Raw genomic sequence first — 70,265 nt, 5'->3', positions numbered from 1 at the left:
AAAACATATATCTTTTCTCTTCCATAAAGATAAAATGCAAATGAAGAAATTCCGATTCAAACTAATTTAGGAGAAAAAGTAAGTTACTGGCTCTTGTAATGGAAAACAGAGATGGAGCTGGCTTCAGGGATGGCTGGATTCAGGATTCAGGTGCCCCAGGCTCCCCTCTCCCCACTCCTCTCTGCTTCCCTCTATATCTGGACTCTGCTCTCTCCACATGCAGAGTGGGTCCCTAGCTCTACTAGAAAATCCTGGAAATGAACCAGTTGCTTGGCCACCTGACCAGCTGCTGAAACCGTGGAGACGATTGCGTGAGAAGATGCATCATGACAGAGAAGGGAAGAACTTCCTCGAGAGAAGAAAGTGCTGGGCAGACAGAGCAACAGTTGTCTCTTATTAATCTTGTCTCTTTACTCTGTATTTGATGCTTTGATTTCCGGGATGGACTGCCCCTCCCAGGGTCAGCCAATGCCTAGAGTTAGTAAAAGCTCACCTGCTCGGGAGTCTTTCATATGCAAACCAGCCAAAACAGCTCCTTGGCCAACCACCTCCTATAAGCTGCTCTCGCACTCAGGCCACGACCCCTCTGCCCCAGTCGCTCAGGTCCTGGGACCCGACAACCAGGGTCTGCTTGGTCTGCGTGGTCTCTGCTGGGCTCTCACAAGGCCACGGCCACAGACAGGCTGCCCTGGGTGAGGAACCCTCCCCGTTCTTGTCACGTGCGTCCAGGGCAGCGGGCCTGGTCGCGGCACGAGGGTCACTCAGATGGTCACTCTGTCCAGCGCGGCCAGGTAGCACGCTAGGTGCTGGAGACAGTCCCAGAAGAAAGCCTCTCCTTTTCCACTGTGTTAGAACCTGTGACAGCTGAGAGGGACCCTTGGCAGCCACACGTTCCATGATACAAAGCGGGGCCCCAGGGCCGGGCAGGTGGTCAATTATTCACTTTCCCTTGGGGGAAAGGAGATACAGTGGCTCTTTTTCAACCCCATGGAATTTTCCAGCTTCCAGTGTAGCTTTTGTAAGGTGTTAATTATTGGTTAGGGTCTTAGGAGAGGTCAGCAGATCCGAGGTTGGAAGCAAGGAGTCGCATGACGGAGGGGAGGGCGGGGGACCGCGACCACACTCCAGCCGGAAGACTGCGGGCTCACCCTCAGCTCAGCCCCCAACACAGTCTGTAAACTCAGGTCCAAGAGCCTCCCGAAGCTTCGTCTTCCCACCAGTAAAATTGGGGTGATACCTCCCCACCTCACAGCCCAGCCGAGGGGATCAAATGAGACACTGGCTGTGAAGATTTTTTGGCAAATATAAGGTAACCAATATTATGGCTGTTCATTGTGTGTCATCATTAATATCGCCGGTTCTCAGTTTTGCCCCAAGCCTGCCACTGAGAATCATTTCCCCTGTGTCCCAGTGGGCAGCTTTAGCAGCTCTCTTTCGGGACAGGGATGGAGAGCATTACAAACTTGAGGCTAAAGGCCGTGACCAGACTTGCCTCGCCACCCCACGAGCCACGGAGGGAAGGAAGAGAAACCTCCTGGACTAAGTCCTGGTGCGGGTAGAGACAACGGGGACCTTTGTGTCAGCAGATTTCACTCGAGCATGTCCCCAGGCCCGTCCCGAGTCCCCATGCGCCCCTCCACTACGTATTTGCTCCATCAGGGCCTGTGGGCTCCGTCCTTCTTAGGGAAGGATATTTTAGCCACTTGTAAGTTAGGGCCGCACGGAGACATAACCGAGGCCTAATGTGAACCACGTGCCTCATGATCCTAACCTGGCCCGATCTTTTCTTTTGACGGCTCTGCTCCAGATCCTTCTGAAACATAATGTTAAGAGTGTGACAAAGCAGAGGCTCACTCCCTTAGCTTGGCTGACACCTGGCCAGTCACTCATGGAGGAAGGCCTACGACGCTCGCTGCTCCATGCGAAACCCAGGGTGGCAGGACATCCCCCCCAAGAGGTGTGGCTGGGTCCACGCAGCCCCGCAGAGCTCGGGGATCGGCCGGTAGGCGATAAAGAGGATTCCCAGGATTGCCAAGGGCATCCTTCCCACAGGCAGGGATTTTATCTCCTCTTTCCTAATACCCCAGGCCACCACAGTGTCTGGAGTTTTCTGTTTCCACTAAGCAGTTGGCCAAGCACACATTCTACATCTCAAAATCCCATTGCCTGCTGTGTTCTCCATTAGGTGTTTATTGATGTCCCATTAGTAAAACATGCGCTCTTGGGAGCGTGAACCTGGGTGAAGATGGGAATTTAAAACCACGTATAAATGGTCATGTCGGTGACGTGTGGAAGGAACCTTGGCCCAGGAAGATGTTCCAAAATGGAGCTGGATGCTTTCAAGTCAGACAATCACCTGAATACAAGAGTCCTTAATACTGCATCTCAAAGGAAGCTTACAGATCCAAAGGAATAAGTGTGACTAAAACCTAAATATTGTACAAAGGAATAAGTGTGACTAAAACCTAAATATTGTAAGATCTATTCCTTCTGTTTTTGGAGTTATATTTAACATGTTGAGCAGTTTCTTAAGGGAAATCAGATATGAGATCCAGTATTTTTATTGCTGTGACTTGTAAATCTGTACTCTTAGAGCCTCTTCCTATTTACACCCGACAGAAAATAGCTCTTTGCCAAGAAACTACCGAGGCTGCAAAGCTGGAGTCTGGGCAGCTAGCCGGCTCAGGACCTCCAGGACGTGGCTCCCAGCTGGGAGACCATCCATTTCCTCACCTGTCATATGGGGTAACCACAGCCAATCAACAGAGCTCATGTGAGAATTAACGAATGTGTCTGTAACGCACGTTAGAAATTCAGAGCCCTTTACTAACGTTGGTTGTTAGGAATAAACGGCTGGGCTGGGGGCAGGGGATGGGGAGGGACTGCTTGGCGGGCGGGGGGTCCATCACTCCTTCTTCTTAATTCACAACAAATGATTGGTCTGGCAGAAGGTGAGAAGTGACATTTCTTTAATTTTTCAGCACGGGCACATTGAGGATAGCTTTATCCCCTCGCACACCAGCTGTGGGGTCTGCACACAGGGCAGGTCGCTCTATGGACCCCCCAGGCATCCTCACGTGCCTGGCACCTGGCTGGGACCCAGGGGACGCTGCACGGAAGCGCGTCCCCAAGTTTCTTCTCTATCAGCATAAACCCAATTGTCTGCTGTGGCCAGTCCCTTAAGACTTGCCAAGAAACAGTTGCAAAGCATGAGGCATATTGAGCTTATCCCTTGGTAGAGAAAATCAATTCAGTGCTTGTTGGAGAAACCTCATCTTGTATAAGACCAGGTGGGTGAGCGTTTCAGTCCCTGTCTTTTCTGGTCTTTATTTTTCTCCATCAACACACATGCACGGAGGCATCCCTGTGTGCCTCTAGCTGTCATTCCCTTTCTGGGTCTTCAGTCCAAGTTTGGAGGGAAGGAGGGAGGGAGTGGAGAACTTTGCTTTAGATAAAGAAAGAGCCCCACCATCCTCCTGGGGCCTCACTCTCCCTGCCTCAGTGCAGGCTGCGTGGATGTGTGCGTCCGATTAGTTTGTAGGGCAGGAGACCAAGAGGGCACCCGCTGCTATTCGAGATCTAAAAACATACGTGAATCTCCAATAATATATGCAGATCTTGCAGAGGTCTAAAACGGATGTGATGTTTGGGGTTTTAAATACATTTATATATTAAGAATATGCTATTTAACCCTTAGCCGGTATGATGATTGAGTGACAGAATTCAGAATGGTTATGCCCTCCGTTGGAAACCTGAATGTCCAAGGTGGATCCAGGCAGCTCTTCCTGGAGAAGCATCCCAGACGGAGGTCAAAACACGTCTCCTTGGTTGGACCCATGACCACAATCCAATAATGCAAAAGCCAACTTGTGAGATGTGTGCAGAGGTATTATACTCACATTTTAACCAGGGGACCGAGGTCATTAAGTATTTAGACGTCAACCCTCCCTACCTCTATCTTGTTCTTGTGATGGTTATGACATTGACCGTGCGTCTCATTCATTGTCAACATTTACTAAGGGTCCATTAGGTGCTAAGCACACTGTGCTAAAGATGAAGTTTTCAAATCCCATGCTTGTGAAGGGCTGGCAGCGTTTCACAGAGACAGACACATAAACATACGAGGCTGGGGGCGAGTGGAGAGATACAGCAAGAGTAAGCTCTGGTCTCTAGTCTGTGGGTGTCTCCACCAGCCCCCGGGCCCTTCTCCCGGTCCAGGTGAAGACCTCACATCAATAAATACCCAAACCAAGTTCAAATCACGGCGATACAGCCCAGCTGGTATTCCCAGCTTTCACTCACCCACACACACCCAAAATGCACATTTGATACAAACTCTCATTTACACATTATTCCTCACTTGGAGGCTGTACGATTTTTGATAGTTCTTGCTGCCAACTTAGATTTCCAGTAATTATTTTAATTTGTTACCCTGAGTCTCCAGATCTTCATCCATTTCCTCGGCAAAGATCACACTGCCCCCCGACATCTCCCCCTCTGCCCCTGTCCGGTGAGGGCACTGCTCTGAGACACACAGATTTGCAAGTTTCCCAGGTAATGATTTGGGGGCTTTGAACATGGAGTTGTAGGAAGTTCATAAGAACCGTCCCACCTTGAGCCCTTTTCAATCCTTTTCAATGGTGAGTGTCAGCATTCCTACCGAGTCACACTCTTCTTAAGAACCCCCGACTCCCAAAGACATCCCACCTCACCTCTCACACCTTTTTCACCAAACCTGCATCCCTCCGAAGAGTCTTAGGCAAACTTCCCTTTTCTCTGGACTCAGTACCTTGATGCAGACCTGAGATCACAAATATGCTTAATTCTTTTTCTGAGAGTCTCCTACCTGGACCTGGCCTCCAAAAGGACTTTAGCCACTGATTCAGTTAGAATGCATCCAGTTGCCACCAAGACAAACTCATCTATCGGTGGCCTAAAGCATGAGGACATTTATTGCTTATTAACAAGTCCCAAAGCGGCCGGCCCCAGGCTTCGTACACTGACCCCACGATAACACTGAAGACCCAGGGTCAATCCTCCTGCCTTGACAACCTCAGGGTGCAGGGGCTGTTCCGGCCTTGATCACAGCATCAGTGTAGGACCTCTAAGCAAGGGGTCTTCCCCCTCCTTTTCCATCTCAGAGACTGACTTGCTGCCCACAGCTCCTTCCCTGCCCAGCACACGTCCACTCATGCCCCCGACCTCAGAGCAAGCGCCACAACTGACGTAGAAAAATCAGGATTGGTCCCTGGGGGAGGGCACATTGCTAACCCCTCCCCCTGAAAATCGGGATTCTAGTGGCAAACTAGAGGGGGAAGTGGCAGCTGGGAGGCAACCAATATACTTACCACTGTTGCTTTCTCAACAAGTTATCTGAGAACAGACATAAATCTAATATTGGACCTGGGGCTTCATTTCCACTGTTTGTCACAGCATCTCTGTGGAAGAGAAGAACAGGTTCGTAGGTCTTGCCAGCCCCAGCGCTCTCCTGGGGCATCCTCCAGCCTCCGGCAAAAGGGGGTGAGTTTGGCTTGGCTCAGAAGGGTTTGTTCCTTCCTCTGGGGGTGATATAAAAATGTCCATCCACACAGCTTTTCGGCTAAATCTACAAGCACCTCAGGGGCTCCTGGGACGTGAATGCAGGACCCAGAACACAGGATGCGCTGGGGTCCCGCGGTGAGAGAGGGAGGGGGCTGTGTGGTGATTGTTTCGCGTCCGCCCTCCTTTGCCCTCACAGGACAGAAGCGGTGCAGGTTGGGGAATCCACTCCAGCTTCAAGGAGGGCTGGGGCTTTGAACAAACCGGCTCACTGTGGTTGACTCATCTCCTTTCCCTGTTCTGGGTTCAGGAAACCAGACCTAAGCCAGCTCGCAATTGGCGCTCCGACTGCGACAGACACTGGTCAGAAGGGAGGAGGTGGGCCCCGAAGGGACGACTCTTGTTCCGCGGTTGGAGGAGCGATGCCCCCCACCGAGAGAGCCATCTCGGAGCTGGGATCACCTGCAGCTGCCATCAGCACCGGCTTCAGCGCAGGGCTGACGCTGAGCACCCGAGAGGGACGCGGAGGAGCGCCGTTCTCGGGGACGTCACCAACCCCGACGTCCGCGCCTGCCCTTGCCTGCAGCTTTCTGGTCCTGTGGGCTAAGGAACTAACTCTGCATTGGTTTTTCTATTATTTGCAGCTGGCGGCATCCCACCCGATCCATGGGATCAGCAGAGGCAGTAAGAGCCGGTGCTGGGACGCAGACGTCGGGGTACCGACACAGAGGCAGCTCCGAAAGGGCAGCCGGACGTTCCAAGTCCCAGTGCGGGAGAATCAGTCAAGGGTGATTCAGGCAAGTCTGCATGCCAGAAAGGCCAGTCTTGTGGAACCGGGCACAGCGGCAGGAGACCCAGGCTGTGGCGAAGTGCTCAGGAAGGCCCCAGACCCACACGACAGGCACAACCTCACGGTGACACTATCCAGTCCTCCGGCGGGGGTGGGAGGTAGGGTATGGACACCCACCAGAGCTAGTAATTAAATGACAGTATCTACCACAATCTATTAAGGGCTGACTGTATGTCAGATGCTGTGCTGTGTGCTTTACATACGTTCTACCATCTTAAATGCTCTTTTTTTTTGGCTGCATTGGGTTTTCGTTGTTGCGTGCGGGCTTTCTCTAGTTGTGGCGAGCAGGGGCTACTCTTCGTTGCGGTGCGCAGGTTTCTCATTGCGGTGGCTTCTCTTGCTGCGGAGCACGGACTCCAGGGCGTGCAGGCTCAGTAGTTGTGGCTCGCGGGCTCTAGAGCGCAGGCTCAGTAGTTGTGGTGCACGGGCTTAGTTGCTCCGCGGCATGTGAGATCTTCCCGGACCAGGAATCGAACACGTGTCCTTTGCATTGGCAGGCGGATTCTTAACCACTGTGCCATCACGGAAGCCCTTAAATGCTCTTTAAAAAAAGAAGAAACCTTAGATATAAGTAATGATTGCCCCTGTTTTCAGATGGAGAAGAGTGGAGCTGGTTAAACATTCAAAAAGTAAACTGTATCATTCACTACATCAATAGACCTAAGGACATGACCATGTCAATAAATGCAGAGAAAGCATCCGACAAAATTCAACCATCATTCACGGTAAAATCTCTTAGCAAACTAGGAATTAAAGGTAATTTCCTCACATTGATAAAGGGCATCTGCAAAAAGCACTATGGCTAACGTCATCCTTAGTGATCAGACTGGATGCTTTTCCCTAAGAACAAGAGCAATGCAGGAATGTCCACTCTCATCTCTCGTATTCAGCATTGTGCTGGACTTGCTAGCCAGTGAAATAAGGCAAGAAAAAGAGATAAAAGGCATCCAAAGGGATAAAGGAAGAAATAAATCTGTTTCTATTTGCAGATGATATAACTGCTTACTTAGAAAAATCCTAAAGAATCTACACAAAAGTTATTAGGACAAGTAAGTGAGATTATCAAGGTCACAGAATAGAACATCAATATACAGTCAATTGTACTTCTCTTTACATGCAGTGAACAGCTGGAAACTGAAAGTAAAATGTGAGCAATAGGTGGAGAGTAGAAATCAGGAGACTGGAGAATCAGATCGGCTTCTGAGTCCTAGCCTGTCTGTTCCCAGTTCCTCTTATTCTCACTGCCAGCAGGAGGTGGGGATAGCTACACCTGGCGTCTACACGAGGTCACAGCACACATCTCTGAGCCAGGAGGTGTGGACTTGATGTGAAGTGTAAGAGAAAACGATTGGTGTCCAGATTGACACCAAGATTTTAACATGAGAGACTGGCATGAGGGAACATGCATCACTGAGATGAAGAGTCCTTAGAGGACCAAGTTGAGGTGAGCAAGGTCAGCAGTCCAAAACTCTACTCGATTCAGGTAAGTAAGCTATCTTTGGCAAGCAGTGCTAACTACCAAACCAAAATCCATTCTCACCTTTTCAAATGGGCACTGCTTCTGGTCAGTGTGGATCTATGCTCAACCAACTATCTTCATTTTTCAACATCCCTTGCAGCCAGCATGCAGAATTCTGGCCAGTTGGAATCCTGCCGGGGATTTTTGGGATATTCTTGCTTTCCGGATATAAGCGTTTCTCTTTACTCCCTGCCATTTACTTAGTCTAATTCCTGCCTGGAGTTGACGTGAGGCTAGAGGTGAACCATAAGGGTGAAAGACACATGCAAAGGATGACACAGAAGAGAGACAGAAAGAGCCTGGGACAATTAGGACAGCGTGAAGCACTGACCAGCCTGGACCGCTGTCTTTGGTCTTCTTGTTGATTGTCAGAAATAAATCCCTATTTGGCTAAGCCACTGCTGTGGGGTTTCCATTACAAGAAGTCAAACATAATCTATATTAACTTCAGCTAAGTCATTGATTTAAAGAACGGTAAACTGAGCACTAGACACCAGCTCTCTTTAGACAGGCATCACCTGTACATTTGCAATCTTTGGGTACTAGGTTCACCAACCATATTATCATCCATCTCTCCAAACTCCAGTGTCCACAAAGACGTAATGAGAAGCTCTGTCTTCTAGAAATCCGAATGTATATACCCACATCACTCCCCTCATCTGTCAGTTTCCTAACGTTATTCATGTGGGTCGGAGGTTTGTCTGGTCTTCCTTGTTCTCGAGTGAGCCCGGGTTGGTTGCCGTGGTCTCCAGTTCTCGCTCTGAGCTTTCACAGACCACTGATCTGATTGTGTCAGCACTTTCCCTTCGAGGCACATCAAGCCCACGGCCTGTAACTGTGGCAGCTGCGTCCTTCCTCACCATCCACTGCTCCCATTTCCGTTCTTGTTCTACACACAACGCAGATGCCTCCTTCTCAGCTTGCTGGGGGGTGGCACGTTCTAGGACCGGACCTCCTGACCCTCCCCACGGACCCCATGGATTGTGGCTCTCTCTCACATCCATCCTTGGAATATGCCCTTCCTCTATCTGCTTTGTTCATTTTCTCTAATAACCTGGAATAATTTTAGATTTACAGAAAAGTTGCAACTGTAGTACATCGAATTTCAACGTACCCCTCCACCCGGTTTCCCCTGATGCTAGCATCTTATATAACCATGGCACATTTATTAAAACAAAGAAATTAACATTGGTATATTACTGCTAAACTACACCAGTTTTCCCACTAACGTTCTTCTTCTGTCCCAGGATCCAGTCCAGGACCCCACGTTGCACTTCACTTAATCTCAGATATCAAAGACCCTTTAACAATTTTTGCTTCCTCATCACAATTATTTGATTTGGACCAGAGGGATCACTCTGTCTTCCTCATAACTAATTTTGTTTAATTTGCAGGCAGTTGAGTTTTTTCTTGAGATGCCATTGAATGAGGTCCAGAAGTCAATCTGTTAGGGCCTGGTGCCTACCTCCGTGGTGACTGAAGAGGCCCTTGTTAGCTCAGAATTTGTGCCACGATGGTCAGCTTACCAGAGTTTCTTTTTAGCAATCATTCACCAACTATTCCTCCCTGTCGGCTAAAAGCTGGTCTTGAATGGGCATCCCCTCAGTGAGTCCTAATCTTCTAATAAATTGTCCTAAGATGATTTGCTCAGAGCAGAAACTTGGAAGGATGCCGAGATGCCTACTGGCAGCCCAGCCTCCTTGTGTGCCGGGGGAGAGGGGACAGGTGTGTGTTCTGAGGGGTCTCAAGAGAGTGGCAGCCATTCAGACACAGCATGTTCGTCCCTGGGCTGCAGGCTGATTGTCACTGGAAGAAAAGTCTTTAGCCTCACAAAGTTAATAAACCTTTAACTAGGTTAAAAGGTAAACAAAGTGGTGATGAGCACGGCTGGGAGTCCGATCCGGTCAGAGGCCTGCCAGGCCTTCCGCCAGGACAGGTGACAAGTCCGTGACCGGATGGAACAGTCCACCTGCACGATGGTTTCAGCAGAAACAGAGCAAGTTAGTGCAAAAGTTAGTGCAAAATAGAAAGAGTGCAGTTATTAGATGATAACTTTAATGTTAGTTAGGGAGTCCCTGGTCACTTCATATGACATTTCTTTTTAATTACTTAATGTTACGAATGTACAAATTGTTGAACATTTGTTTAAGTATTTTTCTCTATTTAATGCTATCTCTATACATCAAGACAGCTGGAATTCTGAACTGGCTAGAACTCATCTCAAAAATACAAATAGTCTTGAATTGAAGTGAACTGAATTGAATTTCTAGTGCAACAAAATCTAAGCTTCTTGGTGGTGACTTTTAAAGGCCTACTTAAGAGTTACCACAGAACGCTAATGACAATTTTTTTAAGTGAGAGTAAATGTCACTTGGTGACCGGAAGTGGCCACAGTCCCAATATCGGAGAACAAAGCCTGAATAGTGGACAATTTACCAAGTGACTAAGACGTGTGTGTTGAAGACTCGCACCATTAAAGTTCTACGCATTGTTTCTAGTCCTGTTAAATCAGCCCATAACCATCGACAGTTGGTTCAGGAGGCAGATTTGCTTGAAAATAAAAGATTCTGATGTAGAAATGTCAGAAAAATTTCAGGATCTTATCCTAGGATTTAGGTCCACCTAAAGCCATGTGGATTTGCATCTTCCTTTTTATTTTAAATTAATTTTTATTGTGTATGTATAACTGATTTGCATCTTCTTTTGAAAAACAGGATCCAGGACCTGATGGAATTCAATGAGGCCCAGGGTCGTGAGGCCGGGAGAAGGTTCTGTCTTGCCGTATCACCCAAACAAACAAAGCGACGGCTCCCGGCACCCGCGTAGCACTGTGGGCATTCGACATGAGCCTCAAGCCATGACTAATATCTTCTGTAGATGGCGGGACACCCCTCTCCTTCAGCAGCGACCCTGGAGTGTTACCATCTATGAAAGTGAAGAGTGTTTTCCTAGACACAGACATTTCAGGTGGCTGGTACCTCCAAGGAGCCTTCAATTACCTGTGATCTCAGCCTCTAAGACCTTCACACCCAGAGTTTGGGCACTAATCTTAGAGAATAAGGTGAGTAATCATACAATAAGGATGAAAATAATAATGAGGGGGAAACAATATAATGAGGGGCATAATATTAACTTTTTAGCTATCGTGTCAAAATGGATATAGTTACTCACTTGAAAAGCACAAAAAGATTGAGATTTTTTTGAATTAATTTTTATTGGAGTATAGTTGCTTTACAATCTTGTGTTAGTTTCTGCTGTACAGCAAAGTTAATCAGTCACACATGTACATATATCCCCTCTTTTTTAGAGTTCCTTCCCATTTAGGTCACCACAGATCACTGAGTAGAGTTCCCTGTGCTATACAGTAGGTTCTCATTAGTTATCTTTTTTATACATAGAAATGTATATATGTCAGTCCCAAGGATTGAGATATTATTGGGATATTGAATTATTGCTGGCAAGGCTATTTAAGCAGTATTAAGAAATTCCTGCAAAGGAGGAGACATTTGGCCAGGACTTAAGTTCTCCCTTGGAACGTGGTTCAAGGACAATAAGAACAAATTCCCTTTATTTTCACAGCAAAAATGATGCAGAAAATTGGCCCCAGGTGGGTGAATGGGATGAATGCACAGTTTGGCAGGTGGGGTCCAAAATCTACAGTTGAGAAATATTCAGATTCAAGCATCCAGAGTGGTTTTTTATGGTAAGCCTGCAGGGTTTGCTCATTAGTGCTCGCCAAATTATAATATTTAATATTTATCAAGCACTGATTATATGCTAGGGGCTGGCTATACACTTTACATGAATCTTACTCTATTCTCATAACAGCCCTATGAGCTCGGGTTTGCTACCCTATTTTGCAGATGGAGGAACTAAGATTGGGGAGTTATCTCGTCCAAGGTCATATGAACATAGGTCTGAGCCAAGATCCAACAAACGAGTGAGGATGGGTGCTCTGATTCCAGCAAATCCCAGGTCATTTAGAAGCAAAGACACACCTAATAACCAAGTGTATAATATAAACTTTGGCTTGGGAAGAGCTTTCACATATATTATCTTGTTAATCAAGCAGCCCTGTGCGTCATGTATTTGTATTCAGTAAATTTTTTTGGTTTCAACAAAAACCTGTTCCAACTAACTGATGCACAAGAAGGATGTTTGGAAAGAACATTGGTGCAGCTCGTGGAATCCAAGAACTGGAAACTCAGGCCTTGGGAAGAGAGAGAACCAGCTGCCCAAACCCCAATAGTGGGAGATCAGGGAAATGGCTCCGAGCACGGCCCCGTTCCAATGGTCCTCCCTGTCTGAGTAACTGAACAGTTTCAAGTTCCTGGGAGAGACCATAGGATGGGCTCAGCCTGTGCCAGAGATACTGCAGGTTAGTCGGCCATGGCCAGAGGGGCAGGACCACAGAGCACAGATGGGACACCAGGGCCACCTTCAGGATCAGGACCTTCCGGGGCAGAGACGGCCCTTGTATGCTTTACAGCCTAAGTATCTTCACTCCCTGGACTTTTTTGGCAGAAAATAAAGGGACATTCCATCCCCAAAGCCTCCACCTCCTAGAGGCTGCTTGCAGCTTGCTAATGTTTTTTCTCTCCCCAAGCTTACATCCATCTGAGTTTTAATAAGTTCTTCAGCACTAAGTGCTGGGCTTTACAGATAAAGAAATAAAGCTCAGGGAGGCTGATTGCCCCAGGGATGCCCCTCATTAGTCCAGAGCTGGGACTCGTATCCATGTCTCGAGACCACAGCCCTGGGCCGCCTGCACTGGAGCGTTGAGTGGTGTCCAGGACACCAACCTTCCGTCCATGAGATGATCCACCCCATACGGGCGGTATCATCAGAACAGAGAACAACGAACAAAGCTTTCAGCCTTAAGCCACAGAATGAACCGCCAATCGGAGCACTTCTGGCAAGATGCCAGGCTTGCAGCAAATGCTCAGCAAATATTTGTGTAACGCGGGCATGGCTTCAGGAGTGACTGAGGGAATTTATCAAGGAAGCAACGAGGAGGAAGTTGTCTGGGGACAGGAGACATTCTTGGTGTGCGGTCACCTTCCTCCCCCACTTAGGTTTCCTGGTGGAGATTGGAAAGACTGGACGTGACCCTTCCTCTGGGTCGCACTCACCGTGAGCGTGAAACCAAAGACTCGGCCCACATCACAGGCATTTTCAAGAAGGGTTTCCTCTCTGCCTGAACCCTGCCTGTGGCCTGATGGGTTTACCGTGAGGCTGAAGCCTCAAGCCCCCGACTCACGCTGGCCCCTTCCAAGGCCCTGGGAAGGGCTCCAGCAGGGTGTTCAGAAACTCACATGTTCCTGTGAAATTTGCCAAGTACGGTATTTTATTTTGTTTATTTTTTTTCAGACTTAGAATGCCTTTATTAGATATTAAGATGATAAAATTATAAACTCAACCTAAGACAAAACTTACAGTAAAAATAAACTGTTTAAGGTATGTCAAGCATATCAATAAACAAAAAGAAAGAAAAGAAAAGAAATCTGTATGTTTAACTTCTCCAAGGACGTTATGGTAACTGCCATCAGTTAAGGCCGCTGCCTCTTTCCATCCCAATTGCCCCCCCCCCCTCCTGTGGGGCGGGCTGGATGCTGCGGCATTGGTGGGAGTCCCTGAGGGAAGCTAAGTTGGGATACGTTTAGTTCGGACTTAGCATAATACATGAGCAAGGCCGGCAGCCACTTCTGTGTATGTTAAGATGTTGCTAGCTGCCCAAATGCAGAGTAATGGCTTCCAGAAAGAAATACAGAGTATCCAATTTAGAGCAAGATTTTAAAAGATTTGAACACTAACATATAAACAGTTACCTTGAAAAGCCTACGTGATCATCTAGATGTTAGCAATGACTAATACTTTCTCAAGGCCTTTGCGATCCTGCCTCACGCTGCCCTGGAGAGACCTTCCGAGTCACTTGCTCTGGCTTTCCCGGAAGGAACGTGTTTCTCTTCCTTTCCTTCCTCCTTTATTGCTCTTTCCAACCCCCATGTGGCCTCTTTGAGGTGGTGGGACTTTCTTTTTATAGCTTTATGTTTATTCTCTTAACAGTGTGCCTCTTACTACTCAGCCATAAAAAAGAATGAACTCATGCCATTTGCAGCAACACGGATGGACCTAGAGATGATCAGACTAAGGGAAGTAAGTTAGACAGAGAAAGACAAGTATCATATGATGTCGCTTATATGTGGAACCTAAGAAAAAGGGTACAAATGAACCTATTTGCAAAACAGAAATAGAGTCACAGGCGTAGAAAACAAACTTATGGTTACCAGGGGGGAAAGCTGGGGGTTGGGAGGGATAAACTGGGAGAGTGGGATAGACACATACACACTACTATATACAAAATAGGTAACTAATAAGGACCCACTGTAGAGCACAGGGAACTCTACCCAACACTTTGTAATGACCTATATGGGAAAAGAATCTAAAAAAGTCTGGATATATGTATATGTATAACTGAGTCACTTTGCTGCACAGCAGAAAAGTAACACAACATTGTAAATCAACTATATGCTAATAAAAATTAATTTAAAAAATGTGTCTCTAAGTTTATGGGCTTAAAAACCTTGAATACTATATTTTTATTTTTGACCACATAAGAATGTTCATGTTTGGTTATTGTACTAAAATCTTCTGTTTTCGTTTGTAATCAAAGTATGATGGAGCTGAAGAGCGGACTAGCCTTAGTTGAGCAGATAAAGTGAAGGCTGGAGGCCTTTGTCTGAATATGAAAAGGCCCTCAATTCTGCTCTGGAAAGAGGGTGCAGTAAACCAGGAGCCCATCTCCACACCATGACGTCATCAGGCTCCACTGCACTGTTTGCTATTTTCATCAATAGACATCAATATGTTTCTTATATATTTATATATTTTCAGTGCATTTCCACGTTTGGCTTGGCTGTCAGCAGGCGATGCTGGAAGCCCGTGACCTGAGCCTTCATCAGTCCTCCTTGGAGGACCTGGATCCCTCCCCGCAGTCTCTCCTCCCCCCTCCTAATGACCAGTGCTGTTCAGCAGGTGCCAGGCTCGTCCTCTGACTCCCCATGTGAGCCCCAGCACGTTCCCTCTTCCTCCTTCTCTACTTCTAACTTTCCTTCTTTTTTTTTTTTTTTTATTACCACTTCTCAGGCTGTGAAACATGAGAGAGACACATCTTACCACCTTTTGTGTTTTTGGCCCTTTTCCCCGACTTAGAGCTGAGTCACACCCCTCACTGCAATGAAGCCTTGAGTCACCCGTTCCTCCCAGCCCTCCCCCCTCAAGACTTCACAGGACCCTGTTGGAAAGGGGCTTCCGTGGAGCAGGACCCTGGGTGACTTTGCAAACCTTCCTGGCACTGTTTTCCCAGCAGTTACTGAAATGAAGTGTGAGAAAAGCTGGAAATATTTAAGCCACGGACCACAGGAGGCCTGCAATCTGGTCCCATGGTGTCTCATTCCCCACTGCTCATGTGCTTTGTAACCGTCTAGCGAGCAGATCTGGGGGCCAGGCATCGACCTCGGGCTGAGGTTACGGATCCGAACAGGAACAACCAGATCCCTGCCTGCACAGAGCTTACAGTCTAATGGGAGGAACAAACAGTAAACACTGAATTGCATAAATAATCAATTTCAGTCATGGAAAGCGCTACAAAAACAGTGATATAATGAAAACTATACTCAGTCTGTCCCAGGTTCCGACTGAGTTTTAAAACCCTTTGGAATTTCCTTTAGTGAGGGGAGGGGTTCTGTTATGCTAATGAGGTGGCCCTGGAGGGTCCCTAGAGAGCTTCAGGTTGGGGTCTGGTCACCAAAAAGACCAACCACGTGGTTAGAGGGCTGGAACCTTCCACAGCCCAAGCTGGCTGGGATGGCCCGCGCTCCTGGGGGCTGCTGTCCTCACCTGAGCACCAGGGTCTCCCAGGAAGGGGCAGAGCCCAGTGCCCGCTGCCCTGTCTTCAGGGACAGTCCTGCCAGGGGTCACAGCATGAGGGCGGTGGGGACTCCAAGGTCTGCCAGACTCAAACCCCGGGGGGAGTCAGATGAGCTCTTCCCGTCCCGGTCCTCCAGCTGCAGTGAGAGCTCCCTCCAGAGCCAGGTCACTTTTCTGAATTAAAAAAAACAAAACCACAACAACAAAACACACACACACACACACACACACACACACACATGTCCAGGTGCTGAGCATCTGTGAGTGTCCGTGTCCGTCCGCGTGTCTTGGAAGAATGAGCAGGGACAGAAATCACCTATTTGGACACACTGCCCTCCAGCTGTCCCTGAAGTCCCCATCTCTGGAGACCCCAGGCACTAACACACCCGTGTTGGGGGTGATTTGACAACCGGGGCAAGCCCTGCAGCCTGGGGTTAATCCACCCTTCAGAGGGGGGTCTTTCCTTTCACCCACGTAGTTCTGGAAACTGACCCCCAAGTCGCTTCCCCTTTGCCGCTCCCCTGTACCCCTGGAGGACCAAAGCCCCAGGCGGCCAGCTGCTCAGATCAAGGGAACTGAGTTTGGAAGCACTGAGTTAAAAACCTGATTTGATTCCAATACAATAATCCACAGATACCCAGCAAAGAAAAATCTGCTCTACGAAGGGGCTTTCAAGGCCAGAATGGACCCTGGTGCCCACTCCCACCCCCTGCCCTTGGCCTCGTGATGGACTCCTGCCGTGATTGGAGGGGGTGTCCACCCATTATGAACCAGTTTGTGGACGCAGAGGCCTGGCTGGGGCTGAGCTCAAACCCTGAGATCTGGTGGACCGGGGCTGGCAGCTGGTAGGTGGCAGTGGGGATGGAGGTGAGAGGTAATTTGGAGGTGGGGTTTCACAACGGCACGAATGCGGGGGCACAAGGGGGCGGGGGAGTGTCAAGAACGGTTCCTGAGTTTCTGGATGGAGATCGCTGGGAAAGAGTGGGTTTGGAGAAGGAGAGAGAAGGCTGCTTTGGGCACGTGAAGCCAGAGGAGGATGTGAAATCAAGGGAGAATATGTGGGTGGCAGGGGGGCAGCCCGGACAGGCACAGGGGCCGGGACGGGAGGCTCTGGCCATCCCAGTGGGATGGCTCAGAAAATCCCCGCCACCTCGCCGGCCGAGGGGTCCACATTCACCTGGGGCCTGAGCTGTGTGGATTTTCAATCTCACACCCTCCACGCTGGGACAAGGATTTGGGCCAAAGATCTGTTTCGCGACTGCTCACGAAGACATTCCACAACGAATGATGGAGAACGCAGACACGTAAGAAGTCTTGGCAGAGCTACGGCCAACCTGAGATCAGATACAATCTGGTGGCAGGAGCCAGGCCTAGGGACAGGGTCTAGCCACACTGCCACCCCCGGACCTGTCTGGGGAGTGCCTGTGGGGTCACTGATCACTCCAGCAAGAGCCCTGAAGTCAGGGCAAGACACGGATGCCATCAGCAAGGGGCCGGCGGGGCCTGTCTCTCCTGCCCAATGCTGCTCAGGCCTCTTGTTTACTAGCAAACCTGCACCACACGCCAATCCATCGTCCTGAATAATTGATCCAGCACGTATGAATAATTCAGCCTCAGCTGGGACCTACGGCGAAGAAATCCTACAGTCCTTCGGCTTTCTCACCCTGTGTGACAAAGCAGGGACAGAGCAGGAACCACGCCCAGGGAGCCGGCCCTGCAGGGACCGGGTGAGGCTCTCCCTGCCCCTGCTGCCTGCCCCCGGCTGAAGAACAGCATTTCCCCCTTCTGTCACAGGCCAGTCCTGGGGTGGGTGGCTCCTCCTGCTGCGCGGGGCTTCTGGCTTCCTGGATCCCTGTTGCTGCAAAAGCTTCTAAATTCCAGAACATTCCCTCTTTGTGAGGGGAGCAAGATTTTCTAGGGCTTTCATCAGAAGATGGGCATCCATGGCCTTGGAAAGGGGCGAACCTGCCCTGTGCCAGCATGGCGAGGTCTCACTGTCTCCTTCCCCTCATTGCTCTTGGACGATTTGGGGGAGAAGCTGGTCAACACAAGTGCCCGGTCGCTCAAGGCCAAGCTCCTTCTGCTGGAGGGCTTTGCAGTGCTGTTCCCTCTCCTGGGCTGCTGTTCCCTGCACCCCCTCCCTCCAGACCCCCGGGCACGGTACTGGGTGGCTGACTGAATGCATGCAGCTCTGAGGGTTTCAACCCACATCTGTCAGCCTCCAAAGCCCAAACTCGTTCCTTCAAGCTGCAGCAGGAGGAAAGGAGGGGAAGACGGAGGACGTTTGAGGTTGTGACTGCAGCCTATACTGATGGCTTTATATAAAACCAAATCTTAGTGTCCTAAGACTTCCCAGAGCTGTGAGCTGGGGATGAAGCAGAGTGACGGCTCTCCTAGCCCACTTGCCCCCGTCTCATGGGCCCTGAGGCAGAGCCTGGCACCCATCACAGCTTTGCTGAGAGCAGTCAGGGGCTGCACTCAACACTCCAACTCAGGGCAGCTTCTGGGTGTTATCCTGACACTAAGCCCCGTCCTTCTCCCTCCCACAGCTGAGCTCTGGAATTCAACCATTAGAGCCCCTTCCCTGGGGTTGAGATTTTGATCCCTGGTAACATTTCCAGTACCCAGGGAAGGGATGCCTCCTTATACTGTCACGAGGGTTGTGTACCTCAGGGTAAGGAAGCAGGCTGGTGGCAGGTTTCACGAGGCGAAGGAAAGCTGGGAAGGTTTGATGGGAGACTGACTCTGCCCGTGAGAATGCTTGGCGGGGCCTGGGGGGGTCACACAGCAGGTGCACCGCCAGATGGAGAGACGGCGCAACCAACGTTTACCTGCATGCGAGGGTGCAGTTCTGCACGACCCCGAAGGCCGTGCTTCTGTGGGTTTGAATAGTGATGATTGTGAAATAGTTGTTAGTGAAAGTTGATTAAATCAAGGCAAAATGCCCTTCACCCATTTCTCACCTTATTTCTCCCTGTCCTGTTCCTCAAGTGTATTCCTCACACACGTACTGGGCACCTTCATCTGAATTATCCGTGAAAACATAAGAAATGCCCACTGGTCAGGCCAGCGATCCGTCCAGCTCACGGCCACCAGCACAGAGCCCGGCGATGCCGTGTGCTTGTTGGTTAAGCGTCCCTCTGAAACCAGCCTCGGACACACCAACTGCAAATCGTCCCAACCCTCCTTGTCCTCATTCAGAACAGAAACTTGTACCTGTGAATATGAACACGAGCAGCCTGCTTTGTCTTTAAGGAAACAAATAAGTTGTTCTAGACCAAATTCTACTATAACTTGCTCCAAAAATGGATGTCCTGTGCCAGAATCTATCACCTATTGACCATATTATTTTCCAGACATTGCTAAGTGTTTCCCATCCCTTCTTTCATTTAATCCTCATAACAGACTGTGAAGGACTTATGATCTCTCCTGTTTCCAGCTGAGTAAACTGAGGGGCAGAAAGGTCATGTGACAGGCTGAGAGCTACCCATTCAGTGGTGTAGCCGAGATCTGAACCTCCGTCCATCTGGCTCCAAAGACAGTCTACGCTGCCTAGTGATTTATCACAGCAGCTTTGACCCTCATCACTAATACACAACTGTAAGAGGAGCATTACAGCCTGAACCATTTCACTGCTAACGTGTAATAACAATTATGAACAGTGATTAACAATAGTAATAGCACTTGAACCTACTCTAGGTGGATAATCAGGACAGAGAGTGACAGTAAGAAACCGCGAGCGGGCTTGGCTATGTTGTGTAAAGAAGGCAACAGCCGGGCTCCAGAAAGGACAGGTGACCCCCAGCACCAGGCCGCTTGCAGACCTCCCAAGACCAGCATAATCCTGGCCCTGGTCAGAGTCAATTTTTAAAACTGATCACCGAGAAGATACGAAACTAAACGGTGACGTCGAATCAGGCTCCTTAGATTTTTGGAAAAGATTTGTGAAAAGAGAACTTTCTGGAATGTTCTGTCCAATTCACCCCCGAACTGGTTTTTATCTCCCTGTGCAGAGCCAGCCACGCAGGATGGATTATGTGGGCTCTGAGCCAGTGTTTGGGGGCTGGGGAGACGCAGGTCTGTAAACAGAACCCAGAGGTGACAAGTCCGCTGGTAACCGGAAGCCCCTCACGGTGATGGTGGAGGACGGGCCGTGCGTCTGGGGCCGGGGGCGGCCGGGGCTCCAGCTGTAGGTGGACTAGGGAGCAGGGCCCTGCCGGAGGAAGGTTCCGCACAGAGCGGGCGGGATGGGGAAAGGCCTGCCTGCCAGGAGCCTGGGAGCTGCAGCAAGCCCAGACCCAACCCAGGCTCCCCTGTGAGCAAACGTGGCAGGGGCAAAGCCAGAAGCAACGTGGGCACCCAGATGGCAACCCACCTGCCGTGGGGAGGGCTCCCCCAAATCCGGCTGCCCCCCCCACCGACAAACTGGGATCTTCCGAATCCAAACGTCCCCCTTGCTGCTGGTGACCCAGGAAGCCGAAAGACCCATCCCCAGGGAGCCCGGAGAGCACGGCCAGGGCCCTGGTATCCTCAGGGCCCAGGCCCAACTGTCTTCCTTTGTGCCAAACACAAACCGTCAATTACACTTCCTCATTTTTTTCTCATTTTTTTCCCGGGGAGGGACTGGTACAAGCATCCCCCATTACCACCCTGCACCTGACCACCCAGTAGAGCCAGGTTCCGGAAAGAGCAAATACTGCCCAGCCCGGGGGTGCTGGGGGGACGGTACTAACCTGTCCAGCCACTGGGGAGACAGGGGCCCTGTGTGGCGTCTTTGTGGGGCTGGGATGACGGGGGTGACCACGCCATGCCAGGTCTCTGAGCTCATCTGACCAGATTCCCGGGGCCCTGGAGGAACTCCTGGTCCCCACAAGCTGCTCAGCTCCTGTCTGGAGGCTGAGCCCAGGCCCGGGGAGTCCAGCTCTGAAGAAAGCAGCTCTAACTCAAGTCCAAGCTGGGACCAGACTGGATGGCAACCTGCCCCAAAATAGGAGTGGACTTAGACTGTCCTGTGAGCTGACTGTCGTGTGAAGCTCCCCAGAGACCGAAGCAGTCAGCCCTCCTGTCCACAGAGTCCAAGAGGACCCGCCGGTGCCCCCGGGCAGCTCTTGCCACTGGCCTTACTTCCCTGTAACTGCTGTCCTTCCTGCTTACCCACCTCCTCCTCGTCCTCCTTCACACTCTGTCTGTTTTGTGTGTTTCCACCTGCTGGCTGACGCCTGCTCAGAACCGAGACGGCCCCTCACACACGCCTGTACACGCATCGCCCCTCGCAGTACCTGGGGCGTCGGGGATGCTCGGCGAGTGTCACTTCTCTTCCTTCTCCCCCTCCTGCTCCCCGTGCCTGGTCTCCAGGCTTGGGCACTGGCGACACCAGTCCCATCCCAGCAACACTCCTGCCTCAGGGCTGGGAAGTCACGGCAGCTCTGCCTAAGTGCTCAGAAGACTAATGTCGTGGATTTTATTGCAAGTTTCTCTCCCCAGAACAGCAGGCTCCCGGGCTGACTCAGTCAAATCAACTCCACTCATGAAATGAAAAAAAAAAAAAAAAACAATGGGTGGAGGATAAGGGTCGATCAGAATGTTGTCAATGAGTCAACATTTCAAGTCACTGGAGGACTTTTTAACCCCCTCATCCAGCTGTTACAGTTTCTCAAAGCTCCAGTTTTGATGTTGTCCATTTCCATTAAACACATTTGCAGCTGAAATAGGCAAAAATCAAACCCTTCCTGCTGGTTGGGGTGGAACACCAGAGGGATACCTGGTCATTAAGCTCCCTTAAAGAGAAAGAAAGCAGGGCTTCCCTGGTGGCGCAGTGGTTGAGAATCTGCCTGCCAATGCAGGGGACACGGGTTCGAGCCCTGGTCTGGGAAGATCCCACATGCCACGGAGCAACTGGGCCCGTGAGCCACAACTACTGAGCCTGCGCGTCTGGAGTCTGTGCTCCGCAACAAGTGAGGCCGCGATAGTGAGAGACCCGCGCACCGCGATGAAGAGTGGCCCCCGCTTGCCGCAACTAGAGAAAGCCCTCACACAGAAACGAAGACCCAACACAGCCAAAAATAAATAAATAAATTAATTAATTAAAAAAAAAAGAGAGAGAAGGAAAGCAAACTGTTCAGAAAATAAAAATATATTTTCAAAGCCACCAAAAGGAGGTGTGTCCTGCATTCAGCCGCCTTGTCCCTGGGTCTCAAGGGCCCCATCGCTCTAGCCAGACCTACTTCTCTTCAGAAAAAATGAACTTTAGTGGAAAGAAGCTTGTATTCTAGACCTGAAACTGTATGACCAGCTGCTCCAAACCCAACCGGGGGCCTGGAGACCATAACTCTCCTACCCCCATCCTACACTGCACCTGGCTTTACCACCAAGAGGGACTAGAGTGATAAACCCAGATTCTTAAAGCAGAGACTTAAGATCAGGCCTTTATGGGATGAGGTGAATTGATTGCAACATGGCCCCAACTTGTCGACACCTCCCTGTGCCCACTGACTTCCCACACTGACTCTGGGCTTAAGCCTCTGGGAAGGTAACAAATGGGATGGAAACAGACTTGAAAAGCACCTGCGCTTTGGGGCGTGGCCTCTGTCTGCGCTGGAATGGTGAGTCGCAGTGTGAAAAACCCGAGCTAGCCAACTGGAGGATGGAGGGCAGGGGGTGCAGAGATGACGGTCCGCCCGCCAGGCCCTCCTACACCAGCTCTCCCTCAGTGAGCCCGGCCAGCATCACCAAGCCTGAGCCCCAACAGCAGAACCACCTGGTTAAGCCCAATCCACACTGCCGACCCCAGAACTGTTCAGTCACTAAGTCTGGAGCTTGTATTAGGCTGCAGAAGCTAAGTGACATAAAGGCCAATTTCCTTCATAAAAGGAACTCCTACGTATCTTTCACATCTAAAAAAACTCCCACAAATCAATAGGCACCTTATTCTACAAATTCATTCTTATTCATGAGGAGTTCTGTGTGTGTTCAGATATATCCTTTGCTTCTTGTTTTGTGAAATACTTGACCTCAATTTCTATCAATAGAGGCCACAGCACAGGCCCTGGTGGTGGGTATGACTTCTCTGGAAGACAACTGGGCAACATCTTTCAAATGCGGGGACATAACAAATGGGTCTAGAAGATCATGTTTTTCCAGAAAAAAAAAAAAAAGAAGCCAGAGAACACGCTGATGTGTTTTATAGGAAAACAAATATCCAAACATCTGAGATCTCACTGTGCATTGACTGGAAACAGTGAAGCTTCTTGCATGAAAGCTGGGGGGTTGGTGTGTGGCTTCGGGAGCCAAGCTGGGCCGTGAGGGGGTAACACAGCCCCAGCGAGCAGATGCGCTCAGGGAGCTGCCATCACTGCGGTCCCAGAGCTGGGGAAAAGTCCCCTGCAGAATGTGGGTAACGAGGAAAACCCAGGAATCAATGATTGGAACTTGGAAGGTGGTTAGCTGTGATCTATTCTAACCCTGCCAGGCAAGGGGCCCCGTCCTGTACAGACCTGAATTTTACCCCCAAGAGCAGAGGGCAACTGGTCGACCCCACTGGCCGCCTGACAGCCTGTTTGGAAGCAGGCTGCACCCAACCGAGCACAGCCGGGAGCAGAGGGGAATGCAAAGGCCACGGGAAGCCCATCTGCTGCGCAGCTGGGTTCCAGAAGGCTCTCCGTGGCTGCCAGCAAGGAGCATGGAGAAGGGGAAACCCTAACTCAAAAGAACACTCTGTTTACTTTCCAGTTTGGACAGATCATTCCCCAGGGCGAGAACAGCACATTTCCTAAAGGACAATGAGACGGGAGCGCTGGGGGCAGCCCGGAGGCGCAGCGTGTGGGGCAGGGATGACAAGAGCCACACCTTAAACCAATAAAAGTAGGGTAATGTGTTTTATTTAATTAAAATAGATTAAAAAACAGACTGTGTAAAAGAATTAGGATTCTCAATAATTTACTATTATTTACACGAGAAATTCTGGTCGTTAGTATTCTCTGTGAGGAGATGAACACGCAGAACCCAGACCCTCCCCGAAGGCAGAGAGAGACTCGCTGGGGACACTCGGTGACCTCCCGATTCCCGTCCACTCAGGTGGATATGGCGAGTATATCACTGAGATCTTGGTGACCGGCAGGAAGGGGGACCCTCAGCCGCCCGGGGGCCACTGCGCTGTCACCCCTCGTAGGAGCCCAGGGGGGAACTCCTTCCTCTCGGGAGAATCGTCACCACGCAGAGTTCATCACACGGGCACCAGTCAGTGGTTCCCCTGTGCCCGCAGCCAAAACCCCATTCACGACCAACCTTCCGCAAACACTCCCTTGGCTGACGTGAAGCCCCCAGTTTCTGGATAGAAGATAAAAAACAGGAATGGAAGCTGCACATCCTGGTTTCCAGGGAAATCCTGGATGACAGAACACACCCGGCTGTGTTGTCCAGAACTTGGTGGCTCACCAAGATGCCACGCAAAATGTTCCGTGCGCTTGTGGAGGGAGGGAACGCGGGGGGAGGAGCAGGTGTCCAGACCCGGCCCGGGACGTCCTGCAGGCACTTGTGGCCCCTCCAGGCGTGGAGGGGGCGTGTCCTGGGGATGCATACACAGGCCGCGAAGACCCCTAGAAGCAGCAGGGGCACCGGACCCCCGTAACCCGACTCCTGGTTGTCGGAGACTTGGGGTCTCCATGGGCGCGGGCGGCTGGGCAGGCCTGGTCCCTGGCATGATGGACTTCAGCGGAGCCACGGTCACCAGCTGGGGGAGGAGGGCCCCAGTGGAGACTCAGTCCAGAATGTCCGTCTCGAAAGGCACCAGGTGGTAATAGGACAGGTTGGTGACATAAGCTCCTGGGTCATCCCCATCCTCCAGCTCGGAGGCAAACTCACCGCCGTTCTCAAACCTGAAACGGGAAGGCAGAGGTGAGGCCGGGGCTGGCTCACTGACCCCCGGCCCCGCTGAAGTGGACAGAGGGCAGACGGTCACTGGCAGGAGGGTCTCTGGATCAAACAGCACGGAAGGGCTCTCCACCACACCGGCCCATCCACCACCAGGCTGCGTGTGGAGCGAGTGTGGAAGGAACCGTGATTGCAAATTGATCAGTCACATGGGCCCGACTCCAAAACCATCACAGCTTTGGTTTTCACTGCCTTAGAGACTGTGATTTACTCTCACTGACCAATACTGAGGCATCCATCCGTCCACCCACCCATCCATTTATCCGTCTATCCATCCATCCATCCATTTATCCATCCATCCATTTATCCATCCGTCCACCCACCCATCCATTTATCCATCCATCCATCCATCCATCCATCCATCCATCCATCCATTTATCCATCCATCCATCGATCCATCCATCCATCCATTTATCCATCCATCCATTTATCCATCCGTCCACCCACCCATCCATTTATCCATCCATCCATCCATCCATCCATCTATCCATCCATCCATCGATCCATCCATTCATCCATCCATCCATCCATCCATCCATCCATCCATCCATCCATCCATCCATTCACACAGTGAGTATTTCTCTCTCCATCTGGGGATTATTCTGGGTCAGGCTCTGGGGACACAGAGTGGACCAGGCACAGGAACCTGCCACGTGCTGGGGCTGTGGACCATGGCAAAGACGGGTGAAGAAGGCCGTGTGGTCCCAGCTCCCAGCCTGACTGCTTCCTGGGCCACATGCACACACGACCAAGGAGGCAGGAGTCGTCCAGGGAGGAGCTGGGTGAGGGCAGAGGAGGTTAGTGGAGGGAGGGGCCCTTCGTTTGGGTCCTGCATTCAATGTGGGGCGTTACATGGGGCGCACGGGGAGAGCTCAAGGAAGGGCTTGTGCCCCAAATGTGAGGCGGCCTAAGTACCTTCTCAACATGGACTCCCCAGGAGTGGGAACCATCTCCACGCCCTGCCTAACCCAGCCTCGGCTTAAGCACACTTGCTTAAGCTGGAAAAAAAGGACTACAAACTTTAAAAGATGCCTCACAGAGAAAACAGTGCACGGAGGACCTTCTCCCCAGGAGGGGAAACAGATGCTGCCTGAACCTTTTCCATTGTCCCCAGCTAAGAACCAGTCCAAACAAAGGGGAGTGGCAGAGGGGGCGGACGCAGGCCCTGCCCAGGGCAGCGGAGAGGGCCTGGGGCCACCGAGCACACTGTCCACACTGCCCCTGCCCTGAGGCCTCACAGGAGTTCAACTACAGCGGGAAGCCGGGCAGTGGCGGGCAGGGCACGAGGCGCCCAAACCACAGCCGCCGGCCTGGCTACACTGGCTGGGGAGACAGCCGGGAGGGGGAGGGGGAGGGCGGAGAGGGGGCACCCCCAGCACCCAGGGCACGTGGGGTGGACGGGGTCCCAGGGAGGCCTGCCGCCTCTAAGTTGCAAGGGGGAAGCGGAGGAGGCGGCGACGGCAGCTTCGAAATCAGACAGGAAAGGCATGGAGGCGGGTTTCCCTCTAAGTCCATGCTGACGGGCGTGTGTGGAGATGCGTGGAGCCCTGCGTCCGCGCAGGCAGCGAGGCCAGAGGGGGCCCTTAGGTGCAGGGAAAGGCTCCGGGCAGGCGAGGGACGGGCCCGGTGGCGGCCACGACACAGCCCTGCCCAGCTGCTTCCTGCCCCTGCTACCCTTCCTGCCCTCAGATCCCCTGAGAACTGGGGAAGGAAGGGGACCTGGGATGCTCGGCCGAGTCCAGGGTCCCCATCAGCCCCCGTGGTCCTCAGCGGGCCTGGCAAATCCCCGCTTCTAACCAGTGAGGACAGGGTCGGGGCTCGCCCCAGGCCTGGGCAGAATCTCCCGGAGCCTGGCAACCCCTCCAGCCAACCAGGGTGGTCACAAGGCGGAGGCCCAGCCGTCCTGCTCTCACACCGCCACCAGGCACACGTCCCCACCAGGCACACACACTTGGTCCCTGAGTGCAGGGGGGTCTCTGGTTTGAGTACTGTAGCTGCTCTCCCCCAGGGACAGTGTGGGGACCGACAGGTCCTAACAGCGGGCCCGGCAGCGTTGCTCCACAGCCTTGGGGCCACACAGTCGCTGTCGAGGACCACTGAGGACAGCTGTGGCCAGGAGAGGCTTCTCTCTGTGACCTCCTGCCCCTGGAGTGTTCAGACAGACCCTCCCGAGAGACAGACGGCAGCAGACCATCACTGCGGGGCTGCCCGAGGTCAGGCACCTGCAGAAATGCCCGGCAAGCCCAAGTTCCCTGGAGACGCTCCCGGGCCGCTCAGAGGCCGACATCTCCTTGTTAAGCTATCCTGGGATCGCAGAGGTTTCCCCGCGATCTTTCTCTCCCACCAACCCGGCGCTGCAGATTGAGGGTGGGTCGCCCTGGCCACGCAGGGCCCCGGGCTGGCTGGAAAAGTGACATTACAGCCCTTGCTTTCTCTCCATGTTTCTCCTCCAAAACGATTCATGGTTGAACTTCCTTCTCAGAGCTGGCCTCATGCCAGGGGCAGAGGGCCTCTTGGGGCCTCTCAGAGACAGAAAGGGTCCCTGGGATGCAGAGCCAGAGCCAGGACCCTGCAGCCCCTGGCGGTCCACCAACCACTCCACCAGGACAGGCCCGGCCAGAAGCTCTTCCCATGAAGCAGAACCTCCATCCGTCACCGTGTGATCCACGTCGGCAGACGCTCGGACCCACGATGCCAGCTCCGAGTTGGCTCGGGGGACCCTCGGGCTGGGAGCTGTCTGCACACACACGGTGCGTACGACGTGCGTGGTCCCGGCTGAGCGCGAGGCATGGCGGCAGTTGGGTCGGTCCTGGTCCGCTTTCACGTGGGGCTGACGGGGGGCGGAGGGACCCCCGGACTCTGAGAGGCCCCCTGGTTCCGGGCTTGTGCTGGTCAAGTGCCCGCGGGAGACCCTGCGCTTCCACAGCTGCCTGGGGGTCCCAGAGTCAGGCGCCCACGCTCGTCACCTGAGCCTTCAGGAGACCCTGCGAGAGCACGGCGGTCCCCCCCGGGGCAAAGAGGAGCCAGGAGACGGGAACGAACCCCCTGAGCTCGCACAGCAGGGACAGCCCCGGGCGTGGCCTGGACCGTCACCAGGGCCGGGTCCTGCCCGATAATCCCGAGACGGCTGGCAGCGCCTGAGGTGGCTTTCCTAGAGCCCCCATCGTGGTCCAAGTTCTGTCGCCCGAGGAAGGAAGAACGGAGGGCAGGGGGTCTTCAGCTGCCCGCTTCCTCTAAGCTGACGCATCCTCCCCCGCTCAGGGCAGGCCCGTGAGCCACAGAAGCCACCTGGGAGGCGACGAGAGGCCAACATGCAGCTGACGCCCAACCCCCCCCCCCCACCCCAGGAGACCGGGCCCCCATGAGGAGGCTCGTGGCCCCGGACCCCCCAGGGCCCAGCACAGCCCAGACCTGAAGCCAGGCAACTCCTCCTGAATGCCCCCCCTCCCCACTGCCAGCCGCATGGTCAAACTCTGTCCCCTTCCTAGAGCCCCGAGCGGGCAGGGAACCTGGCCCGGGCGCTGGCTGACGGCTCGGGACCTCGTGTGTAAAACGACACTCGAAAAAAAAAAAACAAAAAAAAAACGACACTCGAATCAGTGCACTTACAGGTGCTCCGAGGGGTCCACAGCTGCGTGCTGGTCTTTTCCGTTTGGTATACTGTGGTCAATGACGATTGTTTCCGTATTTGCTAAGCAAAATCCATTGGACCTCATGATTTCTGAAAGCGAAAGCAGTAAGGGAAATATTCAGAAGGGGATCAGATTTTGAAGTTTTGAGGTCTGGGGCTCACACTGATCTCCTCACAGCCCCCTCCTCCTGCTGCACCCCCTCCTTTCCCACACTTTAGAGGATGCTCCGCCGCCCAGACCCAGGGGCCACACCTGCTGACCCTACACCAGTCAAGAGGGGCATCTCTCCCCCGCAGAAAGGCACTCTGGCAGTCTGAGCGCTCTCGCCATATGCCCCCCCTGTGGGTTTGAAGCTGGAGCAGAAAGAGGCTGGGTTTCGGGCCAAGACGACCACACACGACGTGGGCTCTGCCCAGGTCACCTGATCTCTCTAAGCTCTCACCTGTGTCTCAGGTGAAGATAACACGGCCCAGGGTCGCCGTGAGGATCCAGCGCGATCCGTGTGCGTTTTCAACCAAACAGGTGACTTCACCTTTTACTTTATATAATCCTATATATAAACTGACTCCTCACCAACAAGCACAATTTGGGGTAATTTTAAAAGGGCAACAAAGAGATCGTCTTTGTGTGTCTACATTGGCTGTGTGGTTAGATTCCAAGTGCAAAGTCTGGTGCTCACCAGCTCTAGAAGGGGAGGCGGGGACGGGGAAGCCCGGGCATCGGTGGTGGTGGTGGTGGCGGGGTTGTGGGGGTGGGTGTGTGTGTGTGTGTGTGTGTGCGCGTGTGTGTGGAGGCGTGGGCAGCTGAAACAGCACCGGGCTGGGAGCTGGGACTCCCTGGCGCAGCCCAGCAGGGAACCCCGAGACACTGGACGCAGTGTCCTAACTGGAAATTTCAAAACTGTCCTGGATGATCTCCAAGGACCCTTCCAGCTCTAAGAGCCTATTAGCCCCCAGGCTCCATCACGTCATCTGGTCCATTTAAACGTAAGTGCACTTGACTCCCCTCTCCAACCTGGGGAAGCTCTTACTGACATTTCCCGGGGACTGTGCGTCCTTCCCTTCCCTCAGTGGATCACAGACTCTCCAAGGATAGACCTGGAGGGTCACCAGGGCTCCCGCTCCCCGTGTGCTGTCTCATCCCCAACCTCAGCCCCTGGTCATCGAGCTCCGCGCTCAGGGCCGCATTTGTCCCGTCAAATCAGGGCCTTCACTTACCTCACCTTAAAAACGTGCTTCAAACAGACTCTAAGCTCCTGCCGGGTTCTCACATCCAATAATCATCATCTTCCCACTTGGGGCCTGATGCATGGAAACGGCTCAAAACAGCCCTTCCTCTGGCCCTGGCACAGGCCACAAGGATGTCCCGTGCTGCCCCGTCCCATCGGGCATCTGATGCTATTGTTGTTTGCGGGGTTGTTTTATTGCTTACATCGTACCATAATTTAGATTATTTTATCCCCATGTACAGATTTGCTTTTTTTAAATAAGTGCAACTGTAACTTCCTATTTACTTTTCATCTTTCTGGGTATTTGATTCTCAGTTCTTTGAATTTCTCTCTATGTGAAGACACTTAGGGAAACTACACAAAAAAAAAGAAGAAAAAAAAGTAGAAGATTTCCTCCTTACCTCTGCCTCCCAGAATAAAATGACTATTCATCAATCGGATTTGCCAAGTAATGGCTAAAATTTCCAATTGACTTTCTGGAGAAGTGACAGCGCTCGTTTCACCGGCCTTTCGAGGTCGGTCACACTCCACGTGGCATCAGCACGTGGCTCTTTCCCGACCTCCTCTCCCTGGCTGAGCCCACCCAGAGCCCACCCGCCTCGGACAGCCTCTAAGTCATGAGAAGGAGCTGAAAACCAGTGAAAAGTCAGTGCTTGGAACCTCTGGGGTCAACTACACCACCAGGTGCAAAAAGAGCACGAAGATGTTGACCAAAGCCTGAGTGAGCAGACAGACACTGCAGAGGACGACACCCCGACAAGAGAGACTAAGATCCCCCTGCTTCACGATTTAAAACGCACAACAGCACAGAACCACTTTCTTTACTGCTTTTATTAACTGACTCAAACCTGTCCCAGGAAGCACGTAAAACCTCAGGGACCTCAGGACGGCCTGCTGACAGCCCCCAGATCCTCTCTCCCACCGCCTCCCAAGGGAATTTGGAGGGGAGGATCCTACAAGTGAAAACAAACGTCAGTGCTGCAAAACATTTGTGAATGTCGCCAGGAGTCACCTTGTATAGGAACTTCCTAGTCTTTCTTAAATGTGAGATTTGGAGCTCTAGAAAGTGGAATCTAGAAAATGGAACCAGCCCCCAAAACAAATTTGTTACAAATCATTCCTTAATTATCTGTGCAGAGAAGCCAATTGTCTGCAAGGCCAGCTGGGCCCTCCAGGAAACCACTTCTGCCACTTAAGCGTGGGAAGCAGGTTACTCCTTGCTTAGCTTTTTAGTCTGTGAAATGGGAATAACAGTATCCAGCTATCCAAAGGGGCACAGGTGTGGATTAAATGAGACGGTTTTTATAAAGAATCTACCAAATGCTGGGGCTCGTAAATGGTAGTTATTGCTGTCGTTGTTCCAAAGGTCCTCATATCTGTTGGGTCACCCAAATAAAAAGAACCAAAGGAAATGTTACGCTTACTGAAAAACTTCAGCATCTGAAGCCTACCTTCAAATATACTGAAAATGGGAATTTCTTAGAAGTCAGCTTAGTACCTACAGCCAAAATCACTGGTCCATTTAATGACTTTAATCACATACATGGCCAGTTCCATGAAATAGTTCCTTTTCAAGCCATTTTTTTGCATACAGAACTTTTTTCACATGAAGAAGAGTCCTGCTTTGCCATTTCTTATTTCTTAAAACTTTTTCGGAGCTAATTTTAGAATTACGGAAAAGTTGCAAAAACAGTATAGAGCTTTCAGATTGCTCAGCAGCTTGTCCTTGGGTTAACATTTTACATAACCATGGTACGACAAGCAAATCCAGGAAATGAACATCGGCACGATACTCTAAACTAAAACCTCCTGCACTTGAGTTTCACCCATGTCCCTCTGTCTGTCCTGGGCCCGGCCCGGATCCCTCGGGGCAGGAAGAGGCGGTGGTTCAGCCTCCTATGACCCCTGACGGCCTCGAGGGCCTCGGTCTTGCCTCATCTCTCCTGGCTGCAACACTTGGGACGCGGACTGGTGAGTCTTTCATTGACTGTGCCTCAATTTGCCTGGCGCTTCCGTGCTTGGACAGAGGTGGACGGTCCGGCAGGAACCTGCAGGGACGCTGCCTTCCCTCGGGCATCAGATCAGGAGTGCGATACCCACAGGCCTTACTTATTCCTGGGATGTCGTCTGGATCTCTCGGGTCAGGAGGTTTTGTCCAAAATGAGGGTACTATCTCTCTCTGTGTAGTTAAGAACTATCCTGGTGGAGATGCAAGTGCAAATCCTGCTTCTCCTTCAACTTTCACCCACTAATCTCAGCCTCTACCAGTGGTCATTCCTGCAACAATGACCAGTGTCTGGCTGGTGGTGATTTGCTATTTTTTTACTTGCAGCCCTGTTTTCACATGCCCCATATGCCACCATAACTCAGTTCATTAATTCATCTATTCCTTTTTTTCTGCGGACAGTCTCAGCCCTGAAAGCATTCACACGCTCTCTGATCGCCTTTCCTATTTTACTTTCAATGTCTCCAGCAACGGAACAAAACCCAAAGCCATGCCTTTTCATTAATTGGAGACCAGGACTCTCCCCGTGTGGTGAAAATTAAGGTTAAGACCGTACAGATGCCTGGTTACTAAAAACTGAAATTATATTTCCAGCCTTCCCAAACCTGAGTACTATGATTTTGGGGGCCAATATCAATTAATCCAAGCAGCCAGACCAAGGCTGAGGTTTATGCTTTCTTTTAAGCTGCACAGACACAGCCATGGTGTAGAAAACTAAATTTAAGTTTTCCTAGACTTGGTAATAAACTTTTAGATTAACAGGGGATGAAGAATGTTTAAGGTTGCATTGGTCCAAAGCATCACCTAAGAGGCCAGAGCACTCGCCGGAATCGTGGCCCCGGGGGCGGCTGGTTCTCACACCATGGGTGTCTGGCGCCATCTAGTGGAGCCCCTGACCCCTAGCCGGTCAACCTAGAGGTCACCGCAGGAGGCCTGAGGGTGGGCCAAGGTCAGGGCTGTCCGCCACGGCACCACCTCCCAGGATGCCACATCAGAGGCTTGAGAAGGTGCTGAGAAGTCTGGGGGAGGGGGTGACAGCGGGCACGGCCGTTTCCATGCACGAGTGGAATTTAGCTGGACAGCAGTGGACGTGGACGGCAGGGTTTGTGGGGAGGGAGGAGACAGGGCCCAGCCAGCAGGAGGCCCAGGGCCTGGAGCAGAGGGGTCGACGGTGACATGGAAAGCCAGAGTGACCACAGCCTGACATGCCCAGGATGACAGGAAATTCATAAAGAATGAGCCAGGAAGTCAGGTCCGGGTGGCCCATGTTGGTACTGAGGACACATCCCGGGGAGAGGCTGGGCTGCTGGAGCCTCGGCCCTCGGGGCGCCCGGCTCTCCGGGTCCTGAGGCCCAGCGCCCGGGGGCTCCCGAGTCCATACGCAGCGCAAATATGGGCCCAGACGGAGGAGCAGGGCTTGCCCACGCGGGACCAGGCCCTCCGGGGCTGGCAGCGCTCCTGTAAGGAACGGTTCCATTAGAAGTGTTTCTGAATTTGCCACATCCTTGTCTCAGTATCCTTACTTCCTCGCTCAGTGCACAACGAAAGCACGTCTCACACGCCGTGGGAACTCCCCCGCCCAGCCCCACTCTCCTGTACACGGGAAACATGCGCTCAGGCAGAGGGAGGGCCAGCGAGGTTGGGGGCGAAGATCAGAGGGAGAACCCCTTCGACTGATTAGAGCGGACGAGGAGGAGGGACCCCCAGGCATGGGAGACACTCAGCTCTGGAAGGGGCGACCCCGCCAGCTTCCCGCGCAGGGCTGCCTTCAGGCCGTGGTCTTGGTACGAGGCTTCAGGCTCTCTGCAGCTGACTTGTGATAGCTGTTTACCAGCCCCACTGTCAGGCAGCCCCGTGTCACCAAGTGTTCCGTGCTGAGCCACGGTGGCTGCAGGGACTGCCCCCCGCGATGTCCCCAGGACCCGGGCTCCCGGCCTGCACGGGGAGGCCGAGGCCCTGCCTTCCCAGACCCGCGTGCCAGGCCTCCTGGGCTCGTGGGCAGGAGGGACCCCAAACCTCTGTCCTCAGTCCTCGAAACAACACAAGAACACAGTTAAAACCCCGACGTGGGACCCCAGCGCCACCCCTGTTCAATCCTGTCTCCTTCCTTTCAGCGCTCCGGGGTAAACCTGGGTCGTGCGTTTATCCGAATCAGCAGTAAAGACAAGGCACTAAGAGGCTGGGGACGCCAGGTTGTCGCCATCAGAAGCACCTGTATGCAGCGCCGGCTGTCCCTCTCACGCCCTGGGGCCTTTGGGGTCAACCTGCGCCTGCCACCAACCCCAGGCCCTGAAAGGATTCTGCGGCTCTCGGTTCTCCTGTTTGCGCAAAACAGAAAGAAATAAAGCAAGATGGAGATGCCAGTGCTGGGGCTCTTCCGTGCAAGACTAAAGGGCAGAGGTGCCCACGCTCCAGGTGACAGCACACGGAGCCCGACACGCTCTGAAGCCTCTCTGAGCCTTGGACACTGGGGTCCCCGGACATCCGGTCAGGAGGGATGACCGCCATTTTCACTCTCCCGTAGAGAAGGTTCTAGATGCTAGGCACTAGCTAAGAAGGGGCCCCCAACCCCCTGCTCATCTTCCTAAGGACACACACGAAGCTCTCCCGGGAAGATGACAAAAGTGGCAGACACGCAAACCCAGGCTGAACCCCGTCCTGCTCACACACGGTCAGAGCGAAAAGTAACTTTTCCGTCCCGGGTTCCCAGAACCTGCCAGCCCCGTCCGCCTCGCCCCAGCACACAATTAAGGAATCTCATCCTTGCCATGGTACATCACTCAGTAAGGACACTTTTATACCAGTGACGTCAGTCGTCACCCCAGTGTGCCCCCTCCATCTTCCCATCACTGGGACCCAGTTCCTTTTCAGGTGACGGCTCTGGGCTCAGGTCCCCTCACCTGCTGACTCTTCCCCGTCACCTCCCTCTGAGTCCCCCTCCTCCACTCCTTCCTCTTTCCTTCCTTCCACTCAGAACTCAGATGCTGGACACAGGGACCCCCCCCCCACCTCCCCTCACATCAAGGTGGCCTGTGGGATGTCACCGCTGGCCGAGCTGTATCCCCTCTGCGCCCGGCAAACGCCCACACAACCTCACTCAGGCCAGACAAGTTGCCTGGGGAAGCCCGGTACCTGAGACTTCCAGGACGGACCTCTTCTCCTACAAAATGCCCCTCAGAGGCTTTGCCAACAGCACTGCAAAAACAGAGTCTAATGTTGTAACAACACGTGCGGCCCAGATCTGAGGAAGCTGCCACCGGGCTGAACCCAGGCTTCCCTCGCTCCCCCCTGACCCGCAGGACGGCTGGCCATCCCCTCTTAGCGCTGCTGACATTTGCCAGAAGGCTCAACCCAGCGTCCACGCTAAGGAGACCTACACCGTGTGTCCCTTTCTGTGCCCCCGCCCTAAAGCCAAGAACAAAGTCAGTGTTGTGCTAGGTGGACTCTTATTTTTGCAGGCTGGATGACGCATTCCAGTAATTCACTTCAAAATGCCTCACTGATGCTTTCATCATAGACCATTTAAGTACGTTCCCATTTATACGCCAGATAACTCGCTTTGGAAGTAGGAAGAGTGTAAACTGCAGGTCAGTAGGTAGAAACACACCGTTTCCTAAAAATCGGGAAACGGGCCCTCCCCTGCTCCTTCCACCCTTCTGTTGGGCTGTCTTTCTGGGTCCCAAGGCGGGAGGTGTGTCCAGCACGTGGACAGTGGGCTGGGAAGGTTTCTGGTGGCCCTGTGGCTCTCACCTGATATTTTCACCGGACTTTGAAAGCTGGGTTGAATTTTATGGACGTTGTCATTTTTTAACACCTGATCCAGGGGAGATCTTTCAAAGAAGGTGAGCACAACTTCTGACCTGGAATACTGGGAAGAAACACGTTCATTCCTAGACATTTTCCTCCCGCGAGGCAGCCCGTCTGACGCTGGTGGCCCCGCACTGCTCAGACTGCGGGACTGAGCGCGGACGGGGCCGCTTCCCCACTCACCTGTCAGGTGCTCTGGCGGCTCGAGGCCCACAGGACGGGGACAGTGGGAACAGTTCGCGCCTGGTCTGCACCAGCGTTCACGCGCGTCCGTCTCCCCTCACTTTCCAGTAAACCGCGAGCCCGTCACTTCCGCTTCCTCCCCAGGGAGAAAGCACCGGAGCCCCCAGAGCCCAAGGAGCCTTCCCTCCCTGGGCTTACACCTGACCCCACCTGACGCTTCCAGGAAGCGCGCCCCGGCCCCGCCCGTCCGCCCGCACCCACCTTGCGCACCCACCTTGCACACCCACCTTGCGCACCCACCTTGCGCACCCACCTTGCACACCCACCTTGCACACCCACCTTGCGCGGCATGCTGATGGCGGCCTTGAGCAGCTTCTCCACTTCGTTAAGCCTGGTCTCGATGTCGTGGGCGTCCTTTATGGCGACCAGCCCTGGGATTGAGACAGAAATGCCTCCGTCAGAAAAACAGACCAAGAAGTGTGCTCCCGAATTAAATACAGGACAACAGGCATCCCGCGACGGGGACGCCACCCCGACGTCGCCCTCCACGAAAGACACCTGGGAGGTTTACTCGGCCTCACGTGCGTGCAGCCTTGCCCTGAAAGCCCGGCTCTCAACCTCGTTTTAAGTTTCAACGACCCAACGAGTGACTAACGCGTGTGCTGCAGTGGACACCGTCCGTCCGAAAGCCACAGGGACACCATCAGAGGCCTCTCCGAGCGGGACGCTCCATCCACACCCTGGACAAGGCCAGAGCTCAGCCCCCGCCAGCGCGGTGGCCGTAGCCGGGGGAGGCTGGACCCACCAGCCCCCAATGACACAGCTGAGGTGACCACAGGCCCCGTGGAAGCAGAGCCTATGTTTAGACAAGTCATTTAGATACCGGCTTTGGAAGGGAAAAAAATCACATCTTTACCCAGAGAAAACCAGCGTGGGCATGACTCAGCACCTTCCAGGAATCGGCTTCTACCCGCGTTCCGGTTACCGGAAGTCTCGACTGGCTACTAAAAAGCGCAGTATTCTGTCTCTAAAACACGAGAGCTAGTGGCACAGAGACTCGGGGTGTGTTTCTGTCTTCCTTTGAGCAGTGCAGAGCACAGACCTTCCCAGCACAGCTTCTACACATCAGCTTCCCAGGGACGGAGCAAGTCAGATTCCCAACGGCATTTCACGTGACCCAGGATGTTGGTCCCGGCGAGCTACGACCAAACCACAGAGGCTGAAATCCCAGAACTATTTTCAGTCACTGAATCCCAGTTTTCAGAAGTTCTGGTTTTGTTTTACAGGTGAAAGGGTTGTTCATTTTGCAGGCAGCTCACTAAGTCCACGTAGTGTTAAAATTAACCTCCTAAACTACGTGATTGAAATTAAGAGGCCCCAGAACACGTGGTCCATGGAAACCAGGGGCGCCCCAGACATAGGGCGAGGGCACTTCTGAAGACCTGGGCTGAGCAGGGGGTCCCTCGCATTAGCTGGGGTCAGGAACGTCCAGTCAAGGCCAGGAATCGGTCCCTGGACTTCCTGGAGCACAGGCCGGGTGCACCTTCACCTGGGGGCCTGCTTCTCAGTGGGCTATCTGGCCCTGCCCACCCTACCCCAAGCCACACGGGCCCAGGCAGCTAGCCAAAGACCCCAAGCCTCGGTCCACACAGCCTGCACCAGCAACCTCAGCACGACTTCCCAGCCATCGCCAGAGAGAGGGGCCCGGGCCACCTCCTCCCCTCTCACCTAGGCTGCCTGGCCCACCCACCACCCTGCAGGCTGGGGGCAGCGAGAAGGGAGAAGGAAAACACCAGGGTGCCAGAGTCTCAGCCCTGAGTTCCTTGTTTAGAATTACACACACACACACACACGCACACACTTACACACACCCCTCTGTGACCTCTTGCTTGCTATGGACAAGTCTACAGAGGAAAAGAGGGACTCTGAAAAGTTGTTTTTAGAGACAGGACAATTATGTAAATCATCCCCACAAAGAGCTTCTTTATTCTAAGACAAGCAAAACTACTGTCATGTTTCAATTTTTATTACATCTAGCATACTGGTGTTAAATCACTCGAGTTTATGACACAGTAGTTGTGTTTTTGTATTCTGTAAGGACAATTTATAGGATTAGCCTCTTGTCTGGTCAATGCATATAGCATATTTATACCCATTTTCTAGGACGTAAAGCATGTTTAGCCCACGGTTGGGTTTATAACCACCAAGGGTACCATTCAGTCAAATAAATACATTCTGCTCTATGCTGATCTTCTTTTAGGGTTGCCAGAATTAGCAAGTAAAAAGCAGGACACCTAGTTCAAGGCGCGTTTCAGATAAACCATGAATAATGCAATAGTATGGATAGACACACTAAAAAATTATTCAGTGTTTATCTGAAACTCAAACTTACTTGGCGTCCTGTACTTTACCTGGCAACCCTATCTTCTTGGTGACCTGCTTTCCAGAATGAAGCAGAGAAAGGCAAGAAGTACCTGGTCAGGCCTCTGGGAACACGTAAGTGTGTAGGCTCAGCGCACAGACCCTGAGGATCCCAGCCTCACCCACCTCACCAGCTCCGTTGCTCTGTGACTACCACATCCTCATCCCAACCCCGAGGAACGGGTCCAAGCCACCAAAACATGGCCCCCACGCCCACAGCACTGCCGCTGGGGGACCCATTCCCACTGGCCTTCCCCCACCTCCAGGCTCGAGTGGGAAAATCCCAGCAACCCTTAAAGGCCGCGTGGGACACACCTTCGGCTCTGTGAAGCCCCCCACCCACCAGGTGGGACTCGGTCTGCTCTGAGCTCTGGGAGAGCTCCATCCACCACACCTCTGCAGCACTCACCGCTCTGCAGCAGACCTGCTCCCTCCCCTGTGCCCTCCCCCAGCCCACCTGTGAAGCTGAGTGTAGGAGGTGCCCACGGTCAGCCGTCAGCATAGGGCCTGACACTGACACCGACACCCGCAGGGGATTCACTGGTCGCTGGCCGTTTGTTGGTGGAATAAAGTTGCACAAGAGAACAGAGTCAAGGACAAGTTATATCTGTGTGTGTCCACCAGCCTATGGGTGCCAACTGCATCCCATGCTTCTCGGCGTCACCCCAGCCGGATCCCGGCCAGCAGGCTCAAGGTCACAGGCCTCACAGGAGAGCTGCCCAAGACCAAGGTGGCATCAAACCCACTGAGTTGCCGGCCACTCTGTTTGGTTCTATCTGTGGAAGCTGCAACCTTATCGCTGCCTTTCACCTGCCTTTATGCTTCTGAGGAGAAGCCAAATGGTGCTCTCTGGAAATGACAACATGCTTCAAAACAAGAGGGGCTGAAAACATTTCAATGGCGAAAGAACATGCTGGAATCCCTCCTGCAAGAACAGAGTGACAGGGGATGGTTTTTTAACCTTTGGCTTTTGGTTCGGGGCCCTTCTTCATAATTTATTTCCCCGTGGCATAGTGGCTTCTGGGTGACAACCAAGGCGAACGGGATCAGCGTTCCCACGGTGCGTCCTCCTTTCCCCAAGGAAACCCGTCCACGTGAATGACAAGGACGCTCACCTCTTCCCTGGGGAGGGAATCAACGGTGGGGATTCATGAAGCTATGGCTTCAGCTGGGCTGGCTGGTATCCACCTACGGGCGGCCCCCAAGGCTACGTGGCCCCCACAGAGCCCCCCCCCCTCACCCCACATCAGGGCAGGAAGGGGTCACCACTGGCTACGGGGCTTCCAGCGGCCTGGCCCTCTTCAAACGCCAGCACCCACATTTCCCGCCTCTCCTGGGCCTGGAAATCACCCTCCTTCAGTTGTTTTAAAGGTGTTTCCCATTAAACAGGGAGGTGTACTAAATGCGGAAGGAAAACATTCAAACAAACAAACCCAAAACAGTGCAGAAATGAAATAAATCTTCCTTTAAAATTTCATGTCTCAAAACCCACTGAGGTCCGCCCCCATCAGGTTTCTCAAGTTCACAACTGTTGGAAGCCGAGACACCTGCTGGCAACACCCAAGACCAGGATCAATTCTCAAAATGACACGGCACCAGGCGTGGGTGTGAGCAGAGCCCACATCTGGGGCCTGTGTCATTGCCCAGGACAGATGGCATATGGAGACCCCCAACGACGTACAGGCAGTCGGGGGGCTTTCTGTTCTACCTGCTGTATTCTTCCTTTGTGACCCAAGAGCTTTGGCTTTTGATGACCGGCAGAGCTTTTCCAAATGTCACTTGTTTACAGTAACTATTTTAAACTTCACTTTCAAAAATGTGCTTACGTACAATAATTTAGGATTATCTAGAACTTTTAGCTTTTGTATTCCAAATATTGTTGATTGAACGAAAACTGTGGGGATCTTGTTTGACTCAGTTTTACTGTCTGAGATAGTGATTCTAAAAACTGCAAGCGGATAAAATGGTTGTAAATTTGCAGTTGGACAGAAAAACTCAGAGCCCCCCATTGGTTATGAGGCTGCCATTCCAGGGCCGGCCAGCAGGAGGCGCCAGCAGTCCACGGAAGGCTTGGGACGCAGTCCAGCGAGGACGGCGGGAAGGGATGCGGTCCACCTGCCACACCCAAGTTCTAAGGAAACTGACTCAGAAGACTTCACAGCCCCAGGAAATTTTCTAATTTCTGATAAAGCATCATCACTAATATAATCTCAATTTTTAAAAATTTCACTCTACACAATTTGTGAGGTGAGAAATTTATCCAGATATAGCCCAAAACTGTCAAAAATTTGAAACCGTAAGATTGATAACAGGACTATGTAAATTTCAGTATGTCAATTTCACATCCCTTTGGGGGTTGAAATTCAGCCTTGAGCAGCCAGGGTACCCCTTCTGTCTAAACTAGTTTACCCTTGAAAATCGAGAACTCCAAACGAGCTTCTGTCAGTTCCAGGGTTAGGTCTTTATACAAACACAAACACCTGACTCATTCTGGGAACCCAAACCGAACCCAAACTGTATCAGCACAAAGGTCAGGCTGAGAGAGCAGACACAGACCAGTGTCCTAACCTCAGACACCTGGTCCCACGTCCTACTTCCGTGGTTGGAGGCTTCGGACTGAACATCTCTGGTGACCGTCCCCACCTCCAGGGACAGACCCAGGGCTGAATCTGGCTGACCGCCTTCTGCCGCTGTAATTCTGGGAGTGAAGACAGAGGCTTCTCGGGTCAATTGGAAAGGAGTGTCCGTTACCCAGAGGATGCCGGTCCCTTAAGAGGAGACTCCCATGGCAGAGCCCAGGGAAAGCTTCTGTGATGTGGACTTTCCAACTGAGCCAAAGAAGGCATAGTTCAAAAGTCCATCCACGCAGAGCCCAGAGAAGTAGACGGCTCGGGCGAGGTGAGGAAGGCACTGTCACGAGATATATATTCTTTAAACGCTGAGCATCATTCAAATTTTGTAAATAAAATATTTCAAAATTTCCAGGAAAATCCTCAATGATTACTTCCCAAATACTTGTTCTCTAAATAGGTAGTCAACATAAAACCAGCAAGGACTCACTCAGCGATGAGCTTGAGAGTGTAACCGAGGGGGTTATTCTCTGCTGAACTCAGGCATCGCGACGCGGCCCTCGCTCCCTGGGAACCCGTGGCGACTCTGACCTCACAGGCTCCATCCATGGGGGTCCCACCCTCTGCCCCCACGCCCAGCCCGCTGCACACAAGGCTCGGTCCTGCCCCCATCGCCCTCCCCGGGCCCAGTGATGCCCAAGGCGACACTGATGGACAGGATCTTCTCCCCGCCGTCTCGCCAAGGACGAGAAGCAGGGCAGGGAAAGTAGGCGGAGGAGAAAGAAGAGCAGAGACAAGATAACGGGTCCGGAGGCCCAGGGAAGGGGCTGCGGGAAGACTTCTGTCCTCCGCTTCTTCCCAGGCCTGTGAGATGCCCGCCTCTCACCACGTCCCTCCCCCAGTCCCTCCTTCTCCGGCGCCTCGCTCTTCTCCCACCACAAGCAGAATTCCTTACTAAGCTTCAGACTCAACACGGCTAAGGAGTCACTCACTCCGCCTTAGTCTGCCTTAAGACTTGGAAGGAATTTAGGGAATAAACACCAGCCGTCCCAGGCTCTCAAAACAGGAAGCACTTGATCCCAAAGGGGGCACCAGGGCGACAAGACCTGCCCCTACATGCTGGCCAGGATGATGGACACAGGGAGGTGTCACCAGGAAAACCCAGCAGGGAACCTGCCTCTCCAGGCAGGAGGCCCGAGGAGGGAGCAGCGCAGGGGTGAGGGCGAGAGCGGCGCGGGAGGGCTGAGACAAGCCTTACACACCCCTGGGGGCCAAGGGGGGCCCGGCTCTCCACCCAGGCTCTGCCCCCGTGGCAGCTCTATTTCTCATAGAAAATACACACAGAGAGCATCTGCCCCGGAAAACTGCCCCCGAGCCTGACCCACGCCAAGCACCAAATCCCAATTTCTGGACCAGCAAAGCCCCAGGCCTGGTCGGTGGGGGTCCCACTGAGGTATCGGGGTGACCCCCTCCCCAGGCTCTCAGGCGCCATCGCCGTCCCCACCTCCCTAGGACGGGAGGCTGGAGGCCACACCCGGGGGCTGGCACCGCATCCCCACCGGGGGGGGCTCTGGGTGAGGGGACGCCGCCTATCCAGGGCAAAGGGCAGACGCTCTGCATCACGCGGTGCTCACACGCCCAGCAGGGCTGTCGCGGCTTCAGCGCTCACAGCGGCCGGCCATGCAATGCCACCCCTGCCAGCTTCTCAGTCCTGCAGCAGTGGCTTGAGCTGAACCACCTGCCTGAAGTCACGTGGGAGGGAGCAGGAGACAGAGCCCGAAACTGCATCCTCACCTGCCTGGTCCCAAAGCCGGGGCTCGGTGCTCGGTGCTTTCGGCCACTTAGCCCAACCTCCTCCCGCCGTGACCTCGTGTCCCCAGGCGGGTCAGCCAGTCTCGCAGGGCCTGGGTTTTCCCCTGCGGGAAGCAGGGGGTTCTGGTGGCAAGCAGGCACCGTAGTAAGAGCCTTAATCCCACGTCCGCTCCTTCCCTCCCCCAACCCTCGGTCCAAATGCTGCTCGTCGTGTTTCCTGCTGACTGTAAGTCACACACCAGCAGAGGACGACGGAGGTGCCTCTTCCTCAACGTGCAGCACGACCTGCAGTGTAAGTCGGCAACGGAGCAGGGCCGCCGTGTTCACCAGCAGGACTCACGTCGGGGCGGGAGGAGCGGGGCCCCGCGGGGTCTGCCTGGAGGACAGCGTCGCGGCACATGGTCTGTGCTTCTGTGTGACACAGGACACGTCCTGTCTGTGCTGCCACGGTTCAAGGGAGCCCAGGCCCGACCAGAAGAGAAAGGCGCCCGGCCCTTCGCCTCGGCCCCCTCCCTGCCCCCGTCACGGGGAGGATTTGGATCCAGGGCCCGGCGGTGGCGGGGGGTGGGGGGGAAGCTTCTCAGGCCCGTTCAGGGACATGGGGACCATCTTTTCGGTGGTGATGACCGAAAAGGCTGGTGGATGTCTACTGTCACCCAAGGAAGTGAATGTGAACAGAAACACCAATAAAAACGATTTCAGTGGGACAACGTCAACCCCTGGTAACGCCACGTCCTCACTTGCTGTCCCCTATCGACTCTGCTGACGGCCGCTGTCCCTGCAGGACGCCCTGCACCAAGGGGCCGGGCCTGGGGCGCCCGTGGTCGCCTGTGGGGCTCATCACTCCCGGCCAGCTCTCCGCAGCCCCGCCCTGCAGCTCCACACCGAGCCTCACGGAGCGGGCACACCGACCCGACGCTGCTTCGTACCTCAGTGGCTTTGCTGCCACCTTTCGCTGCACGCCCATCTTCCCTAGTTTTGACTGCTCCCGACCAGAAACACCTCCTGCCGTTTGGAAAAGTGTGTATAAAAACACACAGTGGAGGCACACCAGGCCCAGACTTGTTTTAAAAAGAGAAAAGGATGGCGTCCCTGGGAGTCAGCCTGAGGGCAGCCAGATGCTACCAGCGGGTCCCGGTGCTGAGATGCAGAACCAAGCTTCCCCTTGGAAATCTGGTGGGAAGTAAGCGAGGCCTAGAAGCTCCAGAACGAACAACCTCTGTGAGATTCTGGCCGTTCCTTCTCTGACTGGGTGTTAGCCTGAGTCACCTGGGCCCACGGCACGGTCTGAGCTCTGACGGATGAGACCAGGGGACCACAGAGCACGCCGTCACTTACGGAGGAAGGAGAGTCCGGACAGGGAACTCGGAACAAAGCCTGAGCGACAGCAGGGTGCGGGTCTGGGAAAGAAACATAAAACCTTAGGAAGAGAGGAGACAGCCGGCTCCCGGGAGGCGGACGGTGCCAGCACCAGACCCGGGTAGACGGCAGAGCCCGGCAGCCCTATATATGGAAGAGATTCAAAAATAGGTGTGTGAATCAGAGAGGTCACCCAAAATGCCCCAGAGAAGTGAAAACTGCCCCTCTCCCCGTTAGAAGGGGCAGGACCCCCTCCAGGGAAGCCATGCATGGGGGCTGGGCTGTGAGGGGGGAGGACAGGACCCCAGCCCGCTGCAGGGCCCGTCAGGCCGGACAGAGGCGGCCTCTGTCCCCCTGATCTGCTGCCCCGACCTGTGGGCGGCCTCTGCTCTCTTTCAGCCACTTCCACTAAGAAAGGAAACTCGGGGCTCTGCAGTTCACCCCCAGACCAGATGGCGATCTACCCCCGCCTGTTTCGGGCAAGCGCAGAGCTTCTCCCCGTCCACGTGAGAGCAGGGCCTGGAGCAGAGCGCTGTCCCCCGGAGCCGTGGGGAGGCGGGGTGTCCCGGCTGGCGGACCTGCGCCCAGGCCTCTCTGGTCGGTGCCGGACGCCTTCGCCTCTGCTCCTCCATCTCACGTCTAACAGAAGGTCTACGAAGACGCAGGCAGAGCCACGTCCCCGGTGACGGGGTGAACAGCCGTTACCCCAGCACCACGTACAGGATCTCAAGGAGGGGCCTTATTTGGAGAAAACGCTAAATAGCGTGTTCAAAGCTGGGCCCTCCGTCAGCTCCCCCTGCGGGCTTTCTGCATCGCCCAAGGCTCCCCACACCCACATCTGGTCTCTCCGCAGGCCCTGCACGCTCCCTCCCAGACGCGTCCGCGCTTGACCACTGCTCACACCTTCCCGGTCTCCCCGGCTCCCCTGGCCCTTCTCCAGCCATGCTCAGCACAGCAGCCAGAGTGCCCTTCACACCAGGTCGCTCCCGTTCCAAGCTCTCCACCTCCGACAAGAGCCCCACGCGGAGCGTGGTCCGCCCACTCCCTACCCCTGACCTCCCACTGCTTCCACCCCCTTCTCTCCCCTCCAACCACAACGGCCCCCTCAGGACGCCGGGCCACCGGGCACACGCCGGCCCCGAGGCCTTTGCACTTGCTCTGGCCACTGCCTGGAAGCTCTTCCCCAGGCACCCACGTCGCTTCCTCCCCACTTCCTCCCAGTCTCTCCTCACAGGTCACTTCCTTTGAGCCCTTCCGGACCAGCCCATCTGAAAGTGAACCCCTCCCTGCCCCTGCAAGTCACAGCTCCTCTCCTTCCTCCCTTCTCTTTTCTTCTGAAGGTGTAGAACCTTCTAACATTTTTTTTAACTTATCTTGTTTATTATTGGATTTCCCCCACCCCGAATATAGGACCATGAGGGCAGGGTTTGTCTGTGTTGTTCACTGCTGCATCCCCAGCACCTAGAAGATGTTGGTGCAGGGGAGGCATCTGGTAGATACTTGCTGAGTGAATATAAAACCAAAGTGTTGATTTGACAGTAATCAGGGATCAAAGGTCACCTGACTACTTTGGAAATAGAATCTGTTTCTACAGTGATGACTTCATAAGGCCTAAAACGGGTGTTATTTTTAAAAAAGGATCAAAATAATCCAAGAGCCCCAAACAGTCATTGGGGAAATTCTGCATGCTTGTCTTTTAAAGCGTGAACCTTCCCAGACGAGAGACGTAACAGGCAAGAGACCTTGCCACATCTGGTCAGGAGCCCTGAACCATGGTAAGTATTACGTAAAGGGGATTTAAGGCAAAGACTCGGCCACACCTGTGTCAGAGTGTGGGAAGAGCAGAAGGAGACACCTTGGTCACCCAGAGATAATATGCACGGAAAGCAGCTGCCTCCCTCCCCCAGGCAGGGGGACAAGAAAGGAAGGACGGGTATATCAGATCCAGACGCAGAAGAGCATAAGGTGAGAGGCCAAGATGCCAAGGAAAAGGATAGAAGAAGCAAGACTAGTCCTGAGGGCAGCCTCGCCCAAACAGAAGACCAGAGAGGTGGGCTACTGAGCCCCGTGCCGCCACTCCACGCAGGCGTTTAAACATCTCTGCGCACGTGTCACCAGGAAACATACACGTTCCACGGACAGACAGCCAAGGTTAGCACCAGTGTGTGTGCAGAGTCAAGGAACAGTACTCTCTGCACAGAAACACTCTCCCACTGCAGTCGTCCGGGGGCCAAGACAAAGCGCTCAGCATCCCCTTCAGTGCACGCAGAGTCAAAGATGCAGGTCGGACCCAAGGCTTTCCCACCCTCTGGAGGTGTTCAGTCCTACATTTACAAGAGCTACCAGCCTACTGCCAGCACGAGCTCTCAAACCTAGACTTGCAAAGCTTTTTAAAGAGATGAGCGGGCCAATGTAACCGAGCCCAGAAATATGCAATAGATTTAAACTGAGGGAATCTGATGGGAATTACACTGAGAAGACCTGGCATCTCTAAAACAGCACACACATCTGGATGCTTTCTGTGTGTACGGTTTGTATGTCCAGACGATCTGTTTGTGCAAATAGTAAATCCACCTGGAAATAAGGTGAACTCTTCTTTTGCATTATGGCGATGTATTTTACTTGGCAAACAACTTCCCTGGACTTTCCTTCCTTCTAAGGAAGGAAAAGGCCTTCCCTTGGGTGTACAACAAACTCAGGTGGTGCTGGGGGAGGGGTCAGCTTGCCTCCAGGCAGAGAACCAGGAACCAGAGGGTTAATGTCGCCTCTCCTCCGGCCCCGGGGCCTCCACCTCCTCTCCTCCAGGGGCGCTGAGCTGGCCTTGCAGGAGGCCCTCTGGCCAGGACTCCAGCCGAGAAGACGTTCCCACAGTCCATCGTGGGCTGTTCGAAAGGCCTTCACACCCAACCTGGTCCTCATCTGACTGCCCCCCCGCATGCCCCCCACCAAGCCTAATACCCATTTCTTGCTGATTTTTCTCCCTTTAGACACTTGAAAGCAGCTATCACACCCCTTCTGCGCCTTGTTTTCTCCCTGGCGGTCACCCTCTTCCTGTCTCCTTGCGGATGGCCCACCCTGTGGAGGCACTCAGTGCACTGACACCTCGCAAACCCAGAACCAACCAGGCACAACCTGCACGGGGCGGGGGGGCAGAGCCCAGGGCGCGCGCGCGTGCACAGCGCAGCCTAACCCTCCTGCTCCCGCAAGGTGGTTTCCTCCCCAGATCCCAAGGCGACCGAAGCTCCGCCCTCCTCCCCACCTTCTGTGACCCTCACCAGAAGCCGCTGAGGGTGACAACAAAAGCCACATTTGTGGAGGGCTTACTACTGCTGGACACTGAGCGTGCACTCCCGTCCGCACAAGAAAAGTGAGTGTCAGGTCCTCTGTTACAGGGGCAGAGCCACGTGGGGAGCCTGGAGTCCCAGCTGAGCTGGGTCCTCTGACAGAGTGAGACCTGGAGGGCAGGCGGGGGGGGCAGAAGGGAGGGCAGGGGGAGGGTATGGGGGGAGGGCGGGGGGAGGGTATGGGGGGAGGGCAGGGGGAAGGTATGGGGGAGGGCAGGGGGCGGGCAAGGGAGAGGGTGGGGGAGGGCATGGGGGAGGGCAGGGGGCGGGCAAGGGAGAGGGCAGGGGGAGGGTATGGGGAGGGCAGGGGGCGGGTATGGGGAGGGCAGGGGGCGGGCAAGGGAGAGGGCAGGGGGAGGGCAGAAGAGCGGGGGGGGGGGGGGGAGGGTATGGGGGGAGGGCAGGCCCTCCACCAGCTCTCAGGGGCTCCTGTTTGTTTATGGCCCGCCTTGTTCCAGAAAGGATGTAAGTCACTGAATAAACAGCTGTTCCTTCATCTAAGCTTTCCGGATTTGGGCATCCATTTGATAAATTAAAAATATAACAACACACACACCCAAACAGTAGATCAAGGTAAACTGCTGCCATGCTTGAAATAATACTAAACTCCCTGCAGAAGAGCCATCAAAGTGAGACTCTGGGGAGCAGGGCCTGCAAACTTGCTGGCTTTGGGAGCCTTTCCAAGTGACGCGTCTGCCCGAGAATGTGTCATGAGAATGAGCTAATTATCCATATAATTCACACACTGGGGTGGGAGCTGTCCCGGGGAGGGGGGGCGTGGGGCGGAGTGGAGATCATCCCAAGACCTCAGGCAGATGGGCAGCTTCAGTAAATGCCCCCAAAAGGGCCCCAGGGATCTGCTTAGAGGAAGGCGCTGGGAAGTGTCACCAGATTCTCAGCGCTGCAGGTGGTCACGCGTGTGTGTGGGAGGGGGCAGGGGGGACCCCAGTCCTCGCGCCTCGGCTTCAGCCTCTCGCTTCCTCTGCGCGGCCTCCAAAGTCCAGCCCGCGGGCCAAGGAGAGGAAACGGGAAGCCACGCAGTCCCTGCGAGCCAGGAAAGTCACAAGGCCGGGGAGGAGGCCTCCGGGCTCATCAAACTCGAATGCGGACCCACCCTGGTGGCCCCTCCCGAGGAGGGACGGAGGCCGCGTGGCACCTCGCACTCGGGCTGTCGGTCACCGGGGACAAGAGGCGCGGCCCTGCCGGGGGAGGCCTCGGAGGGGGCTGCCAGACACGACGCGGCCCCAGCTGGACGCTGTCCTTAACTCTTCCCAAACGTTCCCCCGGCCTCTCCGGCCGCGGCCGCGGAAGGGGTCGCAGGGGCCGCCCGACACTGGCGCTGGCCGGTGGCTCGCCTTGGGGACGGTCAGGACGCCCGTCTGGCCGGCCTCGGGCCCCGTGCGCCGACTCCTGCGCTCCCGCCACTGCACTTCACCGCCCGGGGGCGGGCGGAGGTCTGAGGGCCCCTGTCCCGTGCCGGGGGCCGGGATGTCGCCATCCCCGCTTAATAACCGCCCCTGCGCCCCCCTCCCTGCACTTCAAAGGAGCCGCCCCGCCCCCCTGCCCCCAGGCCGGGCCCGCGCCCACCTTCGCGCAGCGGCGCGAGCGCCAGCTCGGGCCGGTCCTCGGGGAAGGCGTCGCGGAGGCGCTGCCACAGGCGGCCCAGGTCGGCCAGGCTGCGGTGCAGGTAGAGGACGCTGCGGTCCGACCACTCGGTGCGGATCTCGAAGAACTCCTCCTCGTCGCCGCGCCGGCTGACGATGAGCCGGCGGATGCCGTTCACCCAGCAGCCCCGCACGAACATGTTCACGAGCGACGTGCCCTCAAACACCGCCGAGGCCATGCCGCGGGCCGAGCATGCCCCGGCCGGCAGGGGGCGCGCCCGCCCGGGCCTGGGTCGGCGGGGGGTCCGTCTGGAGCCGGGGTGTCTGTCCGGGGCCGGGGTCCGTCCGAGGTCTGTCCAGAGTCGGACAGATCCAGGATCTGTCCGGAGCCGGCGCTGGTCGGGGGCCTGCCCGGCGCCGGGGTCTGTCCGGAGTCGGGCGGGGTCTGTCCGGGGTCGGCCCGGCCTCCGCGCGCTCTCCGGGATGGCGCGGCGAAGAGCCGCTGGGCCGGCCGAGCGGCGGCTTATAAGGCGCTTCCCTTCGCGGGCGGCGCGGTCGCCGACGTCGAGGCCGCGGCCGCGTCCGCCTTCCCCGCCTCCGGGCGAGAGGACGCGCCAAGCAGAGGTGGGGGGGGCCTGGCCTCAGCACCCCGCGCCGCCTCCCGAGCCCGCGCTGCTGGGGCCGCGGGGACCCCCGGCCGCCTGGAGGGGCGGAAACCCGGGCGCCGGCCCCGCCCCGCCCGCCCCCTCCCTCCCCTCCGGGCCCCGAGCCGCCGGCCGGGACCGGACGAGACTGGGCAGGGAGGGCGGGCCCCCGGGGAGACTTCTCTCTTTCCGTTTCTCGATCCTCGGAAACTGTCGGGTCGGGGGGCTGCGCGCCCCACCCGACCCGCGGGGGTGGAAGCTGCACGTGTGCCGGGAGGGGGGCGAGGGCGGGGCGCACCCGCTCCGGGGACCCGGCGCCGGTGCTGTCGGCCAGGTTCTCGTATGCGCGCCGCCCGCCCATCCACCCTGGGCCGGGCCGGAGGCCGAAGCCGCCCGCCCCGCGTCCCCCGCGCATTCCAGTCGCGCCACCGCCCGGCCACGGCGCGGACGCGGCTGGGGACAGATGGGGACGAGGCGGGACAGACGACGCGGCAGGCCCGGGCCAGCCAGCCACAGGGTCCCCCCAAAAGGAGAGTGGACCCCCTGCTAAGAAGTGGGACGGGCCGGCGGTGGGAAAGGGTCCCCTCGGAAAGAGCGTCCCCGCGTGAGCTGGGGCGCTTGGTGAGCCGGAGAGATTTCGAAGTGGACCCGGGGAAGCTGCCCCGTGGAGAACCGGGATTCACGGCCGCCTGCTCCTTAGGCTGCTCCTAATTGGGAGGTAATTTCGAGCGATAATTAAAGAATCCGGTTAGTTCAAGTATTGGAAGTTGGTTCTAGAGGGTCTCGGGTGACCTCGCATCGCCCCAGGCTGGGGAGGCAGAGCCAGGGCGAGGCCCGTCAGCCCTCTGCGCTCCTGGAAAGTATCGAAAGCCCAGTTAGGGCGCAGAAACGATGGGGACCGAGGGCAGGTTGTCGGTCACGTGACTCGATCCAGACCCGGGGGTTGTCGGTCACGTGACTCGGTCCAGGCTGAGGGCAGGTTGTCGGTCACGTGACTCGATCCAGACCGAGAGGTGTGTCTCACTGCTACACACACACACACACACACACACGCACACGCACATCACCGCCTCCAGGTTTTACTCAGACTGCTCCAGTGACTTGCCCATATCAGACCTTCAAAGTTCATCCAAGTTTATCTTTACCTCCCATTTGCCTTGTGAACTGGGAAGAGAAGGTGTTTTCCACAACCTGGAGACCCCCCAACGTGGCGACAGTCAGTAAATGCTGGTAACTGATGGACTCACCACCTAGTCCGCAGGAGGGACCTGAGGGTAGAGGCTGAGGGAGCGGGCAGAGCTGAGTTCTGCCGTCCCCCACAAAGCCCCATTGAGGTCTCCCCCCACTCGCATCCTCCCTGGGCACACACCCCCTCTCCCACTGCCACTGGGCTGAGCAGAACCTCTGCGACTAGAGTGAAGGTGTTTTTATGCATCCAATAACTCTGTCCTAGAAGCAATCAGGTCTTCTTTTCCCTGTTGCCTAGGAGACCTAACTTTGTGAGGCTGCTCTAAAGTTGTGCCAGGTACTCTGGTCACTAAAGAGAAGGAAGCTTTTTCCTGTCCGCAATATTTGTTTGTTAAAGAGACCTGGAACTAGAGAGTAAAAATAACAACTGCCCAAAAGTCACTAATCATTACAGAAATTCCGAGTAAAACACAACTGCCACTTTTTAATCCATTGCATTGATACAGATTTCTAAAAATCTATTAAGAGAAATTATCCAAAATCTGGAAATAAGACCAAAAGGATAGTGCTCCTTTCAACCTCGTATTGAAGCGTTGTTTAAAAGCCCAAGGATTACTTACTTTTCTAGGAGAATGTACTGTTGTTTGATGTTGCTATTTACTATTAATGAAAAGCTGAGTCTCTATAAGGTTATGTACCGACTTGTAGATTTGTGCCTGGTAGAGATGCAAATAATTTTTGTCCCAAAGAAAAGGTAACTTCAAAGGTTATAATGATTTCCCTGTAGGACATGAACCATGTTTATATCTAGCCTAGCAATCTTATTTTAATATAGGTTAAGGACTCTGTAAACCCATTTCCTCCAATGGTCTTTGAATCAGCTTTTTCATCTTACAAATGTCCTCATTAGTTAATGAGGTGAGTAAACTTTTGGCCCATGTGCATGCCATATTTGTAGAAAGATTTGAGAGTCATACGCAACTTTGGAAAATTATACTTGGGCAAGTCTGACAAGAAAAGGAATTTTTGCCGGCTTATGGAGAGACACGTATCCTCGCGCACTGATTCGGGGCGTCCGGGTTGGAAAAGGCTCTTTGGAAGGCAGTTTGGCCGTTGTTGTTGAAACTGAAAGTGCACAGCCCTTGTGACCCAACAATTCCTCTTCTAGGAGTAAGTCCAGAGAAACATTTCCACACGGGCACTGAGAGAAATGCGCAGTGTTTGCCACGGTGAGAAAGTGGAAAGGACTTCAGTGGTCATCAAAAGTAGAATGGAATATAGACTGGATGAACAACAAGGTCCTAGTGTGTAGCACGGGGAACTATATTCAATATCCTGGGATAAACCATAATGGAAAAGAATATAAAAAAGAATGTATATATGTGTGTATAACTGAGGCACTTTGCTGTACTGTACTGCAGAAATTAACATTGTAAATCAACTATACTTCAATTAAAAAAATACTTTAAAAAAGTGGAATGAATAAATTAGTGGCACATACATGTGATAGAATACTATACAGCCACAGAAGATGAATCAGTCCTAAAAGTATGGATAGATCTCAAAAACAAAATGTCAGTGGAAAAAAACTGTCAATGAAAATGACTATGGGTACAGCACAGTTATACGGATATATATGACAAAACAATACTAAATGGAAAGATACCTGCCAAATCCATCAAGGTGCCTATGGGGTAGTGAACAAAGTCAAGATGGGAAGATGTCAACAGGGACTTTTGCTTTATCTGTAGTGTTCTTGTACACATTTCTGAATTAAACGGATGCACGTATTACTTGTGTAACGTTTTAAAGGGGTATCTCGGCGCTGTGAGAGTTTGGAAGTAAAGAGCCAGAGTGTGCCCAGTGCTTGACTCTGGGAAGTGGGATTAGGTCCTAGTGAGGTTTTCTTCTCAGGCTTTTTCTGTTACTTAAATATTAGATGATGATGATGATGAAAGAATCTCTGACGTAAGTACTAGAACTTCTGACTTCTGGTCCAGCCCAGCCACCAAGTCCAATGTATCATCTCACACGGCGCGCCTGAACTCTCTTCACCTGGATTTGCCTCTCCACGTATCAGGAATTGAACACAAAAATATAAGAAGCCCATGTCTGCTGTGAGGACAAATAAAATGATAGAGGGCAGGCAGTGTGCCGTTACACCTCTGAGAACCTGTGTTGCATAAACGTCAGGAACAGACACAGAAGAGACGGGTGGTTTCAGGTTGTAAGTCGGGCTGACTGGGTAGCTCGGTGCCTGAGGTTACATAATACAATGTGAAACCGGGGAACAAAGCTCTCTGGGTCACCTGCCTGTCTGCCAAGGTGGGTAGAATTACAAAGGTGTGTCCGAGGAGGGGCCCTGGTTGTAGGCAAGCGCTTGGGAAACCAGATACTTTAATCTGATTCTTAAGAGTAACAAATGGGAATAAAAGAAAGACTTCATGAAATTCAAGGCCTTTACTTTTGAAGGGATGATCATTTTTCTGTTTACTTTTCTTCTGTGGATGTTTTGTTTGGGCTTAGACGATTTTGTAAGCTTTGTCCTTGCTCCCTAACCCTCACAGTTAAGAAAAGAAAGAGCAAAGGTTGGTGGTCACTCCAGCTCACTCTCCGTGTCCCCTTCGTTCTGCATCGGAAAACATGGTAGGAAGCTGGGGGCTCAAGCCAGGAGGTTAGACAGGGGTGGGGAGGCATTCCTGGCCGCAGCGGGGCCCTAACCCCACTGGTTCCACAATTCGTAACCACCCCCACCCCCATGGTACCTCCGCCATATGCAAAGTTGGAGCTAAAACGTCTTTTCCATCACTGCCTGTGCTTGTGATGAGTTGGGTAAACTAGTTACAGGGGCACCGTGATTTTTAAAAATTTTTTATTGGAATATAGTTGATTTACAACGTTGTGTTACTTTCTGCCATACAGCAAAGTGACTCAGTTATACATATACATATATCCACTCTATTTTAGATTCTTTTCCCACATAGGTCATTACATAGTGTTGGGTAGAGTTCCCTGTGCTCTACAATAGGTCCTTATTAGTTATCTGTTTTATATATAGCAGTGTGTATATGTCAATCCCAATCTCCCAATTTATCTCCCCCCGCACCGTAACCATAAGTTTGTCTTCTACATCTGTGACTCTATTTCTCTTTTGCAAATAAGTTCATTTGTACCATTTTTTAAGATTCCACATATAAGCGATATCATACATTTGTCTTTCTCTGTCTGACTTACTTCACTCAGTAGGACAGTCTCTAGGTCCGTCCATGTCGCTACAGAAGGCATTAGTTCGTTCCTTCTTATGGCTGAGTCATAATTCGCTTTGAGTTCCGCCCACAGGGAGGCGGGTCAGTGAAGGCTCTGCAAACATAGCTCTTCTTCGTCCCTCTTCAAATGAGGAGCAGCGGTGAGGCCGCAGCGCTGTGAGTGTTTTCGGCACAGTGACCGGTCTGACTCTCATGACAGCCCTCAGGGATGGGGAGGAGAACGGCCCCTGCAGATGAGGAAACGGGGGCTCCAAAAGGGCCTGAAGTGCTCCCAGACCCAGGGCTGGCCCCAGACCCAGGCCTCCCGGCTGATCCCACAGCCTCCTCCGGCTGTGGTCCAGCCGCACTGGCTTCCTCTGCTGGCTCCAAAACATCTCCCGTGCGGACGGTGGGTTTCAGGCTTGCAGGCCTGGCAGGTCTTACCTGCCGCAACGCCCCCCTGGACTGCGGAGTCCCACATCCTTTAGACCAGTGATTCTCAAGCCCTAATAGGCCTGTGAATCCCCTGGGAGCTTGTGAAAAAGCAGGTCCTGATTCAGTGGCTGGGGCCTGAGAGTCTGCATTTCTGACAAGTTCCCAGGAGGCCCCAGAGCTCATTTTCTGCAGGCCGCTCAGAGTAGCAAGGCTGATTCTAGCCTCAACCAGACAGAGCAAGTCTGGTGTCGGGCCACCCGTTGTCCCATCTCATGGTGTCCTCATCGGTTCATGATTGTAACTAAGTGTTAATTATGTTTTCGTGGCTGGAATGTCATCTCCATGAGGACAGGGGCAATGCCTAACACAGTGGCTGGCGCGTGGTAAATGCTCACTAAATACCTGTTGAATGAATAAAGTGAGCGAGGGAAACGAATGACTGAGCCACCCTGTTCCTCCCACCAAAACAACGCCGTCCCCCGATTCCCAGCAATGAGACATGTGGGAGGGTTTCAGAGTCTTATCATCAAATCCATATTTTCCTGGAGACCCAAATCCCAGGCACCAAACCATCTAAAAGGGGTTCATGGTGATCATCTCTTAGGAATGGGATTACAGACTTTCTATTTTCCTTTGTGCACTTTTCACGTTTTCCAAATTTAATGCAATAAGCGAGCATTACTGCAGTAATTCAAAGGAAATTTAAAAGTTCATCTAAGCAGATTCTCTCTTGGTCACTTCTGCTTTATCACCACAGACGCTGAGCTGGCTGTACTGATCAGTCACTGTGTTCAGCGTCTCCGTTTCCAGACTATAAAGTAAGGTTGGGCTGCAGATGACCGCTGCGCCTCACTGGGGCGTGAATTCTCTCTGAATCTGTCTTTTCATCCATGTATTCCTTCTCATCCCTGTTACTTGCAAGGAATCCTAATCTCATATCCGCTGACCTCACCTCTGTGGGCTCTTGCCACCCGGAATACCGTTCCACGATACCCCTTTTCTGAGGATGGAATTTGTTGCTTAAGGCCTGAGGAACAGACTTCCCCGCTGCAGCTGAGGTGTTTACATAAACTTAAGTCACCATTTTTTAACATGATACTGAAAAAACTCAAAGAAAACCCCAGACTGTTTAAGACTATCTGTCTTAGTCACAGCACGAAATAATCCTGTTGGGAAGGGCTGCTGGAGTTTTACACTTTTCAGTGTAAAATTTTTTTTACATTTACATAGTGTAAAACATTACGTTACAGTAAATAGTGATCACTTACCTGTAGTGAATGTTGGTTGTAAAGTTATTCATGCTCCTGGGGGTAGCGATGTTGTCCTGGATGTATCTGTGTCGGTTGCATCTCACAACCCAGAGTCTAGACTGGTACCCTGGGCACATTGCTTTCTATGAGTGAATGAAAAGGAGACGGAGGTACCTCCGGCTTGTTCAAGAAATCAACGGGGGAGGTTTGGGTCGATGTTCACGTCCTTTGACATCCGCTCACGTCTATATGCCCCAGCCTCCCGTCAATTTTGTGCAACTTACATATCCACTCGCGCCATCGGCCACTTAGCACGAGGTGAGCGAGAATTCCTAGGTAAGAAGACCAAGGGTGAATCCCACTGCCCCTCACTTTATGCAGTAGATGTTTCTGAAAAGATGTGGACTAAGTAAGTGTCTATAAATTTGATTAAAAGGAGCAGAAATTTGTAAAGGGGGGATGTATTTGGCCACTCAGTGTCACCCACATAGAGGGGCTTCATTTGTCCCCAACGGCATTGCTGAGTAGCAAGGACCTACTTTGGGGGGAAATTATATGATTTGGGCCATTTAAGAAAGGAAATATGGGCCAGTCCTGGGGCTCAGCAGGTGTTTGGAGAGGTGGGCATCCTGTCCACAGCAGAGGGCAGGCAGGGGTCCATGAGGCTCCTGAGCCGGTGAGGACAGAATGAGCAACTCCTCACCACCTGCAATCCCACGTGGCGTGGCTTCCACGGGGCAGCGTGTGCCGGCTGCCATTTGTCCTCCGGATTCCCACTTCACTTCGCACCCACCTTCCAGAGCATCCCTACTGCCACGCTCCCGGCCACACCCCCCAGGTGACAGCCTCTTCCTTTCCCCTCTTTCCAAGGCATAAACTCTTTCTCCTGCCCCACTGTGTCCTTCCTTTTGGAATCTCAAGAACATCCTTCTGGGGCGGGAGACCCTTGTTTATTTCCCTTTGCCGTCTCGACATGACAATTCTAGTTCTTCCTGAGGGTGAGTCTAAGGAAATGGGAGGAAATGTCCATCAAGATCATGTTTGAAGTTATCATACACAGGAGTCCCAGGTGACCCTCCTTTCTGAGGCAGATTCCCACATCCTGATTTCCTCTTTGGCTTTTGTGGGCATTTGTATTTTCATTCCCACATGGGCTCAGTGCAGGCAAGGCTGTGTTCATAGAGCCTCTGATTTCAGTCTTCTCTCTGACTCTCTGATCAGCCTGGATGTTGACTTCCACGTGGCAGCCCCAGTGACTTCACTCGGTTGTCTGCACATCCCAAGTATTTCAGCTAATTGCCAACTTTCTGCTATCCGTTATCTCAGGACCGTGAGTACCTCACCAATGGGGCTTAAACAGGCACAAAGCATTCAGTGATCTGAAACCAGAAAAAAGGCTCAGGGCAACGGCACAAATGCCCACCTCGCAGTTCAAGGAGTTGACTTTTATAGAAGTAAGTACATTTGCATTAGTTGTTACGATGAATTGTTCTGACACTCACCCAGACAGGAAAATAATGGAAGTTTCTTTTCCCAAGTGCTCCCGAACTCAAACATTCCAAATGACCTGGCCTCAGCTGGCCCAGAGCAGAAGTCATAAGATTGAAAAAATAAGTAAAAATTTTTAAAGAGATGGAGGAACCACTGCTTTCCAAAAACATCCGATTCGGGCCAGTGATTGAAGATGAGCTCAGGATATGTGGAACGTTTGCTTCCTCCTTACTTATTTTTTTTTTTTAAACATCTTTATTGAAGTATAATTGCCTTACAATGGTGTGTTAGCTTCTGCTTTATAACAAAGTGAATCAGTTATACATATACAATATGTTCCCATTTCTCTTCCCTCTTGCATCTCCCTCCCTCCCACCCTCCCCATCCCACCCTTCTAGGTGGTCACAAAGCACTGAGCTGATCTTCCTGTGCTATGCGGCTGCTTCCCACTAGCTATCTATTTTACATTTGGTAGTGTATATATGTCCATGACACTCTCTTACCCTGTCACATCCCTCCTTACTTAAAATTGCTTAAGTTGCTTATATTGACCCTCTGAGTGAGAAGAGAGTGTGTGTGTGGAAAGTTCATGCTTGAGGGACTTTCTCTCCACCATCACCTCCCCAGATATATATACATATATTCTAGAAAACCAGTGCTAGTCTGATGACCAACTCTGGGCTGAGCTGCAGTTTAGAAGGCAAGCAATTGCAGACTGCTCTGTCAAGCTTTGCTCTTTGTTAATAATCTATTTAAAGTTCAGCCCACTGGCACCTCCTCTGAGTCTGATTATACTCGTAACCCTCCAAGTTCAATGTCAGCAGATCCAGATCTGACAGTAAGTGAGGCTGCTTTCTGGGTTTGCTAAGTGTACACGTTTGAAAGACAGACTCCACCCAAAGCAGCTGCCGTGGTGGAGCCCACACTGTCCCTTGCAGGATGGTGTTATTAAAGGCCATCTCCCTGGGAGAACTGGTCTACCTGCGTGGCGGTATGGACCTGTTCCAGGCAAACGGCCAAGGTCTGCGTGATCTCCACATACTTCACCCCCGTAACCATGACCTCCTAGAGTTAGGCACTGTCTAGTCTTCAATGACAATAGCTCTTGGTGACTAATTTTGCTGCTTTTGGTCGCTTTCAGGGAAACGGGTTTTGACATGTAGTCAGTATCTTTCAAATTGAGAACAAATGGAATTGAGGAGACTCTTTTCCAATTTATCGCAACAATTTAAAGTCCCATGTTAGAAAAATGCAATTCTTCCTGGAATACAAACGCATACCAAGGGTTCAATTACTTATTATAACCACTTCATTCCAAAAAGTGTTCGAAGTGGCTTCCAAAACAACAAATAAAAGAATGAAATTGACAGCTAAGGATTTGGGCAGAAACCGAGCATACCTAAATCACCTCATTTTCCCATTGCTCTGGCTGTTCATTTCACCCCAAGAGGCATAAGAAATGAGGAAGGATGACCATCCGGGGAAAATGACATGGAATCTGGGAATACCCTGTTTAAGTCATAGGCTCACAGGAAAACAAATAGGCCTAAAGTGTGTTATTTAGACCATTTTTTACACCGTTTAACTGTTATATGCAAATGTAGAATTAAAAGCATTTTAATAAGGTGGGTAAAAATATTTACACATATTCGAAATGATCACGCATTAGATGCTCCATCGTACAGGACGCTTGCACCGTCCACCTTCTTCTGCCTGCAAGGTTTGTTCCTTAATAGCTGAACTTTTCCTCTGAATTGGCTCCCAGCTGGGAGCAACAGTCAGTGTTTTCAAACAAAAGGCACTTCCAGGAACTCTTAAGTCAAAGAACTGGTCCAGAATTCTTTCAGTTGTGGGGAGTGGGCAGGAGGGAACTTTTCTGTCTCCTCTGGATCCAGTACTTGGTGGTCCCCTGCTTCTTTAGTGAAACAACAAAATGGCCGGAAAACACTTTAAAAAATGTTTCTATGACAACGTGGTATGAATGAGCACACTTCCTAAGGAAATGAAACTCCTAAAAGTTTCTGTGACTTTATTGGTGATCTCAAGAGAAGGCTTTTTTTGTTTGGTTGGTTTTTTGTTTTTTTCTTTTCAGTTCACTGATTACAAATCCAGGTTCAAAACTTATGACTCTTTACCCAATTAAGCAGTTATTTTTTTTACGTGTCATTTTTTTCACGCCTCTAATTTAATTTTTTTAAATATTCATCAACACAATCTCTCTTTCCTTGTAAAAGTCCCTCTTTGTCACATGTCCATCTATTTTCACCACTCACTCCTTCACTGATTCAACAGATTTTTTATTGCCGGGTCATAAATCTAGTGAGAACAGCACCAAAATTAGCAGGAATTTGTCTGAACTTTTGGTGCTTCTTCAGAAAAGGTAAACAATCCCTCTGGATCTTGAGAAGTAACCAGGTGGTCTGGGTTTTCCTTTATGTTTTTCATTTTTATTTATTTATTTATTTTAAAATTTTCTTGAAATGTAGTTGATTTACAATGTGTTAATTTCTGCTGTACAGCGAAGTGACTCAGTTATACATATATATGTATATTCTTTTTCATATTCTTTTCCATTATGGTTTATCACAGGATATTGAATATAGTTCCCCGTGCTATACAGTAGGACCTTGTTGTTTATCCATCTTATATATACTAGTTTGCATCTGCTAATCACAAACTCCCACTCCTTGCCTCCCCCAGCCCCACCCCCTTGGCAACCACAAGTCTGTTCTCTATGTCTGTGAGTCTTCCTTTATGTTTTTTTAATTTAGATTTGTTAGCCCAAGAGATCAGGAATTCCTGGCTCTTGAGGACTGGGAGAGAGGGAAGATGATATTCCAGAAGCTGGTCAGGTACCTCTGATGAGTTCATCTATCAATTTTTAATGCCACCAGGGTTTAATTTCAAAGTGGAAGAAATTTGTGGCAGACTGGAAGCAGTAGCTGCCGCATCACTGACTGTAATCGGTGTGAGCTCTTTAGAGCCCTGTTTCATTTTTAGTAGATGGTCGTGCTGTCTATTCCTTTTCTAGAATGCACCCTGGAGATAAGGCTTGGGGTATTTGCTGCACACCCAGACATCAGACCATTCATTTCTGCACCAATTTTTCTCCCCCATTTTAAGGGACCTTTCTCTGTGGTAATGAGCTCACTTACAGATTGATATCTCTAGGGGCCCCTGTGTGGGACCTGTGTAGTAAATTTAGAGCAGCGCATTCAATTTGTCATAGCAAATACCTCCTGTTCTCTTTATAAAATTCACATACACATGTCTTGTCCTGGATTTAGTTAGCTTGTTGACTAGGAGAAACACTCATCAAGGAGAGAAGCTATGGATATGTCACTTTATGAACAGGAATGTCCCAAACTTCCAATTTCAATCTTCCGATGAAAAGAATGATCACCGCATGGTAAACTTTTGCTGTAAGAGTTTTGCTGAAATGCACCACTAATTTTCAGCAGTCAAGAGCATTGTGTCTGAAAGAAAGGAAGAGATAGGAAAACACAGTCAGCTCTCACAATAGATTGAGAGTAACCGTGCGAACGATGAGGATAAAGATGAAAATAGCCGTCTCCTTCTTTCCCCCCTTTTCACCCTAGTGTGCCGTTTGTTTGCATCTTCAGTGCCAGGCGGGGGTCTTTCCCAGGTGCCTCCCCAGAGCCAGCCGTCCATGTTCTGCACAGCCAGGCGTCCCCTCAGGGGGACAGTTCTGGAGCAGCCACACCTTCTCTTTAAGGAACACAAAGACCTCGAGATTGCTTTCTTTCTATTTTGCATCACTTCCCTGACTAATACAGACACACTGTATTTGCATAACATATTTTTGGTCCGCATGGGACCCCACCTCCGGCTTCCTGAATATGCATTTTACTCTGTGCGATGTCTGAATGTTGCACCTCTGATCTCATTACCAGCCTGTGTGCTTCCGCTGAGTTTTTCTCCAGGCTTTAGAACCGCACCTCCAATTTGTAAGCTGAGCTAATGATTACATTTTCATCTCTGAAAGATGTTAAATGAAAGCATGCCTTGTGGGGAGAATAAATCAAAGATCTCAGCATGAGTGGCCCCCTACCCCCAGCCCAATGTCTCTGCTTGCTCAGTGGAGGCTGGAGAATAAACTCCCCTTTCTCTCGAACATTCATCTTCGCCCAGAGAACCTTGCAGGAACTACGCTCTTAATGCAGCATTGTTTAGCCCCCTTCACCGAGACGCTCTCATTTGATCAGCCCAGAGAATAACCATTTCGCAGCCTTGGAGACAGAGTTCAGTGATTGAAGTGCCAGCCGACTGAAATGGCATGGGACCCCAGATAGCTGGGATCGATGAAGAAACCGTCCATCCCTAAAAGAATAGGACAACAGACAGGTTGCAGTTGCAAAAACTACAATCAGAATTTCGCTGAAGTAGGTCAAAGGCAGAGCCAAAATCCCTCTTCCAAGTCATTTCCATTTCTTTGCGTTCTCACTTAGGGTTAGCTGCTTTGGGGCCAAATGCTTTGCCCCAATGATTTCGTTTAACCCTTAGCACAATCCTTGGAGGTTGATTTTTTTTTTTTTTTTATCCTCATTATACAGATGAGGAGCCAGAGGCAAATGAGTTTCTCTAGGTTCCATGGAAAGGGACAGATCAGAGTAAAGTCACTGGGTCTGTGGGTTTGCAGTAATGTGCAGGTTCAACTGTCACCCAATCCTGGGTCTATCCATCCCCTCAGTGTCTTCAGGCCGGTTTTCTAAGACCTTCCAGGGCAAGACCACACTCACATCAAACCTCCTTCTGTCAACTATGTGCTTTGCCAGCTGACACTTCCTTTTATGGCTTTTTTTTGCCTCGGGACCTGCTTTCTGACAAGATGGGCGTTTTCTACACCAGGCTCATCACCAGAATCGTCTGGGGTGCTTATTAAAAATAGAAGTGCCCCCCCAAAAAATAGAGGTGCCCCAGCATCTCTTGGAGACTCTGATTCATGGAGCCGGGGGTGGGCAGGGGCCCAGAAGTTTCTTTGTGTAATTCTGATAAATAATCAAGTTGGGGAAGAGATGCCATTTCCCCAAAGTTTTTGACCCATACACCCCTTTCATGTAATATATAATCTGAAAATTCCTTCAAAATTAAAAAAGTCCTTCAAAATTAAAAAAAATTTTTACATGATGTTAGCCAAAAGTCATTTTAATTTTAGTATCTTATTTCAGATCAATGTATCAAAGGATGTCATAAAGTATTTCTAATGTAATATTAATGATGATCATAATTTGTAAGATGCATTTTTACTTTTTCTCCCTTCACGAGTGGCTTGTGATATGTAACATACTGTAATTTTATACCAAAAAAACACACAGTTTTTGGCAAACCAATGATTAAATGATTTTTATATTGTGTTTGGTTTGGGCAAACAACAAATATTACAATGCAGCTTGAAATTTAACCACGTTAAGGGCATCAAAAGTGGACCATGGACTTAATTTTTAAAGAATTTTCATATTTTGTTTCAATATGATAAGATAAGGGAGAGGGTGTTTCTTTTGTTAAACTTTAATTTCAATAAATGGAAAAGTAATTGGATACAATGATTACTGTTTTTTCTCTTTTAGACAATGGTTTGGAGATACTGAACTGACATCCTGTAAGAATTTCAATTTATTGAACATAACTGGTAAAATTTTGGAAGCTTATGTGAGGAATGATTGTTATTTTCTTCATAAACTTGGATTTAAATGTCCGTATTCCAAATGCTTTGTTGATTTCACCAATGGCCCATTGCGGGCATGAATCACACAGTGTAAAACTAAGATGAAAAGTCACGTAAATGCTGTCAGGAGAGGCAGCGCGGCCAGCTGTTCTCAGCGAACTGGGTGACAAAGTCCCATCCCTCCTCCACACCCGCCACGGGGCCTCCCTCCTGAGTTCTCAGAGCCGCAAGCTGCCCAGTAGTAAAGGGGAAATCTCTGAATAGCTGTTTGGTTCATTTATGATTTTAAAAGGAAAGTAGCAGCAGGTGCTGGCAGCACCTGCATGACGTGACCCTCTGGAACAGGTTCAGAGATGCTCCTGGGACCGGGAAGGGGTCGGGAGGCTCTGCGGCTCCTGGTACCTCAGCGAGGTTCTCAGTCCCGACCGCCCATCAGAGTCATCGGGGCAACTTTTAAAAAAGGGATGCCCAGGCCCAGCGCAGCCCGTTAACCAGACTCTTTGGTGGAAGCTTCCAGTGTCAGGATCAATCTCCGCAGGTGATTCTAACGTGTGGTCGTGAGCCAGCAGCCCAAGGGGCTGAATCGGACACTGTGACAGGCTTAGCGGGGGAAGGAGTTTGGGGGCAATTAGGCCTAAGGCCTGAAACCCCATCAGGATCCTGGCCTTCTCCCCGATGCTCCGTGTCTTCAAGGGAGTCCACAGCGGCTTAAGGAAAGCGCACACACCCAAAAAAGCATTCTGCCTGAAGGATTTTGAAACTTGCCTGCAAGTTACTGTGAAAGCTGACACCTTTGCAAATGCAGGTTTTGGAGGCCACGCCCACATCACTGTCACCACCACCCCCGCCAGTACAGAGCGCTCCCCAGGTCCTGCCTGAGGACAGTGCCTTACAGGAGACGCAAGCTGCACCCACACGCGTTCCTGAGCGCTGGCTCTGTGCCCGGCCTCACACTGACCACTGACAACACGCAGGCGAAGCTGCGGCCCTGCCCCAAGGGACGCCATCCAGTCGGGGACAGAGGCGCAGATCAGGGGTTACAGCCGCCGTGCTGAGAGCCGAGACGGGGGTGCCGACGGCATCCTCACCCCTGCCACCGTCCCAGAGGTGACAAGGTGCGGAGCCGGCATTTGCGCAATTTCACCTTCTTTGTACATTCAGATATATTCTATAGAAACCTATAGAATACATTAAAGTATCTATAACACATCTATTTCGTGCATGTCTGTGTATGTGGACCTGTGTGGGTGTGTATATATACAGCTTTTGTTGTTGTCTACAGAACAGACGAACAACCGCAAAGTATTCCATGGAAAACTTCCTTCCACTGCAAGTAATGGGCTTATTTCAAATGGTGCCTAAACGTGTCATCTTTGGACCGGGGGCTCGTGGGAGAAGAGGCTGGGTAAGTGGGTTGGAGCTAACGTGGGAGCTTTGCGTGCCAGGCTGGGCATTGTTTGGAGGTGTTATTCTGAATGTTATGAAGAGCAGTGTGTGCACGCATGTGTGTACACGTGCGCTAGGGGAGGGTGGTTGTGTATGGGTGTGTCGGGTGTATGTCGTGTGGGTGAGTGTGTGTACACGTGCGCTGGGGGAGGGTGGTTGTGTATGTGTGTGTCGGGTGTATGTCGTGTGGGTGAGTGTGTGTACACGTGCGCTGGGGGAGGGTGGTTGTGTATGGGTGTGTCAGGTGTATGTCGTGTGGGTGAGTGTGTGTACACGTGCGCTGGGGGAGGGTGGTTGTGTATGGGCGTGTCGGGTGTATGTTGTGTGGGTGTGTGTACACGTGCGCTGGGGGAGGGTGGAAGTGTATGGGTGTGTCGGGTGTATGTGGTGTGGGTGAGTGTGTGTACACATGCGCTGGGGGAGGGTGGTTGTGTATGGGTGTGTCAGGTGTATGTCGTGTGGGTGAGTGTGTGTACACATGCGCTGGGGGAGGGTGGTTGTGTATGGGCGTGTCAGGTGTATGTTGTGTGGGTGTGTGTACACGTGCGCTGGGGGAGGGTGGTTGTGTATGGGTGTGTCGGGTGTATGTTGTGTGGGTGTGTGTACACATGCGCTGGGGGAGGGTGGAAGTGTATGTGTGTGTCGGGTGTATGTCGTGTGGGTGAGTGTGTGTGCACGTGCGCTGGGGGAGGGTGGTTGTGTATGAGTGTGTCGGGTGTATGTCGTGTGGGTGAGTGGCGTGTGGTGTGTGTGTGTGCATGCCCAGGCACGTGTGTTGAGAGCATGTGTGACATGAGCAGACCTATCCTGGGGGACCCCCGGCAGCAGCTGTGCTCTACGCTATTGGGGGACAGTCTCTGGTGGGGCAGGGCGGGCAGGTAGGAGTCCGTTGAGTCAGAAAGTCCCCTTGGAAACAGAAGGAAAGGGGCGGGAGAGGGAACGTGGAAAAGGGACTGATGTCAGGTTTGGCACCGACCAGACGCGGGGCCTGGGGGAGGGTAGTAGGGCCGTGAGCTGTGCTCCTGCCTGATGGTACCTCTGATGGGGGAGGGGCACCCGAGGGGATGGGAGAGCCCCTGAGCTCAGGTGGGGCTTGGTTGAGTCTGAGATGCCGAACTTTAGGCTCAAGGGAAATTGGAGCTCCGGACACTAGTTCAGACATCGTCTAAGAGAGAGGACAGGACGGGGAGGGAAACGCGAGGAGCAGGAGGGGCCTGAGGGGTCGCTGCCCAGGGCAGCGGGTCCGGCTCTGGGGCCCCGTCGGGCCAGCTCACTGTCCTTTGGATGTGATGGAGGGAGCAGTGAGGCCCCTGAACCGGCCGAGAAAGTAAGGGAAGGTGCCGAGCTGCCGAGCTGCCCTGAAGACCCCCAGGACAGCAGGGGCTGCGGGTCAGCGCCTGCGGGGCCTGCTGGGGTTTCTCCGGCTCTGTGCCTCGGGGGGACCCACATCAGGGCCCTCGAGGTGCCCCCCCCAGCAGCAGCTTCCCTCAAGGGCCTGGGGGTGATGGCCCTGATGCCCTGAGGGCCGCCCCTCTTCTCCGGAGGGGTGCACTCTGCTGATTGATTCAACACAGAATTCGGGAGACGGCCTCCTTTGTCAGCTCTTTTCTCCTCCAAGTAAATAGATCAGTAAGTGACATTGCCAGCAGGGCAGGAAGAAAGCTTCCTCAGCCTCCCAGCCTCCCGTAGGACCCCCTCCACCACGGAAAGCTGGTCGGGAAAGCGGCTTTGGGGGTTTGCTTCATTTTCCCGTCACCAACATGTAATTTTCATGCAGCAGCTTGAAGTTCCTTCTAAGAGAACAGAATGAGGTGGAGTCAGCAAGACGTGTGAGTACACGCAGCTCGACGCTGCCAGACATGGGGGTGGGAGGGCAGGGGGAGCCGCCAAAGCCTCAGGAAGCTCGTCCTGCCCAGGCCGCCCACTTGGCACGAAAACAGAGCCTTTCTGTACCAGAAAGGGTGTCTGAGTCTGAGTTAACCCAGTTCAGCCGACTTTCATCCCTCACTCATAACTGAAATCGGTGTCTGTGTTTGAAACCATATTCACGTTAACTTATTATTTCTATACGCCATCCAGGCATGAACCTCTCGTGGCCTCACAGTGAGTGTGTGTATATAAGTGTGTATGTGAGTGTGTGTGTGTGTCTAGGTGTGTGTGTGAGTGTGTGTGAGACACTTTATCTCTCACACTGCCCACAGCTCTGGACACCAGCAGCCCCGTCCTGCTGGACGAGCTGAGCTTTGGGTACCAGTACAAGGCCTAGGACTGCGTCCCCCGGTGGGTGTGGAGTGGGTCCTCGGGTACGACGTTCCCCTCACTCCAGCCATGGTTTCCAGCCCCTAATCGCCTCTGCCCTGGAAAACGTGCTGTGCAAGGCAGTATTGCAGTATCTGACAAATTGCACTAATTTGTGTCTTAATTAATCCTGTAAACCACCTTTACGGTTCTTGCCTCCCATCCTGCATGTCCAAACCAGCCTGAGGTTACTCCGGGTGTCTGCATTTGACGGTAAACAGCGATGGCTCTCCTTCTTAAAATGCTAAGTATGCATCATTTTTGTGCTCACCACGTTGATACGACCTGAAGTGCACTGCGGCGATGGAGCTGCCGCTCTGCAGGGTCCGCTCAGGCGGGACAAGCCTGCCCTTGGCCAAGCGGTGAGCTCCCTCCAACGCTTGGTCGTTCCGGTTCCAGCCGGCAGTTGTCACAAACCATCCGTCCTAGGTGCATGTTCACCAGGAAGCTTTCCAAAGCCCTGTGTGATTCACCCCACTGGCACAGAACCAAGAGCACTTCCGTGCCAGGAGGCTGTCACCCCCTGTTTGCTTATTGCCAGGGTGGTCTCACTTCTGCATGGCGGGTGAGCATCTGAAACTCATCTGCCGGGGCCCAGGGCTCCGCTGGGTCGTGGTGGAAGGGCCCTGAGAGGCTCAGGCCAGCGTACTCTGCACCTGTGGATCTCCTAGCTGTCATTATTTTCTCTTCTGTTTGTTCTTACCTGAAACCATCAACACAAATGGAACTTTTACCGCAAAATATACCACAACATGCAAGGCAGGGGCACCCAAGGGTCAGCTTGGGCGTGGGCTGAGGAGGGTTCCAGAGGCTCTCAGCTGTGCCGGGTGACCCCTTAGATGCAGCTCATGGAGAGATCTGGGGGTGCTGGGGGGGGCCAGGGAGGCCAGAGCACCAAGGGGGCCCACGGCTAATTACCCGCCAGTCTGGAAGCTTTGCAATGTATAGCAGTCTCTGTGGCCTTCCTGGAACGTGGTGGGAAACTTCCGCATTGATGTTAACCAAGCTTCTGTCCCCTTCACTCCCTGACCCCTTCCCATCTAAGATGTCTTCCAAGCAACTGAATTGATCCAGGAGCTCTGCACAGAGATAGAAGGTGCAAATATGAATGAACACGCCCTCACCTGCACGCACAGGTAAGTGGAGGGGCAGGACTCACTCACACAGCACGAGCTGACCAGGGGCCAAGGTCGCTGGGTCGTGTTTTACAGCTGTTGAGAATGACGCTGCTGTGAACTCTGGTGCACAAATACCTACTCAAGACGCTGCTTCCACTTCTTTGGGACACATATGCCTGGAAGTGGAATTGCTGGATCATACGGGAATTCTTTGCTTATTTTTTAAGGAACCTCCATACCGTTATCCCAAGTGGCTGCACCATTTTCTGTCCCAACCAGCAGTGCACAAGGGTCACAATTTCTCCAAATCCTCACCAACACAAGTTATTTTCTGGTTTTTGATTGTGGACATCCTAACAGGTGTGAGGTGGTATCTCGTTGTGGCTTTGATTTGCATTATCCTGATAACTAGTACAGAGACTTTTAAACTCCACCCATTTTATTTATTAATTTACTAGGGCACAGAAGAGTTGGAAGAGTAGCTGCAGCACCCAGACTCAGTTACTGAGTACAAGTCGCAGCCCCTATGACACCTGGCCCCTGAACACCTCAGCAGGGGTCGTTCTGAGGCTTTGAACCTTGGCCTGTTGGTTTGTTCCAAACAGCGATGCAGTCTCAGGTCCCGTGGATCAGGTTTGAGCATCACTTCCAGGTAGAACTGCTGTTCTTGACCCAGTTGGAGTTTCTGCACAAGCAACTTCCGATTTTCTAATAAACTGTAAACTGTCACTGGTGCCTTGCCTTGGGGGGTCCCCCAACGGATCTGAGCGGTGCAACTCATGCTATCACGTCCCCCCTCCCCACCCCCCAAGAAACTTCCGAAGGACTCCATCTGGCGTTCAGCATCTTTACGTTTGTTCTTCTTGTAAATATGTTCTGCAGTGAAATTAAGGTTAGGCTTTCTGATCACGTGATCCTTCCCGACTCCCACCGTCATCCGTCCTTTCTGGATTAGTGACATGTAGGCATTTCCATGTTCTCCTGGAGCTGAATCATGGCGGCCGGATTCTCGCTGTTGTGTGGCTGGCCCAGCTCCCAGGGCCCGGCGTGCTCCGTGGCCAAGTCTGTGAAAGCCACGCAGGAACCTGCTAGAGATAACGAGAACCGGCAGTGGCAGCCCCCCCCCCCGTTTTGGTGGAAGGGTCCTCACGGGGCTCATCCTCAGGGTTAGGGGCAAACAAGGCGCATTTCGTTCTCGATAGCTGAGCCAGGGATTCTGAATGTTCTGTCTTTCTCATGGGCCGTGTCCTTTGGGTCTGAGTCACGATTAGGGACGCTCAGGTGACCAGGTCTATGGATCTGCAATTCTGGCTGCACATTAGAATCCCCTTGGAGCTTTTTTTTTTTTTTTTTTTTTTTTTTTTTACAGAATTATTTCACACTACCGGGCAGTTTTTTGTTTTTTTTTTTTAATTTTATTTTTGGCTGTGTTGGGTCTTCATTTCTGTGCGAGGGCTTTCTCCAGTTGTGGCAAGTGGGGGCCACTCTTCATCGCCGTGCGCGGGCCTCTCACTATCGCGGCCTCTCTTGTTGCGGAGCACAGGCTCCAGACACGCAGGCTCAGTAGTTGTGGCTCATGGGCCTAGTTGCTCCGCGGCATGTGGGATCTTCCCGGACCAGGGCGCGAACCCGTGTCCCCTGCATTGGCAGGCGGACTCCCAACCACTGCGCCACCAGGGAAGCCCCCCGCCTTGGAGCTTTTAAAGATCCCCGTGCCCGGGCTCTATCCCTTACCAAAGAAATCAGAATCTCTGGGCATCGGTGCTTTTTACAGACACTCCCCAGGTGACACCAGTGAGCAGCCATGCTTGAGAATCAGCTTCTAAACTTGAATGAACATGCAAATCACCAGGGCATCCTACTAAAGATGCAAATTCTGAAGAGTAGGTCTGTGAGGGGCCTGGGATCCTGCATTTCTGGCCTGCTCTCCAGTGATACAATTCTGCTGGTCCACACTTTGAATAGCGAGTCTGAAACAGGGCTTGGCAAAGCGTGGCTCAGAGGCCAGATGCTTTTTTTAAAAAAATGTTTTGGCTGCGTCAGGTCTTAGTTGTGGCACGTGGGATCTTCGTTGTGGTCCACGGGGTATTTCGTTATGGCGCGCGGGCTTCTCTCTAGCTGTGGCGTGCAGGTTTTTTCTCTCTAGTTGTGGCATGCAGGCTTCAGGGCACATGGGCTCTGTAGTTTGCAGCACCCGGGCTCTCTAGTTGAGGCTCACGGGCTTAGTTGCCCTGCCGCATGTGGGATCTTAGTTCCCTGACGAGGCATCGAACCCACGCGTTCCCTGCATTGTAAGGCAGATTCTTTACCACTGGACCACCAGGGAAGTCCCTCAGATGCCTATTTTTGTAAATAGGTTTACTGGGGCACAGCCATGCCCAGCTGGGTAGTTATAACAGACCATATGACCTGAAAGCCTAAAATATTTACTATCTGGCTCTCTACAGAAAAAGCATGGCAACCCCTGGTTTAAAGCGTGCTAATTAATGCTGGTATATCTGTTATGAACTCAATGACCCAGGCTGTAGGTCATGATCATTATAAGATGATGGTGACTCAGAGGGTCTCCCTCTCTCAGAGGGGCAAGGTACATTTTTAAGTCGCAGTAATTATTAGATCGTCTGACCTCCTTTTGAAGCTTTCAGATTTGGTTTACAATTGTGGAAGTGAAAATTGTTTTTTTGTGCAGAGAATGTACTAAAAAAAAAAGAGAGAGAGAGGAAGGATAATTTATA

At 52.4% G+C, this 70,265-nt stretch overlaps 1 protein-coding gene and 4 long non-coding RNA genes across 5 annotated transcripts in view; 2 read left to right on the top strand and 3 right to left on the bottom strand.

Annotated features, from left to right (window-relative positions):
- Positions 1–1,322, top strand: part of LOC309607499 — a 4,059-nt gene extending 2,737 nt beyond the window's left edge. The window contains exon 2 of the long non-coding RNA XR_014232420.1: positions 224–1,322. This is a non-coding gene — a long non-coding RNA (uncharacterized lncRNA). The remainder of the gene's footprint in view (positions 1–223) is intronic.
- A 22,369-nt stretch (positions 1,323–23,691) lies between these two features.
- PXDC1 (PX domain containing 1) lies at positions 23,692–49,446 on the bottom strand. The gene is made up of 5 exons (XM_082345548.1): positions 48,713–49,446; positions 35,959–36,050; positions 35,380–35,497; positions 28,374–28,485; positions 23,692–24,709 (listed from the first exon to the last, which is right to left on the bottom strand). Exons 1-5 carry the CDS (start codon positions 48,966–48,968, stop codon positions 24,592–24,594), a joined length of 696 nt encoding a protein of 231 aa, XP_082201674.1. The 5' UTR covers positions 48,969–49,446; the 3' UTR covers positions 23,692–24,591.
- On the bottom strand, positions 39,769–47,231 carry LOC309607252. Its single transcript, XR_014232329.1, has 3 exons — positions 43,761–47,231; positions 42,662–42,707; positions 39,769–42,545 (listed from the first exon to the last, which is right to left on the bottom strand). It is a non-coding gene; the product is annotated as an uncharacterized lncRNA (long non-coding RNA).
- Positions 49,447–57,138: 7,692 nt separating the features above from the next.
- Positions 57,139–67,464, bottom strand: LOC309607251. Its single transcript, XR_014232328.1, has 3 exons — positions 66,684–67,464; positions 57,494–60,458; positions 57,139–57,202 (listed from the first exon to the last, which is right to left on the bottom strand). It is a non-coding gene; the product is annotated as an uncharacterized lncRNA (long non-coding RNA).
- Positions 60,454–68,895, top strand: LOC309607250. Its single transcript, XR_014232327.1, has 5 exons — positions 60,454–61,385; positions 62,571–63,783; positions 63,951–64,073; positions 65,892–65,943; positions 67,458–68,895. It is a non-coding gene; the product is annotated as an uncharacterized lncRNA (long non-coding RNA).
- The last annotated feature ends 1,370 nt before the right edge of the window (positions 68,896–70,265 follow it).

Source organism: Balaenoptera borealis, assembly GCF_965194805.1.
Source record: "Balaenoptera borealis genome assembly, chromosome: 12".
Lineage (NCBI taxonomy): Eukaryota > Metazoa > Chordata > Mammalia > Artiodactyla > Balaenopteridae > Balaenoptera > Balaenoptera borealis.
Note: the sequence above shows the minus strand (reverse complement) of the source record. Positions and strands in the feature narration are given on the sequence as shown.

Coding starts and splice junctions, on each gene's coding strand:
- PXDC1 (XM_082345548.1), bottom strand. CDS start 48,968: ATGGCCTCGGCGGTGTTTGAGGGCACGTCGCTCGTGAACATGTTCGTG. Junction 36,051..48,712: donor GCTCGCGCCGCTGCGCGAAG/GTGGGCGCGGGC, acceptor TCTCAATCCCAG/GGCTGGTCGCCATAAAGGAC. Junction 28,486..35,379: donor AAGTCCGGTGAAAATATCAG/GTGAGAGCCACA, acceptor TTTCGCTTTCAG/AAATCATGAGGTCCAATGGA.